Source organism: Berghia stephanieae, chromosome 1, assembly GCF_034508935.2.
Source record: "Berghia stephanieae isolate SIO BIC M18660-M18661 chromosome 1, UCSD_Bste_1.3, whole genome shotgun sequence".
Lineage (NCBI taxonomy): Eukaryota > Metazoa > Mollusca > Gastropoda > Nudibranchia > Aeolidiidae > Berghia > Berghia stephanieae.
The window spans coordinates 33,146,323-33,218,411 of NC_088360.1; the positions used below are offsets into that span (position 1 = coordinate 33,146,323).

The 72,089-nt window shown below is 36.0% G+C and overlaps 5 protein-coding genes across 5 annotated transcripts in view; 3 read left to right on the top strand and 2 right to left on the bottom strand.

Moving 5' to 3' along the window:
• The first annotated feature begins 1,235 nt into the window (after nt 1–1,235).
• LOC144972318 (growth arrest and DNA damage-inducible protein GADD45 gamma-like) lies at nt 1,236–5,888 on the top strand. Its single transcript, XM_078913414.1, has 5 exons — nt 1,236–1,420; nt 2,017–2,121; nt 3,226–3,451; nt 4,063–4,215; nt 5,441–5,888. Exons 1-4 carry the CDS (start codon nt 1,362–1,364, stop codon nt 4,165–4,167), a joined length of 495 nt encoding a protein of 164 aa, XP_078769540.1. The 5' UTR covers nt 1,236–1,361; the 3' UTR covers nt 4,168–4,215; nt 5,441–5,888.
• An 11,825-nt stretch (nt 5,889–17,713) lies between these two features.
• LOC144972329 (programmed cell death protein 2-like) lies at nt 17,714–29,132 on the bottom strand. Its single transcript, XM_078913426.1, has 4 exons — nt 28,421–29,132; nt 27,029–27,294; nt 24,954–25,067; nt 17,714–20,058 (listed from the first exon to the last, which is right to left on the bottom strand). The coding sequence occupies exons 1-4, from the start codon at nt 29,013–29,015 to the stop codon at nt 19,906–19,908; spliced, it is 1,128 nt and encodes a 375-aa protein (XP_078769552.1). The 5' UTR covers nt 29,016–29,132; the 3' UTR covers nt 17,714–19,905.
• A 7,704-nt stretch (nt 29,133–36,836) lies between these two features.
• LOC144972359 (cytochrome c oxidase assembly protein COX16 homolog, mitochondrial-like) overlaps nt 36,837–72,089 on the bottom strand; it is a 73,296-nt gene continuing 38,043 nt past the window's right edge. The window contains exons 2-6 of the mRNA XM_078913480.1: nt 44,858–45,015; nt 40,995–41,069; nt 39,401–39,475; nt 38,383–38,492; nt 36,837–37,516 (exon numbers count right to left, since the gene is read on the bottom strand). Of these exons, the coding sequence (XP_078769606.1) occupies nt 37,513–37,516; nt 38,383–38,492; nt 39,401–39,475; nt 40,995–41,069; nt 44,858–44,932 (339 nt within the window). The 5' untranslated portion in view covers nt 44,933–45,015 and the 3' untranslated portion in view covers nt 36,837–37,512. The remainder of the gene's footprint in view (nt 37,517–38,382; nt 38,493–39,400; nt 39,476–40,994; nt 41,070–44,857; nt 45,016–72,089) is intronic.
• On the top strand, nt 45,323–55,141 carry LOC144972338 (uncharacterized). Its single transcript, XM_078913436.1, has 6 exons — nt 45,323–45,412; nt 47,374–47,582; nt 48,844–48,915; nt 49,365–49,419; nt 51,253–51,289; nt 53,430–55,141. Exons 2-6 carry the CDS (start codon nt 47,394–47,396, stop codon nt 53,515–53,517), a joined length of 441 nt encoding a protein of 146 aa, XP_078769562.1. The 5' UTR covers nt 45,323–45,412; nt 47,374–47,393; the 3' UTR covers nt 53,518–55,141.
• LOC144967055 (uncharacterized) overlaps nt 65,568–72,089 on the top strand; it is a 13,197-nt gene continuing 6,675 nt past the window's right edge. The window contains exons 1-3 of the mRNA XM_078903885.1: nt 65,568–65,594; nt 66,620–66,682; nt 68,923–69,048. Coding sequence (XP_078760011.1) covers nt 65,568–65,594; nt 66,620–66,682; nt 68,923–69,048 — 216 coding nt within the window. The remainder of the gene's footprint in view (nt 65,595–66,619; nt 66,683–68,922; nt 69,049–72,089) is intronic.

Consider the following 72,089-nt stretch of genomic DNA (forward strand, 5'->3'; position numbering starts at 1 on the left):
TCTTGCTTTGTGTAAAAATAATGAGCCACAGTGGGTAAATTATTCAAAATCTAAAGCTTCAACTTTAATGAGGGGCTTACCCAGACAATCTACGCACTCTACAAGATACCAAGATACACCACTCTCAGAATCTATTTAAAAAACGTGTCTGGCCACATAGCAGTGATTGGATAAATGGACCTGTTAGCGTTCTAACAATAGGGCGGCAACAAACAATTACACTACAGTGAAAAATAATTTTTGTTTGTTTGTTTGTTGCTTTAGGTCTCTTCCAACACAATTGAGGTTATATGAGAGACCGCTGAAACAAAAAAAAAACAAGCAATCTAACAAAAAAATAGTACATACAAATGTAAATCAAAATCATAACCTAAAGATATAAGCTAAATTATAAGTAACCAAGAACAAACAGGCAGAAGATTTACAGAAAAAAAAAAATATCCCCTGTCAAAAATACAGTCACAAACCAAAGAAGCAGGATAGGCTAGTAAAGAGAAGAAGAAACGACATCACTATCGGATCGTACACCCATGCGAACATCATAGGTATATGATTCAAGGGTGATGCTCCCATCCAACCGAAAAATAATTAAAACAAAAGCCAAACAAAACAAACAAAAGCACCAAACTAAAAAAAATAAAAAATAAAAATAAAACAAAAACTTAACAGAATCAAACAGCAATACAACAACAAATAAAGAAACAAACAGAAGACAATAACAAATAATGAGACAGGATTACTATTGAGTTCTATACTGAATGTCACGTGCATAATTTTTTATCTTCACGTCGACTACATGTTATTTTTGTCATAAAAGCGCAATGATAATGATAATAATTTTTTCTTTCAAATGAGACGCGTCAGTCGGTTCAGGGGGAGATTAAGAATTCTTTGTCGCTATCTGGCTTCCACACTAACCCACTCTGATTAACAAGCGGTAAATTCAATGTCATTGACACAGTGATTACTGATGGTAGCAGATATAATATTATAACCTTTGATCTGAGAAAAACCGGTGCATGTAATTTTGCTCAGTATCATCATATTATTGTTTCGTCAAGTAGCATGGCAACGGGGAATACCCGAGAGGTCATGTGCTTCTTCTTTTGATCAGGTCAATGGGTCAATCAACAACCAATAGAATACCGAGAAGGGTTTGCCTTCGTTTTTTCAACCAATGAAATTGTAATATCTAGTAAGATGCCTAAAATAGTTATAAGGATGGTGCAATCCACATTTTGCATCATTTTATCCCTGGCATCCTTAGAGACTAGACGCACCGCAAACTGCAACGTGAAATATCATTTTAAAAAGTCTTCAACCCACTAATATCCAAAATATTTATCAGGAATAAAAAAAAGATGACTTTTGCCGACACAATGGATAAGGAAAACTCAAATGATATACAACTTAATACAAGGTAAGTAAAATGAAAGCAACTTCGTATTGTTATTTATTTGGCATGGCATATCTAATGCTTTGCAAAAACGGCAACGTCGGCAAAACGTTTCAACTGGCAGAATTAATTTGTGGACCGCTGATTGAACTATCTCCGTGTAACTAATTAAACGTTTTCCAACTGTTGAAGTCGGTATAATTTTTTTAATGGATCGGGTCTTCTGCATGCTCATTTTTTTTGAAAGATGTAAGTTGATCAGCCAGTGCTCAACTGATCTCTACTCAAAATGCTTACAGACACCCGCTCTGTGGCTGTGCAGTAGCCTGGTTATCGAACCATGAAAGTGAAAGCAAAACCCATATATCAGATTTTCTCAATAATTTGATGCAATACATACGTTGAAGTTGAATTTTTTATTTATTTGCAAATAAAATTTAACCACCGTGAAATCGCCTTTGAAACATTTAAAACCAACAAACGGAATTGGAATATCAGCAGATTGCCATGATAATCTCACAATCACAATGGTTAACTATCGTCAATATAAATTATTTTGAATAATATGAAGATTATGATGAGATTGTATCAAATTATAATTTCATCCCTTTATTCCGCAGAGAATCCCGAACATTAGGACACTTATTGATGCTATGTGTGAAACAAGCAACAAGGAGAGGTGGTCTGCATTGTGGAATGACAACATGTGCACAACTGCTGAAAACGTAAGTCTTTAGGTATTTTCCCACTTTACCTATCTATATTAGTGAAGAATGACAATAATGGATGTTGTTATCCAGTCATATTTACAAATTGATCAAATGGAGAAGTGGTCAACGTAATCGACTTTTTACAAAAAGACACAATGATTGAATGAATAACAAGAAACTGTAATGATAGCAAAGATCCAAAGAATTTAAACCTAAGCGTACAAATTTACAAATCTGGTAGCAGCATTGCGAGCTTAATTTAATATTGTTGCAATTGAGATTAACAACCAGACCATAACATGATTGTTGTTTAGGCATTGTTTCCAACTGTTATAGTATGTAATTGAAGAATAAAAACGATCCAATCTTTGTAGTTTTTGATGATCTGTGCAGTTGTAAACTTAAAAATTATCCTGAATGACTGATAGAAAGTAGGCCAAGCAGGCCGCCATAATAAGTGTTCAACTAAAAATATCAAAAACTTCATTATAGATTTTTGAATGTAATTGAACTGATCAAAATGGATGCTTGGACAAATTATAAATTATTGTAGTATCAGTTATGAACAGTTTCATGTTTTGGAACAAACTTGAGCAATAATGGTCATGGTCAGTCATAACATTGGTGATGATTATCTCAAAAACTCTAGTCTGGTCCTGTATTCTTGGATGTCACATTTTACTTTTCGTCACTATACTCAGGTATAAATAAGTATATGTCAATAGGCAGTCATTTTAGGAGTGCTGAAACAAAGGGCAATATATCTTGTTTTGGAACAAACTTAATCAATAAGGATCAAATCAGTCACAACATTGGTGATAATTATCTCTAAAACTGTAGTCTGGCTTTGTGTTCTTGGGTAAGGACACGCCTTACTTTTCTTCATAAAACTTAGAAGTACCCAGCAATTGGCAGTAATGTTAGGAGTGCTAATACAAAGGGCGATATCTGTGTGAAATAATAATTTAATTCCTTATGGAATGCCAAGGAATGTATGTGGTACATAATGAATATCATTGAGCATGGTGCTAATGAAAAGTATATATGTCCAAAGTTATTTATTTGATTTGATTTTCTACTTTCGAGGGTTACACACAATATTTTTCATTATCTCCACAGGGATCATAACTCGGTCATGTACTGTGTTTTGCCTTCTGGCTGTGAGCAACTGAGTATGCAGATTCACCATACCCTCATCAAAGCATTCTGCAATGAGAAGAATATACCAATCTTCCTGGTGAAAGACGAACAGTATCTTTCAACATTGATCCGGAAAGTATCGGCCAAAAGTAGGCGATGTAGAGTGAAAGGAAATGCAGAGGACATGAATTGTGTTCTTGTACAGGTAAGATTTTAATCTTGGAGATAATGATGAAATTATGGTATTTTGAAAGTCAAAGTAATTGGAATTGTAATAAGTATTGAAAAGCCTGGTTAAGCTTGGTTAATTAACATAAATTTGGCTTAAGACTCTCTTTATCAATATCAAAGGTATACCATAATAGATCTATAAATTATAAATCATTGACTATTGTCAATAAATATTTTTTAAAAACAACAAAAGACTAATGGAAATGTAAGTTGATTATTAACAGATCAAATCGTATAACAGATCTACTATTGTGCACTCTGAATCAATCAAAACCCAGCAGTAAAATCATTGCAAATCTTTCATACAAGCTGTGTGAAATGACATCCTAGTGTTCCTCATACCAGCATTCTTATATACCACAAAGCCTTGCTATTATTGAGATTGCTCACCTTTGCCTTCTGCTTCTTACTCGTACAATAAAAATGATACATTTCAAGAAAACAACATGATTCACTATAGCATTTTTATTTCTTCCCTCTATTTAACATATTATATTCTTTTCACTCTTTAAGCATAGGTACAGGAAATAATTTATGTGGCAAATGATTAATCACTTATAAATTTATTCTTTTCATTTATCTCAGTATCCTGGAAAAGGCATTAGCAAGTTTGACAAAGAGCTAGTGGAGCACTATAACCGATATATGAAGAATGGAATGCCAGTGCCTGCAGTAGATGTGCCAGTATGAGGCCAAGAATGGACCAAATTCATGAGAAAAAAAAGGAAAAAAAGAAAAGTGAGTTGATAATTTAAAGTTTTCAACAACTGCACAGATCATCAAAAACTGCAAAAGATTGGATCATTTTTATTCTTCAAAAACTTACACACTATAACATTTGGAAACAATGTCTTAACAATCATGGTAGGGTCTCATTGTTTATTCTCCATTACAACAATATTAAATTAAGCTCGTTGACATCATCTGGATCACCACTTACATTGAAGGTATAACCAACTCATGGCTGTACAAATAAAAGCAAAAGATCTCATCTGAAGTTCTCGACAACGGAAACAAATTGTCAAAATTCAAGAAATATTTAGTTCCTCTTTTTTGAGAGCAGTTCCATTAAGCGTTTGAAAGCAGTTTCGGAAAGGAAAATAAAATGTTCTTCCTTTCATTTGAAATACAACCTACAGATATGGATCTGCAAGAATTTAAAAAAAAATCAAACAAACTTAAAGTGAACAGATAAAATGGTCCAAGTGAATATATACAGATCTATAGATATTTTATGCATTTAATATCTTACATATTTTGCTCATTTATCGTAGAATTCTTCCATTGTTAAGAGCGAAAAATGCTTGATATAAATTTAAAGACATCATTTGTATTCAAAATAATGAGAGGAACCACTTACTGGTATCGATTCAATGCAAGTACTCCCACCTCATTGTCATACTCGCTAACCAGAAGGTTGACACACTCCCCATGTGCTATAAATGATGGCGTCTGCTTTAAGGAGATTTGACAAAAATTCAGATTTTTCGATAAAATCATCAGTGTCTAATCTCATAATACAAGCAAACCATCTTCCAATTTTAAATACCATGCAAAATTTGGTAACGATTGGTTCAGTGGTTTTGGAGTCTTAGTGTTGCTTAAAATCCTATTTACCAAATATATTAACAGATAATACCTTTTACTGACACTGAAAAAGTGTTGCAAACACCGTAAAACCCTTATTGATGATGATAATAATAATAAAAACAAACTAATTTACAATAGTTTTGGCGTCTTGCTTTCAATTAGATCTTGGATAAAGGGAAAACTGATCTACTGACCTACTGACTTTGTTGTGTCATTGTGGTCCATTGTTTAACAGTGACTATTTGATTACAAATAAGACTAAAATGAAGAGCTGTGTGTATCTCAATTCCTTCTTTCCTTTTCAAGCACCAATACAATATATTATTGGCTTGGTGATTTACAAACCTTTTCTCTTATTTTTGTGCTTCTACAGAACGTCTTCTCAAGACCATAAACAGAAAAACAAAGTTGTCCAACAACAAGAACAGCATGCCAAGGATACTTACTTAAGATGATTGCATCAACCCCATCAGCTAAATTACAGCAGTTTTGATTGTCATATTAAGATTGTGTCCTTTGCTGAAATGCACACTGATGTTGAATCACTCTACAAATCAAAGTGGAACCCACTTTTGAAAAGTGAAAATAAAATTTTCAAAGCCGATAAAATACATCAATGTATTTACCCATTAATTGTTCATAATTTCATATTTGTTAACTTTGTAAAACACTGTAACAATATTGCCAATGTGTAAAAATTGTGGAACTACTATATTGATATGTAATTATGTTATGAATTGTGAATATGTTTGCTATTGATAAGAAACAATTTTATTCAAACTTCAAGAAAATACTCTTGGGATAAATAAACTCTTTGAATTGGAAAATACATTTGTTGTCGATTTATTGGATATCATCAAGATTTGGTTTAAAAGGGATTTCATGTTCAAATGGCATTCCCCTGAGGGTTGGAGAACTCTTGCCTTCTACAATATAAATATTTTTTTGTCCTTTCCATGTAATTATGTAACTTTGTGTTTATCAATTTAGAATGAAATGATGGTGTAGTGGTGACGATGATGATAATGAGGAAGATAGTGATCTGGTGGGGGTCGTTGCAGTAGTGGTGGCAGTGAAGACGAGGTGATGGTTGTTGTAGCTATAGTGGTGGCAGTGATGATGATGTAATAACGGCAGTAGTGAAGATGATGGTAGTCATGATAAAGTGGTGGTAGTCGACGTAATAGTAGTGATGATTGTTGTATTGTTGGTAATGGTGATATTGTAGTGGATGTTGTTTATTCATGTTGTTAGTAGTGATGATGATCTTAACAAGTGTGTATGAAAGGTGCCAGACAAAGCAAGAAAGAAAAATAGGAAAAAACCATCCCAAAAAATCAGTCTACCTCGACTGGGGATTGAACCTCAGACCCGATTACTGATCAGACGTTACACCAGAGAGGCTCCCGGTAGTTGGGACAATTTTTAATACTTATATTCTTCACAAGGGTACACGTTTTACGCTGTGAACCCTTGCTTGCATTATCATTAAAACAACACATACATACATTGAACACAAGAGGCTGAGGACAAAGACATTTAAGTTGCTCCATTTAATTTTTTTGAAAATATCAAATTAAAGAAATTTTGTAGTGGTGATGATGTTTTTGTTTTGTTTTGTCTTTTTAACTCACTCAATCCTAGAGATTTTGCTGCTTTTCGAAATAGGAAAAAATATAGTAAAAATGAGCATGTGCATAGATAGTTTTATTCAACTATCATTAACATGTAAAATCTAAAAACATTAGCTTTGATAATACACCTATCATTTGTTTCAGAAAAATGTAACAAATAGGTTGGGGTAAAAGTAACCAGGGTAAACAACGGATATAGTCGGTGTTAGGGTTGAGTGAGTTAAGGATTTTATGGCACTCGCGACACATTCGGGTCATTTCAGCGCCAGTAAAAGGGAAGAAAATGGGATAGCCAAAAAATTTCAGATGTACAAGTAAAAGTAAAAGTACACGAGAAAAAGTAAGACAAAGGGGACAGATTGAAATAAGGAACAAATGTTGATTCCAAAAACAAACAAAATATGCAAGCCCGCAGTAGCTTGATGCTATTCAACTATAAACATTTTCACTTGTCTTAGGCGAGAAGGGAGTGGGTTGGTAGACTTACGTGAAATTTTAACTTCAGCTCGGTGCAGCATGTAGTCTCTGTGTGTGTGTGCTTTGAAGAGAGACATGGAATATGGAGAGAGTGTGCTCAAAATGAATGTGGTGATCTATTAGGTAAGTACAGGAATGTGAAAAATTTAACAGGCTAAAGAACTGAGTGAATACTTCACTCAGCCAACTTTACAAAGAGCTAAACGGGACACCCTAACTTGCACTACCGTCATGACCCAGAATGGCAGTATGTTTGGACTATTATATACTTAGACATAAAAGGAATCATACATGCCAGGGTCATTTCCTTACATATAAAGTCCAATATTTAAAAAAAAATTTTTCTCCATGTTGTCAAATCGATTCGCTCCCGATTTTCAGGACTTGATATGAGAGAGAGAGAGAGAGAGAGAGAGAGAGAGAGAGAGAGAGAGAGAGGTCAACGTGTTTGTGATGATCTAAGTATAGAAAGGTGAAAATGTCAAAATAATCGAGGCTTAAAAACTGAGTGTACTTAATTGATGTGTGTGTGAGTTTGTGCGAAGAGAGAGAGAGAGAGAGAGAGAGAGAGAGAGAGAGAGAGAGAGAGAGAGAGAGACGGCGTTTGCAACACTTTTTCAGTGTCAGTAAAAAGGTAGATTTTATAGAGTTATCAATTGATCAAAAGGGCCCGAAAAAAAAAATATAAAAAAGTAAGACAAAGGGTTCTGGTTCAAATAGACGTCAGACGTGGTTTCCAAGACTATTCTCTCAATGACTAAGACACACGCATTGCGCATAGGATCCCACTGATAAGAAGAGGCTACACTTAAATGCTTACATTATATTATATTCAAAACAACAAATCTGACAGTACCTACACAAAAGAAAGGAAGTTATTGCAAGGACGGTAATGAAAATGCTGTGATAGTGAGTACGATGATGATGTGGCAGTGGTTATAGTAATGGTGGTAGTGATGATGATGAATTTGTGGTGGTGGCAGTGGTTGTGATGGTGATGATGTGGTGGCAGTGGTTGTGATGGTGGTGATGTGGCAGCGGTGTTGGGGCAGGTTGTAGTAGTGGTGGTTGTGATGATGTTGATGTGGCGATGATGGTAGTGGTAGTAGTAATGATGATGGTGTAATGGTGGTAATTATGACGTGGTAGTATTCACGTTGGTAGTGGTAATGATGGGTTGTAGTGTAGTGGTGGTAGTAGTGATGATGTGGTTGTGATTGAACTTCTGGTGGTACTGATGATGTTATGGTTTTAGTGGTGGTGTTAGTGATGGCGATGTGGCGGTGGAAGTGTTGATGACGTGGTTGTGGTTGTACTAGTGGTGGTAGGGTTGATGGTTATTTTTGGTGACGGTTGTAGTGATGATGATGTATGTAGCAGTGATGGTAGCAATAATTATATGACGGGGAGCTGCAAGGTCTGGGCCGGACGTCCCGCTTGCTGAAAGGAAATTGATGTGCATTTCGAACCCAACACCTCTCATTTCCAGGTGCATTGATTGCCGCATAATCCTGTCTGACAGAGATTATTGCAATGACCTCTCATGCATTATTGTGTCCATAACAGCACCTTCTCGTGGTGTTCCCCGTTTCTACTGAGTTTGTTATGGGCGCGACCGAGTCCCCGGCGGTATAACCGGGCTAGGGAGTAGGTGGGACCCCTTCCTCTTAAGGTGCAGGAGACAGAACCCACCGATGAGTGGTCTATGCTCTGCTCCTTACCCGCCCACCTCACACTCATTCTGTAGTATGGTGTCCTCTGTATGTCCCTAGGAAGAGGAGCTACGACTAGAAAGGACAAGTCGCCGTTCGCGTGGCACATACCACACTTGCCTAGTGATTTGTTAGCGCGTCTTAGCAACACGCTCCTTGGCTGGCCGCCGGTTTCGCCTGGCTAGACTAGAGGGGGAGGGAAGGAGGGGAGGTCTAATTAAACTGGGCACGTGTGTGTGTACCCTTTGTTTAGTTATTATTTTTATTGGGCCATGTGTTGTAGACACCCATCAGTGACTCTTTGTTGAAATTTAGTCTTTTTCATTTTAGTATTGAGTGGAGATCTGTTCCCACATGTTATAGACAACCATCAGTGACACTTGAGATTTCTAGATCTATAGTAGGCTAGTACTAATAAGATCTGAGATATTTTAGAGATTGAGTTGAACATGGAAAACGCTGAGTTGTACATTTTGTTAATTTTATGTGCCCCCCCCCCCCCACCTTGTTTTTTTCTCTCTCTCTCTCTATCTATCTATCTGCCTCTATCCCTCTTCCCCCCCCTCTCTCTCTCGCTATATTATATCTACCTATCTACCTACCAATATATCTATCTATCTACTCACCCAACCCCAAAATGAATTTTAAAATCACAGATTATTATAATAATGATAGATCTTTATTGTCCATCAATATGGCAATTTGTCATTTAGTTACACTTGTTATGACGTTATATAATAACGATAACATTGAACAGATATTTCACTCACTTATTCTCTCTCTTCTCTCTCTCTCCTCTCTCTCTCTCTCTCTCTCCACACACACACACACACACACAATTGAGGAATGTGAGTACATTTAGTTAATTTTGTGTGCCCCCCCCCCCCTGTTTCTCTCTTCTCTCTCTCTCTCTCTCTCTCTCTCTCTCTCTCTCTCTCTCTCTCTCTCTCTCTCTATTTTCTATCTTAATCTATCATCTATCCTCTATCTATCTCTATCCCTCTACCCCCTCCTCTCTCTCTCCATTCTCGCCATATTCTATATATCTACCGACCTATCTGTCTATCTATCCCCGACCCACCCAACCCCAAAATAAATTTTAAAATCACAGATTATATTATATTATTATAATATAATAATAATAATAATAATAATAATAATAATAATAATAATAATAATAATAATAATAATAATAATAATAAAACAATAATAACAATAGATCTTTATTGTACATAAATATGGCAATTTGTCATTTAGTTACACTTGTTATGACGTTATATAATAACGATAACATTGAACAGATATTTCACTCCTACTTTCTCTCTCTCTCTCTCTCTCTCTCTCTCACACACACACACACACACAAATGAGGAATGTGAGTACATTTAGTTAATTTTGTGTGCCCGCCCCCCTGTTTCTCTCTCTCTCTCTCTCTCCTCTCTTCTCTCTTCTCATCTCTATCACCATCTATCCCCCCCCCTCTCACTCCCATTCTCGCTATATTATATATATCTACCTACCTATCTGTCTATCTGTCTCCCGACCCACCCAACCCCAAAATAAATTTTAAAATCACAGATTATATTATTATTTTTAAATTAATAATAATAATAATAATAATAATAATAATAATAATAATAATAATAATAATAATAATAATAATAATAATAATAATAATAATAATAGATCTTTATTGTCCATAAATATGGCAATATTTCATTTAGTTACACTTGTTATAACTATATACTTATATTATGATAACGATATCATCGAACAGATATTTCACTCCTACTTATTCTCTCTCTCTCTCACACACACACAAACACTAAATGCAAACATAGAAACATACACATAAAGATACACATCCATAAACAGAAAGGCAGGCGACAGCCGTATCTAGGGCTAACACTTAGCGAGGCACACGCACTTCGCGAGTCAGTGTGCGAGGGCTGTGACCATTGGCTCAAAGAAGGAATGTCCTTTCTAGAAGCGTTAGCTCTCCTCTTTCTAGGGTATGTCCTTACTTTTCTTAATCTACCCCTATAGCTCATACCTGTTTCCTAGTGCTGTAACTTTAACACTTCTATACTCCCTCATTGGTCGGCCTGTGGCCCATGTCTTCTGCATGACTATCTGTGATTGATTGTAATCATATATCCTTCTTAAAAAATTGAGATTTTTAGGGGAAAGGGCTGGTATCCCTTTGTTTAAGGCCCACAGAATCTCTCATCGACACAAATGACCCAGGACGTGACGATCCTCTGTTTATGAAATATGGCCCTTTAAGCAGAAAGAATAACTGAAATAGATAAATGCAAGCCAGGAAACAGTAGGTGGCGGGAATGGGCGACCGTCAATCATGAAAGAGACTGTGGGAAAGACAAAATGAAGGCTACTTGACTAAACCCTATAAAAATTAATTATATGAGGAACATGCATCTGCAGCTCAACTCCTGATGTTATGCAGCTGACAAGGAATACAGGTTAGGGTGGGAAGACAGACCAGAGACTCCCCAGCATGCCATGACAAACAAAAGGAAATCATACGAGCTCGGACGTCGCCTCGAAAAAGGTCCGCGCCAGACAGTGAGTACCCAGGCTGATCTGCGCGAAAAGTCAGCTACTGGGACAAAGAAATTCCACAAACATTCGAATATTTTACAAATTAACATTTGTGGAATCAGGAATAAAACGACAGAGCTGAAGAAATTATTAAATGAAAAGGAAGTTCACATTGCTTTACTTCAGGAAACCCTGTATAAAAATAGCGATCCATACATTGCTGGTTATACATACTATACCTGCAAATGTGACGACTGCCGTGGTGTTATTAATTATATAAGAAATGACATCACGGGAGATGTTACTTCTAAACAATCACATAACTCAACCGATGTACAGAAAGTCACCTTATGGCACCTAAATAAGAAATTTACCATTTACAACTCTCCACGGTGTACTATAAACCTAACAGATCTCAACAGTTCCCAATACAACAACACAATAATTGCTGGCGACTTCAATGGCCACTCTCCACTTTGGGGATACAAAAATTTAAACACAGGAAAAGAACTAGAAAAGCTTTGCAATACAACCAACCTCACCATTTTACAAAATGCAGACTCAGTCCCCACCCTTCTTCACAGAGCTCATATGTCCCTGAGTCATCCCGATCTAACCATCATCTCCTCTGACCTTCTGAATTCTTGTCAAATTAAAGTCCTGGATGAAATAGGCAGTGACCATAAACCAATTTTAACACAAATAACAGTTCAAACACAGAAGAAAACATTTGAGCAGAAATCCAAATGGAGTTTCAAGAAAGCAAACTGGGATGTTTTCACAGCAACATTAGATGACCAGCTTCCAAAAATTACAGATACATCAAGTGTAGATCATTTAAACGAAGCCCTCACCAAAGCCATTCTTGCAGCTGCAAAAGCAGGAATTCCAAGAGGTAGTCGACAGAATTACAAACCCTTCTGGAGCAAAGAAATTGAAAAAGCAGTAAATGCAAGAAAGGAAACAAGGAAAAACTTAGAGGAAAACAAAACCATTAAAAACAAGATTGAGTACAATAAAGCATTGGCAATTGTCAAAAGAACTATTAACAACGCTAAAAGAAAGAAATGGGCAGACACATGCGCTAATATTGACCTCAATCAAAATGGGAAAAAAGCATGGGCCTTACTTAATAATCTTAACAATGAAACCCCGAAAACCAACCCAAAGCCCATGAAAACTACAGAAGGAACAATCGTAGATGACCAAAAAAAAAAGCCATAATCTTCAACAAACATTTTGCTTCAGTAAACAAGGCATCAAAAAGAAGTGAAAAGGACAAAAAATTGATTAAAGACCTTAAACATCAAGAAAAGGCCCCAAAAGCTATCTCATATCTGTTCAAAGAGGGCTTTACCATGTCAGAACTTCACAGAGCTATGAAAAAACTCAAGTTAAGGAAATCCCCTGGACCAGATAAGATACACAATGAAATGCTCTTGCATCTTAGCGTGAGAGGTAAACAGATGCTTCTCAAACTTATAATTCTAAAATGGGAGACAGGAATAGTACCAAGGGGATGGAAAAATGCTATTATAATTCCAATCTTAAAGAAAGATAAACCACCCGACGAAACGAAAAGTTACCGACCATATCCCTCACCTCATGTGTTGGAAAGATCGCTGAGAGAATGGTAAATAACCGATTATACTGGTGGCTGGAGACATGTGGCCTACTAAATAAATATCAGGCAGGCTTTAGGATAGGCAAAGAACAGAAGATCAATTGTTTAGATTAAGTCAAAAAATAGTTGATGGCTTTCAAGATGGAAAACATACAGTCGCGGTTTTTGTTCATCTCCAACAAGCCTATGACAAAGTATGCAGGAAAGGGTTGTTATCAAAAATGATGGACTACAGAATTGATGGAAATCTCTACTTCTGGATTAAACAATTTCTCAGTAACAGAGCAATCCAAACAAAGATTAATAACGGACTGTCAAACAGAGAAGTATTAGAGGAAGGTCTCCCACAAGGATCCTGCCTCAGCTGTACTCTCTTTCTTGTTTTTATAAATGATCTACCAGAAGTATTACAGACAGAAAAGGCCCTGACGATTTAGTTATGTGGTATACTACAAAGCACCTACCAATAGCCTCCAATAGAATAAATGAAGATTTAGAAAGCTTATACACCTTCTGTGATAAATGGAAATTAAAAGTAAATTGCAATAAAACAGTCTACTCTATATTTACTAAGAGCCATCCTGTTTCCAAGAAAGAAATAACACTCTCCATCCAAGGCCATCGACTCGCGAAAGAAGAAAACCCCACATATTTGAGCATACAGTTAGACAGACAACTATCTCTGAACAAACACACTCAGAATGTAAAAATCAAAGCCACAAAGAGACTCCAGTTACTAAAACGACTAGCCAGTACTAATTGGGGAGCAGACAAGAACTCGCTTCGACAACTCTATTTAGGCTATGTGCGTTCCGTCATGGACGACAATTTAGCCCTCCAAAATGTAGGTAGTAAAAACACACACAAAACCTTGGACAGAATACAAAACCAAGCCCTTCGTTTCATCTCCGGTGCCCTGAGATCGACACCCACAGCAGCATGTGAAATACATACTAATGTGGAACCACTTGGACTTCGCAGAGAATCAGCAGTGCTTGAAATGGTTGAAAGATACAAACGAAAAGAGGAAAACCATCCAAACAGAATTCTGGCAGAGAAATGGAAACCAAGAACAAGATTAAAACAAAAATCCCTGCTACACATTGCTAACAACTTGAATGAAAGACACAGGCCCCCAGAAAACAGATAAAAATCTATTTTAATCAGTCAAAAACCTCCATACGCCGAACTAAAACTTCCAAAAATAAAGACTAACCTCGTAGAAAAAACAACAAGAAATAAAAACAAATCAGATATACAAACATTAGCAATGAAGACAATACAAGAATACCCAGACAACTGGATACATGTTTACACAAATGGATCTGCCCACAAAGGAACTAAAAATGCTGGGTATGGGTTTGTAGTAGAATACCCAGATAAAACCTGTGATAAAATCCACAATTCTTGCGGAAGCTCCTGCTCAAACTACGAGGCAGAGGCAGTTGCAATAGAAGCCTCACTGTGACACCTCTCTTCTGTTTTCCAGCTAAACCCTTCAAAACTTCAAAACACTGTCATCTTCACCGACTCCAAATCGGTTCTCCAAGCTCTCGATTTAGATAAACTCTCCTTAACGTTCAATAGTTTAAGATCTCAACTAGATGAATTCCTTACAACACACAGAGTAGACTTATCTCTCCAGTGGATACCGGGACATTCAAATATACCAGGAAATGACAATGCAGACAGACTAGCCAGACTCGGATCAACACTTTTACAACCATCATTTCCAGTATCCTTAGACACAGCAAAACAAATAAGAGAGAAGAATGGATGAACAGTTGGGCAATGAGCACCACGGGTAGATGTATGTTTTCCCATATGACCACTCCTGTAAAGACTGATTGCCTAAATAAGCTCAGAAGACACCAGCAAAGCATCATCTTTCAACTAAGAACACAACGCATACCGCTCAACAACCATTTAAGCAAAATTACAAAAGACACATCCCCTTGCTGCCCCCAATGTCAACACCCCAATGAAACAGTAACACACCACTTGCTTGAATGTCAACCTCTTGAAGACCTGAGATGCACATTCCTCCCACCAAATCCAAGCATCAGTAAAACACTTTATAGTCATCTGTAACAACTACAAAAGACATCTAACTTCTACGACATGGCACAAGACCGAAGGGCTAGAGCTCAGGTGGTCGCTGGTTCGGATAAGTAAGTAAGTGGTGGTGGATGTAGTAGTGATGGTAGCAATAATGATATGATGGTGGTTGTAGTTATGCTGAAGTCATGGTGGTCGTCGTACTAGTGGTGGTATTAATGGTGATGATGTGGCTGTAGTGGTAGTGATGATGATTTGGCAATGGTTGTAGTAGTGGCGGTAGTGATGACGATTTAGTGGTGGCAGATATGGAGGTGGTACTGATTGTGATGATGTGGTTGTAGTGGTGATGGTATTGAAGATGTGGCAGTGATGATGATTTGGTGCTGGTTGTGGGTGGAGTGATGTAATGGTGATCATAATGTACAATCGAGCCTGGTTAGATCTCATGATCTAAAATTATTACAGGCTTGCAAAATGTTATTACGAAGTGGAATCTATTTTTTAAAAACCTTGTGGGGATTGAACTGAGTTTGACCAGCATCCATTTTAAAAAGCGGCAAGCAATTGTTGTTACTGATATTGTCAATTTCACGTTGAACAAATTAGGATTTACTGATAGTACTAAAGGACTGCTTTTAGCTTTTGACGCTAATTACCTAACTGCATCGTCATGATGATGGTTTTTTTCATTTCTCACGGTTGGTAAAGGAGGCCCACTTGAAATTTGTCCGTCGCCATGTCTGCATTGGCTTGTCTTGGACAGTTTTGCCTTCAGGTGAACAGCACAGAGCAACTTTCGATAGCCATTGCATCATCTTTCATTCTTTGCCTACAGGTGAACAGCACAGAGCAACTTTCGATAGCCATTGCATCATCTTTCATTCTAGGATCAATCTTAATATGTCTAGTTTGGAACCATCTAAAAGTTCCTCCCATACAAAAGCACATTAGTCAGCACGAGTGTTGCTTTGCAGTCTAGGGACCGTTTGCATGAACGCAGACTAGAGCTTAGTCTCTGACTTTAGTCAAGGACTTGAAAAAATTGGATTTCATGTGAGCTAAGTAAGTCCTAGACTAAAATTCGGACTAAGGTTGGTAAAATTTTAGGCATTTGCTGAGGCAGGACTTCAACCTTAGTCTGAAATGTAGTTACTAGGTTACATCATAGCGTTGACAAGATAGCAGCTATTTTAAGATTGAGGGCGCTTCAATTGGGAAGGAAAATAAGTCGGTTACCAATACCAATGACAAAAAGTATCCTGTTGCTATTGACAATGGCTTAAAAAAAATATAAGATAAGTGCAGATCATCGGAAGTACATATTTTTGAGAGGAAAAACTATTTAAAAAACCCCCAAAAAACTTAATCTAATCCGCTTGCGAGTGAACGGAGACTCGAAATAGAAGGGTTTGGGTCAAAGAATAAAAAATGATAAGAAAATATAGTGGAGTCAAACGTTATTCTGCTGGCATTGTAACTGACTGAAATAATGTGATTCATCAGAATGCACTTTCTCCTTTGTTTGTTTGGTTGGTTCAATTTGTGTGAGTTTCAATAAAACTTTCATTGGTCTAAATATAAAATAGACAGTCGACCATGGACATCATTGTAGTCTATTAGACTACAGTCAATATCACATGATTTGATTCATCAAGGCAAAAGTAAGTTAAAATATGAAAAGGAATGAAATATTATCTATATAAATGTGTTGCAAATTTTCTCTTTGGAAATCTTTTGCGTTGAAAGTATGAAGGCTGGTATCTTACCTGCCACAGTGTGATACATGGATAGTGAGAAATAAACAAAGACACACACACACACAAAGGATAATTAATATTTTTTTGGCCAAATCCTTTTCCGTTACATTTAACATTAGCCTGTCTATGCCAACGTCATACAAATGGGAGTATCACCAAAACTCATCAACCTGAACACAGGTGACAAAATTGATAGTTTAGTGGCATGGGCGCTTATCACGGGAAAATGTTTGACACGGCAAAATCAGGCCGGCAATTTACTACTCCTGCTGGCAGAACTTTCAATTGGCCAGGAAGGCCAGTTCGAAATTTTTTTGATAGGCTGGCCCGCTGGCTACAACTGGCAGACTTTGATCCATGGCAATATTACAATTTTTTGCGGATAGAGACAATGCTGTTAACAGCCACATTTTCATTTTACACCCGAGTACTGTAAGAGATGTGAGTAAAGTGTCTTTTCCAAGGACTCAACTATGTGCAGAGGGATGCTGGAACCAAAAGCGAGTGTCATATCACTACACCACACAGCTGCACAATACATTACAGAGAGATGATTTATGAGTAAAAAAAAATATCATCTCCCAAAACTTTAACTATAGATTTAACTGTTTCCCTCTCAGCCAAAGACTCTGACGAAGGAAAAGACCAAATCAAGTAATCTCATTCCAAGACAATGACAAAAAGCAAGTTGGAAGAGAGATAGAGAGGTATACAAGACATGGTACGTTCATTTAATTGTAAGTAAATGGGAAGGAAAAACCCAAATGATATAGACACACAAAATGAAAAACTTTATAACCATACACTCAGACAATGACAAAGAATCCCCGCCAAATTTATTCCCAATTCAAATGGTTAAAATTCACTTACAACTTAACATTATAGGAAATCCTGGAATAGTATTAATATTCTTTTATTGCACTTAAATGCACACCAGTACAGGATGTCACAGAAATGTTTCATCCTACATATATAATATATATTTCAAGGATAAATATTTTATAAATAGCTCCTTTAGTCCAATATCACAGCTCTCTTACTTCCAGTCAAGAGGCTGTTGATATAGATCAACAGCCTCCTGACTGGAAGCAAGCAAAACAGATCAGAGATAAAGGATCAGGTTATGTCCATTTCATCAAATATAAAACTGAAAATTAAAAGATATGTTGATCTATGGATACAAAATGTGGGAAAACTAAAATAACTATCAAGTTAAAACAATGATCTTCTCAATCAATGTTCATTTTTATAGTTCCATAAAAGTTTACTTGCATAACAAGTGACTTATTTTCAAAAATACCTCTATTATGGTTATAAATATCTTAATTAAAATATAATTATGGTATTCACATTACAAACCCCTGGGTGACTAAAACAATCTTGAATACCAGAAATAAAAAAGCTAAAAACATATTATTGGGACCTCGAAATTTGGAACTTTTCCAATTGGGACAAAGACAGCTAATCTGGAAATCGCTTAAGCCTGACACTCATACTGAAGATTTTTTTGAAAAAGTCTGTAATTCTGAGAGGCTCATACAATCACAATTTGTTACAATAGATAGTATGCGCTTGGCTAAGAAGCTCACAACATTGTCATCCAGAAGTATAATGGACCAACACATAAAATAATGTGGAACAGTGAACGTTAAAAGTCCGGTTAATACAGTTTAGTGAGAATTACTCATAAACGCGGATGGCAAAAAGCAATAACAAAGAACTGAGTGACGTCAACTTCATTCTACCTATACAGATGACCAAACCAAGAAATAGTGTATGCACTCAATAAATGTGTACACAGGGTGTATCGTTACATGGTCTGTGTCAATGCTTACTAACTTGCCCTAGGTCTTTCAGGGTATGATATGTGGCTCAAGAATTTACAGTCAAATTCAAAGGGGGAGAGGGGTGGGACAGTACTTCTGAGCCAAGTCTGTACTTGCATTACAGACTGCTGACGAATCAAGTTTGACCCGAGATGTCTACCCCGATCAAGAAAAGTAAGTCTACACCATTGATGTCAAGCTGCAAATCCTCGATGATATTGAGGGATTCCCCACGAGATTTTCAAAATAGCCAAGAACTGGGACAAGATTGAGACATAAAGCCATAAACCACAAAGGAAGAACCTTAGACTTGCGACAAATCTGAATAAAAAAAATTATGTCAAAAAACAAGACTAAAGAAAGCAAATCGTGTGTTGTATTCAATAATTTAACTTACGGGATAATTTTTTTGTTGTTAGCACAACTAATGACAACTCACTAGGCACCGCACTAACCTAAACTATAAGTCCTAATGTCAGACTATGAGTGAACAGTGGTGTGGACATAGTTTAAGCAAATGGAAAATGGTGTATGAGCACTGTTTTCGGTCAAACAAATGACAATACACATCGGAGAGTGAAAGTGTAACTGGTCAACTCTTAATCAACAGAAAAAATACACATTCTAACATGATTGGGACGTGCCATAGCCTTGACATTTGTCCGTGCATCGCATCATTTTATTCACGGGTCTCACCACTAACCCATTTTCCCACCATCTTGAAACCCCTGGAATAACACCCCAGATAACAAAGTAATTTTCAACATCAGACATCCCCACCCCTTCTTTCCATCACTACGCACACCCTATTTTTTAAAAACGTTATCATTATCATGAATTGACATTGCACCCATTCATTGATGTAAAATATTGCAACGACACGTTAAAACTGGGAATTTCATTTCTTTCTCATGTTCACAAATTCTTATCCTTGAAATGGAAACTACGAACTATCATTGCACTCCATGCATTAAAAGGTTAAAGGAGTCGATTTATATATAATTTAGTTCCCTAAAACAGTCACATGACTCGCATGTGATTTTAGCTAACAAATTACAATAGTTATCATTTAGAGCACTCAACCACTGTGACACTTTAGGCATTTTACCAAATACATTAACACGTTACATTCCTTTTCATAGTTTCCAATATGGGGGAATCTTAGTATTGACAAAAGCATAATTTCTAATTTCGTTTAACATTATAAAAGTCCTGCTTCCAAAGCACCTCTTCACGATATTCATTTCCAATATCACAGCTCTCTGCACAAGTATACACACATAACGTTCCCCAGTCCAGACTTCCAGCATTCAAATGATTCAATAACTGGGGCATAACCTGGTGAAGATTAAAAAAAAAAAAATTCCGTTAAAAAAGATAGTGGAAGCTTGTGGAGCCAATAACATGGTAGTGTATATATTTCAGTTTAATCCTTGACATCTTATGATTTCATAATCCCTAGACTTCCCAACCTGAACAAATTCAAAGAAATACAATTAAAATAAAAAGTACAAGCTGAACAAACCAATCATTTTCTATGTAAAAATAAACAACAAGACCCAAAACAATCCTAATAACGACAGATAAAGATGATTTCACAACTGAACAAAAATTCTACTGTGCACTCTGGATATGTCGACGTTGCTTCAGTCGATTTTTACCCAAGTGGATTTTATTTCTTGGTCCCTCCCCCTTCTTCCCATATATCACTGGTAAAAAAAAAACCCACTCCACATAAGTCGATGTTCTTATCACTCATGACCACAATAAAATCACATACAAACAAGTATTTCCATTGGTTAAAAAATCTACCAGTAAGAATTTTCATTGGTTATGAAATCTGTGAATGTTTGGCGCTCACCAATGTGATGTCTGGCTTTGCCTGACATCCTTGCTCAATGCACATTCATCATCATCATCATTGCCTTTTTCACCCTGGGTCAGGGTATAGGCCACAGACAAACAGTTTCCATCCTTCTCTATCCTGGGCTAACTTTTTTTTTATCTCATTCCAGGTCTTACCACTTCTATGTATATCAGCTTCTTTAATTCTTCTCCATGTTCCTCATGGCCTTCCCCTTGATCTTCTGCCCTGAGGGTTCCAGTCCAATACTTTCTTTGTTATAGTTGAGTCATTCTTTCTAAGCGTGTCCAATCCACCTCCATCGTCTTCTTCCTATTTCCTCTCCCACTGGTTTCTGCTGTGTTCTTTTCCATACTTCTTCATTTTTTATTCTATCCATCCATTTTATTATGAGTAACTTACGCATGCACCTGTTTACGAAAATCTGTACCCTCCTTATACATGCCTGTGATGCGTTCCAAGTTTCACATCCATACAGTAGGACAGACTTCACGTTTGAGTTGAAAAGTCTTAGCTTTAGTCGAAGGGAGATATCTTTAGTTCTTCAAACTCTGTTCAAAGATGTGAATGCAGCCTGTGCCTTTCCTATTCGTGCTCTCACCTCTGCTTCCGTGCCTCCATCCTTGTCAATTATACTTCCGAGATAGCAGAAAGTGTCTATATCTTCGAGTTCCTGATCTTTTACTTTGATCTGCTCCCTTTGACGCGTACCTATCCTCAACACCTTTGACTTTGCAGGGTGAATTCTTAGACCAATTGATTCCGAGAGGCTGTTTATAATTGTGGTTTTTGCTTGATCTGGTCCTGGGTGTGGGACAAAAGAGCCAGATCATCTGCAAAATCCAGATCATCCAACTGTGTCCAGGGGGTCCACTATATCCCATTTCTTCTCCCTTTGGAGGTTTCCTTCATTAGCCAATCAATGGCAAGGATGAACAGGAATGGTGAGAGCAAGCATCCCTGCTTGACACCAGTCTTAATTTCAAAGCTGTCAGTAAGCTGATCTTCATGTACAACCCTGCAACTTGATCCTTCATACATTTCCTTAATGAGGTTTACTATCTTTTCAGGGAGTCCATAATGTGCCAGAATTTTCCACAATGTTGCTCTGTCAATACTGTCGAAAGCCTTCTCGTAATCCAGAAAGTTGACAATAAGAGGAGAGTTCCATTCTATAGACTGTTCCACTATGACTCGCAGAGAGGCAATCTGGTCGGTGGTTGAACGGTTTTTTCCGAAAACCTGCCTGTTCGTCCCGCAGTTTAGCATCTGTTGCATTCTTAATTCTCTCTAAAATAATACGGTTGAAAACCTTTCCTGGGATAGAAAGAAGAGTGATGCCTCGATAATTATTACAATTACTGAGGTCCCCTTTCTTTGGAAGCTTGATAAGATGTCCTTCCTTCCAATCCTTTGGGAATATCCCGTCATTCCAGATTCTCTCAAATAGTGGGTGCAGGGCCTCAGCATTTCTTTCCGCATCAATTTTTAGAGCCTCCGGTGGAATCTGGTCTGGTCCAGCAGCTTTCCCCCTTTTCATCTTGTTAATGGCACCCACAATCTCTGCTATCGATGGTGGATCACAGCTAATTGGTAGCTCATTCCTTGCAGGCAAAATTTCTGGCTGGTTGTCTGGTGGTGGTCTGTTCAGAAGGCAGTTGAAATGTTCCCTCCATCGTTCAGATTGAGCCTCTTTTCCAAAAATAGTTTTCCCATCTTTGTCTTTGACTGGTATCTCTGGTTTCCCATATTTTCCAGCAAGTGTCTTGGTAGTTTGATAAAGGATCCTCATGTGTCCTCCTGTCGCTGCTGCTTCTGCTTTCTCTGCAAGTCTGTTCATGAATGCTTCCTTGTCTTTCTTCACAGATCTTTTGACTTCCTTAGCTATGGCTCGATACTGCTCTTGTGCATCCAGTCTTGAAGCCCTTGTTCGGCTTGCATTCACTTGTTCCTTCCTTGTTCTCCTCTTTTCAATAAGGTCCAAGGTGGTTGGACTTATCCATTCTTTATGTTCCGATTTCTTTACCCCCAATACCTCGTGGCAAGTTGTTATGTAGACTTCCTTGATCTTTGCCCAATGTGACTCTACATCTATGTCCTCCTCGAGCTCAGTAAGAGGTTGGAATCTATTACTTAATTGTAGTTTGAATTCCTCATTCTTTTCCCCATCAAGTGCATTCACCTCGAATTTTCTTCTTGTATGTGATCTGGTCCCATGTTTTCTGAGTCGGAGCTTAAGCTTTGCCAATAGCAGGTGGTGGTCTGATCCAACATCTGCCCCTCTCCGTACTGTCACATCTTCCAATGAACGTCTGAATCTTCGAGAGATACAAAAATGATCAATCTGATTCTCTGTCACACCATCTGGTGAGACCCAAGTTGCTTTGTGGATCCTCTTATGGGGGAAACACTGATCCTCCAATCACCAAACTGTTGAATGCACAGAAATTTGCAAATCTCTCTCCATTATCGTTCATTTCTCCCATGCCATGACGTCCCATGATACCTTCATAACCTACGTTATCCTGTCCCACTTTTGCATTAGCATCTCCCATCAATATGTTGATGTCTTTCCTTGGCAACTTGTTAATGACTTGTTGTAGCAGACTATAAAATGTATCTTTGTCCTCATCTATTGCATCATTTGTTGGGACATAGATCTGTACAATGTTCATGCTGATCTTCTTACTCCGTGTTGTAAAGGACGCCATGATGATCCTTTCTCCGTGTTGTTCCCATCCTCTCAGTGACTTCTGGGCAAACTTGCTTAGAATTATTCCTACTCCCTGTGTCAGAATCCCGTCCCCTCTCCCTGATTATAAAATCTTCTCCCCAGACTTGAGGTGTTTCTGTCCGGATTGTATCCAGTGGGTTTCGCTTACTCCAAGTATATGCAGCCTGTATCTTCTCATTTCAGTCACAACTTGAGAGCTTTTTCCTGCTTCATACATGGTGCGAACGTTCCACAACGCAATTCGAAGCTGCTTGTTTGGCAAAGATGTCATCGGGTCAGCAGAGTCCTTTCGGCTTTGTCTGTTGTCCTTCATAAATTCTGTAATTCCAGAAACTCTTCGGTCGCCCAAGCTAAAAAAAGGATTTGGTTTGTCTGTCTGCGTTTCTGAAACGGATTGAGTTTAACGGAAAGGGGTGTTAACCCTTTGCCAACCCCACAACCTGGAGGACCAGGTGACTCAAAGATGGAGGAATCACACACCAATAGTCGCCTTTTACGACACGCTGGCTTGGCGTTGGGCTATTCTTGACCCTCTCAGTTGAGGGACCCCGGACACCACACGGGGACAATGTACATTAGCAGTATCGAATAGCTTTGATTTATCCATCTCACATTTTACATCATTGCAATTTCATGTCAAGATTATCATATTATTTTTTTCCTAATCCCAGGCCATCCTATCTAATGACCCTCTTAATTAGTATAATTTTATCAAGCATTCAATTCAAGTCTTTAACTACAATCACAAACAAAAGGTTGACAACCCTATTGCTGAAAAGAAAGATCGAGCTGATTGATGCAATTGAAAAGTCTGGCATGAGACAGAAAATCATCGCAGAGGAAATTGGCATACCAGCTAATTCAGTCTCGACAATTTACAAGAAGGTGACCACTAGAGGAACTCTACTTCTCTGGTCAATTCGATGCGACCTAACAACATCAGTGGAAAGCGCACCATGAAAAGCCATACTTATTCTAGATTGGCTTGCTTTGTTCACCCACATTGAAAAAACAAACAAAAACAAAAATTTGATCTGCAGCAAATTTGATCTAACTTCTCCTGTTATTTGACAAAAAAAAAAAAAAGAAAAAGAAAAAAAGAAGCAATAAGACAACCAAGCACATATAATTATGCATGGGTACTTTGCAAAATTGTACATCAAATAAAAAATCAGCTCTGATGAGTTGGTGTCAGTCAAAAGTGAATTATAAGCACCCTCGCTGTTTTGATTTTAAATTGATGTGAATTTACTAAAACCAGGTAGTAAATAAAATTTTGCAGCCTAAAAAAAAAATAAACAAACAAAAAAACAACAATCCCCCCCCCCCCCCCCCCCCCCCAATTTTTTAAAAAAATCCATATATATAGATCCACCACTTCTATTTACAATAAAATGAGTGGATTAAAAGGTGAAGACAACAGGATGGGCAAGGTCGTAAACTGATAAATTTAAGAGATGGGGAAAGTTAGTTTTGCCAATTAATTTGGGCAATTGAATATAAGGAAATAAGAGCACTGAAGATAAGGTAAGGCTATTGTACATGATTGTCATTAATATTAGAGCAAAAGGGAAAAATTATTTCATAATGGTACATGAAGTAAACAAAATGATGAATGATTACAACAAAACTTACTTGAAATTCAAAAATTCTTTCAGAGCCACAAGAACATTGTGGAATATCCCCTTGACCTGGTTTATGAAATGCTGACACCCAGAGAGGCTCTCCACCCCTCAAGTATCGAAGTACCTGGGAACAATGATTTAAATGCTTTGAAATAGAGATGTGTCACGGATTCTTTACTGACATATTTTTGAACAAAGATTTTGTGCGCTCCCCCCCCCCCCCCCCCCCCCCCCCATTTGGACTGAATTTTATTTTTTTTACTTCACACACTTATGACCTCCATTAAGAAAAAAGAAACAACAAAACAACAAAAACAAACCAAAACAAATCAAAGACAAATAAACAGCTCCCCCCCCCCCCAAAAGAAAGCCAAGACAATTACATGACTAAAATAAAGTCATGGTTTAACTGATACTGTACATACAACGCTTTTATAAGTTTAATTGCACTGTCACGGGCGGCGGCGACACTAAAGGGTCATTTTCTTTATTTGATGAAATATCCTAAAAAGTTACATAATTTCAAATTACTCATGAATTAATTTTTTTTTCAAAAATCCGGCTCCTACTCCTAGAGGACCTGCGTAATTGTATGACACTCATTTGTAGAAAGTTTGAAGAAGATTGGTTGAAAACTGAGGGAGGAGATAGGTTTTTAGTGACGAAAATTGCAGTTTTGAGAAAAACGCATTTAATAGTCAAAGTAAACGAGTTTAGGGAAAAACTCTCCTCTCACTCTCTGATTGGATTGGGACCACATGACATAATTAAGAACAAAGTGATTGGTTTATGAAGATGGAGGAGAGTTTTTACTTTTCATTGATGTTTTTGCCTTTACTTAGTTATAAAGACTATTTGATATTCTTTCATGAAATCAGTTCACTGAAACTAAAAATGGGCAGGATTTAAACAAATGGTCGCATGACAACATCCCACCGAAATCTAATTTTAGCAAACTGGGTCAAAATTAATCATTTCTAGTGTCGCCCCCCCCCCCTTAATTAAGCAACTCAGATATGTTGCCTAAAAACATTGTAGGAAACTTCTTTCACCTTTTATTATCATTACTATAATAACTACTACTACTACTACTACTACTACTACTATGTTTTAAAAACAAACCATTGTGGTCATTTTTCTAACTCCCAGGTAGGAATGCCCTAGCACGCAAGACCAAACATATTTTTACATCATTCATTGCGAAGAGTAAATGACCCTAAAGATCATAGTCATATGGGTGAATCACAATTAGATACCTAGCTAGCAGCTGTATCTTGCAATACAAGCTGTTGATAAAGTGTCAAAATTAGTTACCATAATTCCTTCATAAAATGGGGTATGTGTGTGTGTGTGTGTGTGTGTGAAAATCTGTTGGTGATAAAATGGTGTAAACCACTACTAGTACAAATCAATAATTCCATACCCAATAACAAATGATGTTATTCCTTGATAGAGTCCATCATCACAAAAATAATCCAATGTACACTTAAAACAACAACTAATAACATATATACACAGAAACTCAATTAACCCCACCGCACTTCACGACTCTGCTAGTTTGACCCATCGTCACCACCACCACTTAAACTAAAGAGACTACATTCCCTCTTGAACTGTCTAACCAACAATTAAATGTGCGTGTGTGTGTGTTTGGGTGTGAGGGAGGAAGAGGGACAGAAAATGTTATTTAAAAGTTTTATTTTAAATGATACAGTTAAAGATTGTCATTAAACAAGAAGCCCTGTGGTGCAGTAGACAAAGATTTCTGTTATCTAGATAAACCAAGTTTGAATCGCGGGATGGCCATTTTAAATAATTTTTCTTTTTTGAGTCATGCACTGTCCTCATCAATATCATCATTACCACAATTATTTGTATGTCATATGTTTTGAAATTTTTGTTTTATTAAATTTCATATTTTAAAAAATGTTTAAATACGATATAGCACAAACAATCCAGGGCTGAAAAAGCCGTAACAAAAATAATCATTCTTAGAACATTCTCCCTTTATATGGTATTGTAGATTTTCATATTAACTGGAAGGAATTTATCTTAAACTATTAGGTAACTTATATTATATTGTACCTGTGTCGGTTCTGGCTCAATCTTCTTTCTAAAGCGGAGAAAGTATTTATCATCATCTGTCTCCCCCGTTGCAGCTTGGTCAAGGTCTTCTTCTGCATATTGGGCACTTTCATCAACAGAACCTTTTATCTTTAATGCCTTCATCATCATCTTATACTCCTCCATTCTTTCCTTGTCAGATTTATTTTTCCTTGATGATTCTGAGTCAACTTCCTCCTCTTCCACAAGTAATTCATACTCCTTAAAAAGCAACCCATGTCCTTGATCTAAATAGCATAAGAGAAACATTTAGTTAAATTATAAACCATGGGTGAAAAGTGCAGTGAAAACCAATTATTCTAAAAAGTTTGATCGACCAGAAAAAATATGAAATGTTGCTTTTCCCCTTTGTTGGGTATTTTAAGAAACCTCCATCAATCTGAAAGTGCTAATCCTCATAAGTACAAAACAAAAAAAAAAAAAAAACAACACAAGTGCTTATAATATGGCTAACTTTATCTTGTTGAGCAGGATTTTGCATCACGTCCTTGATGTCACATACTCAGCTTAATCTAAGTCTTATTTAAAAAATGAGTAGTGTATGTGGGGCACTGTTTATTGAGTGCAAAGTGTAAGCTTTGAATGTTGTGACGTAAGAAGAGAGACATATGTATTTTTAATTCATAAGTTACAAGATCACTTGATTTTCTTATGAAGTTCTATCACTAGCAGATCTTCAAAAATGCAAGACCCATATCCCAGTCACCAGAGCTTTTGATGTTACAAAACCGCCTGCTAGATAAAAACAGAGAAAATTACAAAAGACAGCGTCTATTGTGTTGTATCAACTACTGAGCGGGTGAGAACCAAACTAACTCAACAAACCCCTGGAAGTTTTACCAGAATCGACGTTGTGGGTTCGAATCCTGGTTACGCCTCTTTTCTTTTTTTAAAAAATTCTGTCTTCATTTTACAGAACGTTGCAAGGGATAAATGTCCCATCCATCCTCCCCCAACCTCTTTTTTTTTTTTTTTGTGCGAGTCTATTCTTTTCTCCTTTTTGTTTGGCCTTTTGTTCCGTTTCTGAGCATGAATTTGAATTTCTTTTTTTAAAAATTATTGTTTGTTATTTTTCTCCTCTATCTGACCATTTGATCGCTCTCTGAATATTTCTGTTTGTTTGGTTTTTAATTATTTATTCTTTTTAGACACTTTTTGAGATCGGAGTGGGGACGAATATGACAATTTGCTATCTAGAATGTCTAGAAACTAGAAATGCCAAGAGAGAGAGAGAGAGAGAGAGAGAGAGAGAGAGAGAGAGAGAGAGAGTGAGAGAGAGTTAAAAAAAAAAGAGGTGGGGGGAGGATAATATATTAATATTATCATTTTTTAAAGTTATTTTTACCCACTCACCGTCATCCATTTTGTCGTCGGTTTGATTAGCTATTTCATCACACAATCTCTTATGCTGGTACTTCCAATCTTGAGTTTGATGATCTCTCGTACAATAGTATGTTTTCTTACACTTTGCACATTTCTTGGAGCTTTTAATACCACACACAGTACATACATTTTGAAAGCATCTCGCGTGAGGAAATGAACTGCAATCTTCGTCACTGTCGAGATCCTCATCGGGTGGATCTTGGCTGTAAAAGACATTTTTCAAAGCAAGCTGAGATCTCAAAACTTTAAAATTCTGACTCCCGTTTTCTTTGGCACATGAATCTTGAAAACATACAAATATAAAAATGGTTCGATGAAAGGTGTCATCGGTCTTCAGTGGTGCATACACTTGCATCAAGAAAACAGTAGGTCCTCCACAAATACTGCATTTTACCAATTCTGATTCCGGAACTGGATCAAGAGAAAGCCAGGCAGGTTTACCACCCACCTTACTTGGAAAGAACTTACTAGTCATAAGCCGCCAATCTATTTCGTCAACAAAGCCCAATTTAACTTTAGATTGAAGATCATTTTCACATTGGGAAGTATCAGTCGATGATGCCATTGTTTACAATTCAACATGTGGTGGATTTTAAAAATTTTCATTCACGAAAGAGTCCTAAAATGCAAAACTACAACATCATCATGTCAACGAAACAATACAAAAGCAAGGAACGAAAGGATATGAAAACGGTTTGATTAATTAAACATACATTTCTGTTACTTTATCATTTATTTACTCATCACAATAATCTGATTTTTACACCAAAATCTATTACACATCAATAGACAATGTAATTTAAGCGAAGAGAGTGTGTAATTATGAAACGACCTTCACCTTAAATTTAGGCTCCCCCTCTTTTCATTTTCAACCAATCAAATGCTTAAATGTTTATTTTTAGAATGTAAACATCCTTTCTTAAAGTTACCACATGTTCTGAGTCAATAGACACTTAGATAACCACGCCTGCCACGCCTCTAGGACAGTCGTCATAATGTAAATAATGGCAGTGATTGGTAGACATGGCGAACTCCACAGGTTTTACTATCGGTGGTATGTGTCTAAGTAAAATACCCACTGTTCTATCACTTGATCAATCAGAACAACATCTCTAAACTTAAACGTTTATAATCTGACGCGAGAAAATCTTGTGATAACTAATCACCCATTTGGTGGTATAAAAACAATAACAATGATCTGAGAAAGGTCGATATCATTCACGTTATTATTTATAAACAACCAACTATGTTTGTCCGAGCACGTGTGGAGGTGTGTCACAAATTCTATGTTTTGATTGGTCAAAAATCTATTGGTTAATTCGAAAACGATTTGGAGTGTTTGAGATAATCTTAGCAGGAATTATAACAGTGCAAAGTTTGGCCAATACTGACAGATCAAACTTGTCTCAAGCAAAGGACAACAAAGCTAATAGAGGAAGCAGTAATCGTTCGATATTCAACAAAATTCTACATTTCTCCACGGCAACTTCAACTTTATCATCCTCTCTCTGACAACGCCAGTCTCGTTAACAACAAATACAGCTTAGTTTGAATTTGTACCTATTTGTAATTGACACTCCTTATGTAATATATTTTTGTATGCTGTTCTCCAACTTACTTTGGCTCTTTTAGATTGAATAATCCATGCTGATTTCAATGTCACCAAAAATTGTCAGGGTATATGAAAATGAATGATTCTGAATACACTTCGTGCGAAATTCTAAGCAGATTGGCCGTGATTAAATAAATAATACCCTCCATGCACCATAGAAAATAGAAAATAACTCTTCCAACCCGGACCGTTTTGTAAGATACCTTGTCAAGCGCTTACGCCACTTTTATTGGATATTGCTCCATAAAAATGGTCAAGTTTTAAAACATATTTTTAAATAATAAAATGAACTCTAGGTATGGATATCACAATTTATTTCCTGTAAGTGTAAGGTCTAAAACAGATCCAAGAACCTTATACTGTAATTGCTGGTTGGACAAATACCTGGAGAGGGTAATCATTTTTTTTAATGTGTTGTTTCTTTAGTAAGTGATATTTGGTATTTCCGATATAATGTATGATAAATCGCATTTGAATAGGTAAATAAATAAAATTAGCCTGATACACTTTTTTTTTCTCGAAACAAATTAGCAGTCGAATAAGCAGCGTTTCCATTCTGAAATGTGTCTCGATAGAGACTCGCATGAGTCATAGGATATAGACCAGGTATACTCGCAGGGCTCGAACCCATGACTTTTAGATGCCCATTTACATATATGAATTTGATGAGGTAAGATGTGAAGTTCTTCAAAGCCATAAAGCCTATGATGATGGAGTTTACCTTGGTTTCATCTGTAATAAACGGAAAATTACAATTGCTTGTCACCCTTTTGATAGGGCACAAATATATCACAAAGTACTTTCCCATATATCTAATGGACAGCTACACAATCACTGCTTGGCGTCAGAACAAATCTCGACTGCACCAGGATTTATACCAGTCCCTTTGTTTATGAGGCGAGTGCTTTACCACTCAGCTGTCGCGGGACCCCAACATGTAAAGTGTTTTGGACAAAATTTGTAATCGTTGTGATCTATGTAGGGTCACTTTTCGCTTATATGTTGCTTGACTCTTTCAAATAGTCTATACGCTGTAAAAGTAGTAGTAATAGTAGTAATAGTAGTATCAGTAGTAGTAGTAGTTGTAGTAGTAGTAGTTGTAGTAGTAGTTGTAGTAGTAGTAGTAGTAGTAGTAGTTGTAGTAGTAGTAGTAGCAGCAGCAAAATTCGTTGTAACAGTAACACCTTACCCAGCGAACGCTTTTAAGCAGCACATTTCCATTAGATCCATCATGATCAGTGCGCTTCATAATACTTAATTTATTCCATGAGCATACTTTATTTATGGAAACAAATTTTCAGTCAATTTTTCAGAAGTAGCCTAAAAATCAGAAAAGTAAGTGTGTATGAACAGTGCCAGACAAAGCAAGAAAGAAAAATACAGGAATAAAACTATTCCAAATAAAATCAGGACGAGGAGGAAGACATTTGAGTTAGCCCCATTTTCATTATATAAAAAAAATATCAAATCAAATATCCTCTGTATTGTTTGTGTCGTGTGATGCAAGCGAGGGTTCACAGCGTAAAACCCGTACCCTTGTAAAGAATACAGGAATTAAAATTGTCCAAACTATCGGGAATCTCTGTGGTGCAATGGCAGCATGTCTGACCGGTAATAAGAAGGTCTGAGGTTCGATCCCCAGTCAGGGAGGACTGCTTTTTTTTTTGGGGGGGGGGGTGATGTTTTTTTCGTGTATTTTTCTTTACCGCTTTGTCTGACACCTTTCATAAAAACTTGTTCAGATCTTTATCCTACGCCGTTGCCTGCTCCCTAGTTTCTAAAAGTAGCCTAATATGCTTCATATAGGTGCCTGTCACCACTGGAAGGCAATGTTCTTTCAGAGGGGCTAATGGGCTTAAAATGCAATATATTTGACACCACGCCAGAGCCAGAGCTTTTCATATCATTGCCATGTTCAATACAACTTGTATGAAAATTCATTAAGAACCTTTGACCCTACTATAATTTAACTCTTGATATAACACCCCGCGTAAAAGATCAGAAAAGAGAGCACAATGCATTATTGCATAATGACGATCCATTGCCTTTGGCATGTTTTCAATAACAATTGGGATTATTTCTTTCCTTAATCACTTCAATTTAAATATCACCAACCCTTAAACATTTCACGTGGTTTTACCAAAAAACAAAAAACAAAAAACAAAAACAAAATCATAACAGGTAATGTTATTTTGTCTTCAGGTGACTTGAAAAAACGAAGCACCCGTCATTGGCATCGACCTCGGCACGACCCACAGACTACTTCTACTACCACTACTATGACGACTACACCGATGAGAGAGAGAGAGAGAGATAGAGAGAAAGAGAGAGAGAGAGAGAGAGAGAGAGAGAGAGAGAGAGAGAGAGAGAGAGAGAGAGAGAGAGAGAGAGAGAGAGAGAGAGAGAGAGAGAGAGAGGGGTATTCTTTTCTTGCCCTCTCACCATACATGACTTAGACTTGTCTACATTGTTAGATCAAAGGAATGGATGCCGCAATTTTGCACGTTCTTCCCATTTCACACATAGTAACATAGTATCTACTAATACTAGGTATGTGTCATCATCAGTCAGAGAGACTGATCAGCAAGTTCAAAGAGGTGAGTTTCACTCTTTGTGTCTTCTCATTCATATGTGGAATGTCGGTTGATAGTTGTGTAACATCAAATAGAAATGTTGATCGTCTCCACAGAATTCACCAAAAATCAAAGTAGGAGGAGGTTATTTTACCTCCTGTTATTACACCGATTCCAGATTGCTGGACAATACGATTTATCATTTTATCAGCTAATTGGGAGGGGCATAGAAAAAATAAATGGTCATATGTAATTGGTTGATTGAAGAGTATGTAGAGAGAGGGTATCTGTCAGGGGGGGGGTGGGGGTATTAAAATGCTGCAAAAGAAGATGGGTACAAGTCACCACGAAAGCATAATTATTTGCTCTTATATCATCAATTCCTATCGCCAGATATTTATTCACACTGACGATGGTTGGGGTTAATTTGTTCAAATGCGTTATAAAAAGACACTATCTTTGTGAGTTCTCAATCATTGTCACTCACTCTGTCGTTAACCATGCTTAATACTGCTTGAGAGAGAGAGAGAGAGAGAGAGAGAGAGAGAGAGAGAGAGAGAGAGAGAGAGAAAGAAAGGAAGAGAGAAAGAAAGAAAGACAGAGAGGGGGGAGAGAGAGAGAGAGAGAGAGAGAGAGAGAGAGAGAGAGAGAGAGAGAGAGAGAGAGAGAGAGAGAGAAGAGAAAAGAAAGAAAGAGAGAGAGAGAGAGAGAGAGAGAGAGAGAGAGAGAGAGAGAGAGAGAGAGAGAGAGAGAGAGAGAGAGAGAGATTGTGCTACTCATTGTACACAATATTTTGAATAATGACTTAACTACATGTTGGCATGGTACTGTCACTGTTTGAAATCAACGGGTCCGAAATGTTGAAAGGAATTCCCGCGTTCTCCTCACTTTTAATCCATTCCTCCTAATAACACCATTGTGTCATAAAACAGGTACGTTTGAACAAGCGAGTCCTACTCATTAATATGCGTAGAGTCGATTAATCCGGTGTAAAATCAAAGAATTGTATGAACCGCTGTCGGTCCACGGATGGTAAATTTAATTGGACACATGTCATAAATAATCGGCGTGGGAGGGGCTTAGATAGACAGATAGATAGATAGATCCAAGCAAACAAGTCCCTCTTTCTTTTATCTTTTTGTCGATGTATGTTTGATTTCTATTGCTACCATTGTTATTAATATAAACAAACATTTCTTTTTTTTTTTAAATTGAGCTTTATATAGAGCAATATCCACTAAATGTGCTCAAAGCGCTTTACATGGGGTCCCTCTGGTCAACAGCAACATTTAACTTGTAGGACATTAAAAAAAAAAAAATATATAAACACGATCAATGGAGCCAAGCCTAAAATGTACAAGTAAAAGTGTAGTTTAATATTTCTAATTTAGTTTATCATCATAAACCTGACCTTTTTTTTTCTATTTTCCGTCAACAAATCAAGGTTAATCGAGCTCAAAGTCATTATAATAGAGATTAAATCGCACAGCGTCCCTAAAAATAAAATGGCGGCGCTCGACCCCTCACTAGCCAGTTTTGATGACGTTCCCCCCCCCCCCCCCCCCAATAGTGGGCAGGTAACTCAACTTCGTCTAACGGCAACATTTTCACCGATCCAAAGTGTTGCGACTATCCGGAGTGGACTGTACTAAAATTAAAATCTATACACCTGGCTGCCAACTTTTCAAAATGCAATAAATTATGGATGTCTTGCGTCATACCAAATGCCAAAAAGGGTATGTCAAGTCAACCCAGTATTTATTTTGATTATTATTTTAAAAAATGAAAACAAAATCTTACAAAGCTTTTGCATCAAATCCCAGATATTTTCTTCTAATTGAAGACCATTTGCAAGGGTCCTGATAGCTCAGTTGGTAGAGCACTCAATTCATATGCAAAGGGACAAAAGGGATCGAGATCAAGATTTTTTCTGACTCCCCTGTCCACCCAGACGTAATTGGGTAGCTGGGTCTGTTATATCTGGCAGACAGTACTTTGCGATAGACTAGTGTCCAATCCAAAGGTAGCAAGCAATTGCTATTGTCTGTTTCACAATATAGAAACTGGGATAAACTGGCTCCATGGGTTTGAAGGACTACTTTGCTCAAAAGCCATTTGCAGTGGTTTACCCTCCCTTTAATAAGTTTGCCGTTTGAACTGTTTTTCTATGAGTGACATCCAATCCCCACGACGTGCTGTCTTTTTTGCCATTCAGCATAAGAGGAAATAACAAGCTTCAACAGGAAAGGAGAATATTTAAAAAAATAATATTTGACAGTAAAATTTGCTGGTGATTCTAATTCAAAGTAATGGCACTGATCAGCAACATCCCAATAAATGAGACTGAAATTGTCCATGAAGGACTACAATGAAAAACATTTACGTTAAAGCTCTACAAAACAGAAGTAGGATTGCAGGCTCACCTTTTGAAAATGGACTCAAGACAGCTTATTGTTTCTCTGACAGAATTATGATTCACTTATCTGTTTTGTTCTCATTTACTTTTTCCTTTGGTTACTTTTTTGCTTGTTAAACTATGTCCAAACCATTTTAAAGTGCTGTGTTTAAAACGTCACTTTCTGAGAGTCCCATATATTGCATTTCATGTGCAAGATTTCATTTAATATAATATATATTTGACTCGATCAAAAAGAAAAAGGTTGCCTTTTAGGCTGTAAAGATTTGCCCTGTTGTCTGAAACAACTAACCCAAGTATCAGAGTAAACGGTTACAATAGGTTCAAGTTCCAGTCTACAACATTCAAAAGGCACAGAGTTCCGATTCTAAATAATTTAAATCTACTACACCTTGTCACTCTAGTCATTCAGGTCTCCCAGAGCTCTTGTGTATGTGGGGTCTTCAATGTCTCACAGTATCGTTTCTATTTTGATTTGGTAACTAGCAGTTATGTTGCACCCTCTAACCATAGGGGTCCTGATATCTCAGTTGGTAGAGCACTCGTCTCACAATCAAAGGGACTGAGATCGATCCCAGGGAGAGTCGAGATTTTTTTTCTGACCACCCAGCAGTGATTGGGTAGCTGCTTCTGTTAGATATGGTGGGAAAGTACTTTGCGATAGGCTTGCATCCTATCGAAAGGGTAGCAAGCAATTGTTATTGTCTGTTTCATGCTATAGAAACCGGGATAAACTCCGGCTCCATGGACCCAATGGCTTTGAAGGACTACAACCAACACCCATAATATCAAGCTTTGAGCCTTGCTTCCAGAATCTCTTCTTTTCATTTAGCAAGTAAGTTTACTGCTCAGTTTGCAGCAATACACTGATATTGAGTGTTTGTGCATTCTTAAGGGTATTACAACGCTTGCGACACAGTTAGGTCACTTCAGCACCAGTAAAAAGGAAGAGAATGGGATAATCAACAAAGTTACAGATTTACAATTGAAAGCACATGAGAAAAAGTAAGACAAAGGGGAAGAGTTCAAACAGGGAACCGATGTAGATTCCAAGAGTACACTATCAGTGTACTTAATTTGAGATCACCTAAAAGTCTCATTCAGACTCAAACACAGGAAGCAATGATGGCCATGATGAAATAATATTATGTAAAGGTACATGAAAAAAATATGCTTAAACTGAAGTAAAGAAGTTTACAATTTTATTCCAATTTTCATCAAATGCAGATAGTATGTGGTAAAACAATTAACAGATTAAAAAAAAACTATTGAAAATTATATCGTTAAAACATTTTAGTGTACAATGCAATGACAATATTACAATAAAATCATATATAAATGGTTTGTTTGTGACAGAAAATAGGAAAAAAAAGACTTTCTCTTTGATTCCCCAAATCCGATCACGTTCACTTAAGTCCACCTGATCACAAATGGATTTGTTAAACTTGGAAGTCTTTGAATCAAACAAAAGATTGATGTCACATCTTCTCCAAATACTCATTCAAAATGAGGTACAACAAAAAACTTGACTTTCGCACAGATGTACCAAAAACAACAACAGACATAATGACAAAAAGTTTGAGCTAGCAACAAAACACCTCAATATGAGAAAGGCTTAGTGCACATATTTTTCTTGTACCAACGAAAATGGATTTTAAATTCCTTCTAATTGTCTAAAAATTGTACTTGCTCATAACAGACTGTTCGTCTTTAAAAGTTCTTAGAGCATCGTGGTACCAAGTATAAGAGTGTTATAAATGTAAACTTTTATATTATTATCATTAATTTTTAAAATGCATATCTAAATAGTACATATTTCAATAGTTTCTCCTTGCTCAGTCCACCTTAATTTCATATATTACCCCAGGAGGCAATATGAAATTAAATGTTCATTTCATACAATGCAAGTCAGACATCTGCTTGTGTAGTAGCACTCTCAACCAAAGTTGAATGGTTTAATGAATGCGATTTGCCTTAACATGGACACATTGTCAGGGTCATATTCTTGCAAATATCGTCACACACTAGTCAACAACCAGGATCAACAACACCTGACTTTGTCATAAGACGTTATACCACTAGGCTACTTATGCCATCATAATCCCATCCTTGCTTATACACAACTTATTGTGAGCATTTATCATATCAATTTTATGATAAGTATATTCATAATGTCATCAAATTTGCCATTGTTCCACAACCTGGCGAAACTATTAGAATAACTTAATAATTTTGATTTGTTTCAAATCATTCTATAAACTTCCTGTTTTAAATCACTTCTCGATATGTTATATTTGGGGCAAAATGCTCTCGTAGAAGAACTTCCATTCGTTTGAGAGCCAAATCAGGTAGATGAGCGATTAATAATTTTGTCTTTCTCTCTAAAGCAGCCTACTTCCTCTCTCTGATTGCACAGTTCACAGTTCACAGAGGCATACAAATTCTTTACAAAATGCTTGCATTAACTGTGAATTGAAGGAAATATAAAACAGAACATCATTTATTAATATATTTTAAGTTTTTATGTTCTTGTCAATATATTATGTCTTGCTTTTCATTTCGCCCAGAGGCAAATATTCTTATCTCATTAAAATCTCATTTCCTGCAAATAATAGTCTCATACATTATATATTTCATCATATAAATGCCAAATCCTCATATTCCATGAACTGATAACAAATTCAAATTTATTCCCTTCATTTTCTTAGCAGTTTTTTTTTCAAATAATCTATGAACTCTTTCACCAATTTGAAAAACTTGTTTTTAACCTCTTTCTTTTTGCGAGTGTCACAAGTTTCTAGTGAGAAAATTTTTTTAAACATACAAAACAGGAGCCTTGCCATTGCTATCAAATGAAACACATGCGATGATCTCTCTCCGCTTTCTTCATTACACTCCCGTCTCCCGTGGGATGCTAATCAAGATCAAATGATCTCCTCTCCTCCACTTAAGCCTTACTGCTGTTCTTTAGTGTCCCATGTTGAATCTCTCCACTACTAGCCATCCGCTAGCTGTGTCTTAATTACCACACATACAGAGCAGTGTGCAGGTCTGAGGCATATAGTCAACAAGTGAGATTGGGGATGAGCATCACTTATTGACTGCATGTGATACTTTGGACATCGGGCATACAGGTCCCACCGTGTAGCAATGCACATTTTTGTAAAGTATTCTTCACAGTTGGAGTTCCTTTTTCTATGACTACATTTACATATTTGTAGAATCACAGATCAAGAATTAATTGAATGAGTCATCATAACTGTCTAAAAGTTCAAAACCTTCTTTCCTTTGTTATTTTATGTTGATAATTCTTTACTTATTACTATCATACCTTTTCTTTAAATTATCTTGTCTCTGTTCATCCTGTATCATCTTTGAATCTTCCCAGGGTCTTGGGCCTCGGATATTTTGCCAGTCATCTGCTTCTTCCTTTTGGATTTCCTTCAATGGTAGTAAAAATAAATCTTATTAAATGCATGCAACAATTACTGGCTCTGACCATTACTGGCATCAATGCTTTTCTGTCATTGTAGCTTTGATGATTTATAGCTGGTCTTAGTATAAACACTGTTACTACGCATAACATCTTATGACAATGACATTTCCCTTTAACCATTTTACATTTTCCCTCTTTGGTCAAATGGAATTGAAATAACATTTAAATGATCATACTATAAAAAGACAATTCACCTGATTATGATGAGAAAATGAAAGTAACGAGCGCTTTCCATGGAATCCACTTTGTGCCACCCATAGCAGGACTAGAATATGGGACCTAAAGGTCAGAGGCCAAAAATCTTGATAATGAAATCCCTGGCTCAAAATGACTGATTTCCATATCCACAGTCAAACAAACAAAAACCCCAACAAAAACAATGCCCCGAATGAACTGGTTTGAAAACTAAGAGAATCTTATTTTATTACCGTTGCATCGTTTTAAAATATATCTACGCAAATAAAATCATTATGAAATGGCAATACTTTGTACTTCATCTGCTACTAGACAAAAAGAGTGATGTTTTCTGACATTTGCGTGACTAAGCAGCAGCAACAATGAGGTGAATGAATGCATGAAAGAGTGAGTAGTACTGTGACAATCATCACAAACCACAACATTAACATTTTGGACATGTCTTGATAAAATATATGTATTTTACAAGTTGCATGGCAGTGCCTGTAGATAGGGTCCTGTGCACACTGGTTTCAATCTTAAACAAATTAAGAAAAAATGTTAGTTTTTTATAACCACCAGTTTGTTATGGCTTGACAGGACACACATTTAACTCTTTTAATTTTCGATAAGAGTGTTTGTTATAAGTATACGTGATCTCTGCTGTACTCGTACGCACCTGCAGTATTTCTTTTTGAGCACTTTTGATGTCTTTCACTTCTATACCCAAGGCAGCTGCTTCCTCAGGTGACAGCTTTGAAGAGAAATGTAATAAAACCATTTCATATCATGAAGAATCATTGATGACTCGAAATTGAAAAACAAAATAAACCTTATAAGCACATTCCAATAAACCAAAAGCCTATCTTTATTAGAGAGAGAGAGAGAGAGAGAGAGGAGAGAGAGAGAGAGAGAGAGAGAGAGAGAGAGAGAGAGAGAGGAGAGAGAGAGAGAGAGAGAGAGAGAGAGAGAGAGGAAGAGAGAGAGAGAGAGAGAGGAGAGAGAGAGAGAGAGAGAGAGAGAGAGAGAGAGGAGAGAGAGAGAGAGAGAGAGAGAGAGAGAGAGAGAGAGAGAGAGAGAGAGAGAGAGAGAGAGAGAGAGAGAGAGAGAGAGAGAGAGAGAGAGAGAGAGAGAGAGAGAGGAGGAAGAGGGGGAGAGAAGAGAGAGAGGAGAGAGAGAGAGAGAGAGAGAGAGGAGAGAGAGAGAGAGAGAGAGAGAGAGAGAGAGAGAGAGAGAGAGAGAGAGAGAGAGAGAGAGAGAGAGAGGGAGAGAGAGAGAGAGACTTTCACAGCGTCTAAATTAGAGTAACAGTATTTAAAAGCGCATTTCACTTATAGCTTAAACTCACTAGTTTATGGGGCTACTGTTTTACAAGATTTTTTTTCTTTGTTTTACTGACCATTAAAATTTCAACTGAATGTTCAAGCAGCGTTCAATGTACATTCTCATTCTTTCCCCCTTCACACTCTCTCTATTGAATGTGAATTTTATGTCCTGAAAGTGATACACTTCTATTCACATGAACTACCTCTAATAGCCTGAACTCCCTGGTCATGGCAGCCTTTAGAACAATAAGGCCCATTGAGCCAGAGTTTATCTGTTTTGTCGCATTAAATTGACAATGGCAATTGCTTGCTACCCTCTTAATAGGTCACTGGCCTATCACAAAGTACTTTCTGTAAGATCTACTAAACTCAGCCACCTAATCACTTCTGAATGGAAAGGGGGTCAGAAAAAAATCTCGACTCTACCCAAGATCGATACTGGTCCTTTACCACTGAGCCATTGGGACCAGTGATGGTGATGGGTATACATAACTATTGGAAATGATCTTAATGACCAATTAAATTTGCTCAGATCGTTTTCATTGTACAATTCTTCCTACCGTCCCCCACCCCTTTCTTTCTCTCTCTCTCCCTCATCTTAAATTCCAAAAACTATTTCATGCCTGCATAAAAATGAGACGGAATGGATGAATGGTCTTCAAGATTACCAAGATCAGCGTTATCAATGGGTCAGCACTCTCCTTTGTAACTGAATTTAAAAACAGACAAATTGGCAGTCGAACCAATGAAAAGATGTTAAGGGGTGCCCTACAAAGGAACAAGTTGATGACTACAATCTAAGCTTACATTGTAAGTGTACTATTCGTCTCTCTATTTCTCAAAAAAAATTTGGGACCTTATGTACATGCTCTGAATGGACCAAAAAAAGTAAAATAATAAAAAAAAAAGAAAAAAAGAAAATAATTTTGAAGCAGGGGAAGTTGTTACCCGTTTTCCATTGCGGAATTCATATCTAAGTGTTGAAAACTGTTTAAGGAAAAAAGAACCTCCAACCACAAAAGCCTGAAAAAAAAGAAAAAGAAAAATAGAGTAAGATCTTAACTTGTTGACAACAGTTATCAAATTATAGGCTTATCTATTTGCCTTTTAAAAAACTAGTAAGAAGCCCGCAATTTCGCAGGGAAAGAACTATTTTCATTCGATATTGTACCCACCATCATTTAATTAGGGCAGATTGGTAAACAACGTTGTCTGTGTAACTTGGTACATCCTCTGTTGATTTTTCTGTGTGGCCCAACATTAAGTGTAAGCCACTATAGCCTCTGACCCGTGGCACAGCAACATACAGTTGTCAATGTGTGAAAACAGGTTGTGGTAAGAAAATCAACTGCTAAAATAAACCTGAAGTAGCAGACGTGAGCAGAGTTGAAAGACGATCCTGGGATCGAGAACTTACCTTACATTACAGTACTCTGGTGATCATGTTTGGTGGCGTTTTTATGCACCTCCGTTGGAGGTGTACAGAAACGCACCGTTTTTATGCACCTCCGTTGGCGGTGCTGGTTGATAATGATAAAATATTATAAAATGATAACAATCCACGTTTACATATAAATGCAAGACGATAACACATTGAATGGTACCGATGTTGTTTTAAAAAAAATATAATAATAATAATAATTAAAAAATAACAATAATAATAATAATAATAATAATAATAATAATAATAATAATAATAATAATAATAATAATAATGATAATAATAACAATAATAGATTAATTTAAGGTTTTAAATATATGTCCAGTAACTATTACAACAAAAATGATGTCTTCCTCAATAAAGTAAACTTTTTATAAAAAATGTCCAAAATGAACCCAGTACTTTCAAGTCTTGACAGCTTATCTGACAGCTTATCCACTGCGCTACGGAGCCACCTGACTGTTCATAACATTTAATAAGGTCTTTCTAAAACCTTATATTTTACCTTCAATGCAACTTCCATTTTCTGGTTTTAAATTTCGATTCTTTAGATTGTTATTATTATTTTTTAATTTATTACCAAAGAAATTAAACCTGGGTTTTATCCACCCGAAACCATCACACTGAAAGCATCATAGGGGCAATAATAATACTTGATGTCATAAATAGATGAAAACTGTTGAAAACTTAGTGTAGATCTGAATTCCGTTAAGTAATTAAGTGAATACATTATTTCGAATGCAACGATTTGCATAAAAACGCCAAACTGACAACTTTTTACAGTGTCCAGATTGGTTGTTTTTGAGAGTGTTAGTGTCGTTGGTACGTATTTTATGATATCTGTTTGACTCAACGAACTTTCAAACTGACTTTAAATTATAAAAGGAAATCAAGTTATCTGTTTATCTATCTGTAAAAATGTAAAAAATACATTTCTAATTTTCAAATCTTTCAGTATAGTTGTGCGCCGTATCATTTTTTAAATTGACTTAAATAAGCACAATGTTCACCACAAGTCTATATTTTTTAAAGAAAGGATAACAATCCCTCTGCAGTGTTTGTTGTCATGTGACCCATCTGATCTGCGCTTCTGTCGGATTTCATAGTTTCACTTTAGTTTCATAAAGCATTAGGTAGCTAAAGGAGGTAACTGATTTTCTTTTGATTTGATTGTCTTGTTCTAACTTATCGCCAAGATGACAGGAAATATTGAAGTCCTAGTTGTAGAACCACTAGGCCCTATGAGTGTTCATGGTTCGTGTGTGTTGAGATGACGATTCAGCTAAGTGAAGCCTGTGGGCTACATCACTTTGCATGACACCACAAACCCCCACATGAACCCCCCCTCCCCCCCCCCACCCAACCCCCATTCCAATCTGCTTTGCCTATCAATTAAGAAAAAAGAGAAAAGAAAAGTACCGGTAAGGTTAAATTATTGAAATTGCTCTTAAAGAGACTGAAAGTTTAAATTTTTTCCAGCATTCCAAGTTTGTAGTTTCCTAGGCATCACTTTCAAAAGAATTAAAAAAACAAATGGAATTAAAAATGGGCATACAAGATGCCTCCTTTCCAAAACTATTTTCTGTGTATTGCAGTTCATTCTATCATTAGAATAATAATGTATTATTATTATTACTATTATTCCAAGGTTCTATCAGTATTAAATGCTCTATTCTCGAACCTTTTGAAAATGGGCTGATTTAGTCGGCTCTGTCACCACAGAGGGAACCTTGGGTACGATTTTCGGCCCTGTATCACTTCTTAGGATAAATACTTTACCAACACTGGTTGAAAAAAACGCAAATTGTATTATCCCTAACACCGGTTGGGAATAGTCAAATTATACCACAGTCAAATCTGCCATAGCTACCACCTCAGTTGACACCCTTGAGTTTTTTCTCTATATTTTACCTCTATATAACGAAAACGCACCGTTTTTATGCACCTCTGTTGGCGGTGATGGTAAATTAATGAAAATGTTGCTGCATACGTCCATGAGGTTTAAATAGTTTTAGTTTTAGCTTGTAGTATAGCATGCTGCTTAGTGATAACCGATTTACGTTTATACAATGATAATAAATTAAAGAATAATAACAATAACTTAAAAAATCAAAAGTAAAAAGAAACATGGCACACAAATACTGATCTCACATAAATAAATAATTTTAGAAAATTAAAATCGAAGTTTTTTAAAAACATGATAAAAAAAATTTTCAGAAAAAAAAAAAAGAAAAGAAAAAAAATCAAACAAAAATAAAGTAAATTAAAAAAAAAAAAAAAAATGTCTACAATGGGAATCGAACCTGGTACATTCTAGGTTAGAGTCTTGACAGCTTGTCCACTGCACTACGGAGCCACCTGCCTGTTCATAAGGTCTTTCTAAAACATTATTTTACCTTCAATGCAACTTCTATTTTCTGGTTTCATATTTCGATTTTTAAAATTGTTATTATTCTAAAAAAAAATTTATTAACAAAAACATCCTACAGATGTCACAATATAACTTTCGCCATGTCCAAATACTGAACCACAATATCGCTGATGAAATTGGGTGGGTTGCGCATGCGTGACGGAGGTGTATAAAAACGATCAGTTAAGATACACCGTCAACAGAGGTGCATAAAAACACTATGATAAGTAAAATCCAATCGCAGTGAAGGAAATGACAGGGTTGTCAGTTTCGCTTAATGTTTTCAGCTTTAATTTTTATCAATTTACCTAAAATAAAGGTTGTAGAAATTGCGATTTGGATCCTATTTAATTTGTGGGTGGAAATCTTTGACATTGCACTTAATATGGTAATAATAATCACAGTAACAACAACAATAATAAACGATGGCTCTTGATAGGTTCCAATGCTTTGTATAACATGAGGCTAAGATAGTGTACATGTGCCCCCCCCCCCCCCCACGTCATTAATCCTGTATATAACAATAACAACCAACTGTCCATATATAACGACCACTTTGCCGATTGATCTTGGGTTGTCGTTATAGACAGGTTTGACTGTATCTCCAAAACAACCAACACGGGTTGAGAAAAGGCAAATTTTGCTATCCCCAACACCACACCGGTTGGAAGTGCACAGCCAACTCCCCCCCCCCCCCCCCAACTCTAATCAACATAAAGAAATGAAGATGTCGCAGTTTCTGTGATCGGAATGCTGTATTTTGGGGGTCGGGAGACCAAAATCGCGGTCTCCCTATCCAAAACAGGTCATTTTAATCAAACTATGGAGATCAAAATCGTGATCTCCATCCATGGCCATGTGTCATTGTCATAGTCAATATCAATATCAATGAACTCATAATAAATAGCAGCATAGCCTCTGCTCTACTAAAAAAAAACACAAAACAAACAGGTTCAGTACCGCAAAAGGTATAGCTCTTATAAAAAACTTGTTTTGTCCGGCCTTGCGCAAAAGTCTTTGAATACTTTCTGTCATTGTAGAGATATAGACTGCTTCTATTCTTGAAAACTTTAAGTCAATGTATCATGTCGTCGGCTCTTTCACAATGACCCAAACAACTATCGTTACGTTTGGACCGATTGGTGACCATGTCAACTTACAGCAGTTTAACAGTAATGACGTACAGAATAAGTTTCATATTCATATATTAATTTCGCGATTTATTCAATTCGGCTAAACCCGTTATCATAATTTACACAACTCAATAAGAATGGTATTGAAAATAACAATAACAATCAGAAATATTCAGATTACGGAAAATATTATTCTACCATACAGGAGGGCTACAGATTGAGACCCCCTTATACGACGAAGTAAATAATCAACGAACTTTTAAACTGCATCGCACTCCGTCCAAGCGTAGTAGCCACGGCCCGAGTCCACAGTCCACAGCGGTTTATGATTCAGTAAAAAAAGAAAAAAGAGTACGCTGCAGAGCCCAAGTCTAACATCAACGTAAGCCTTCCGTGATTATAATAGTTTTATGACCTAATCATTTTTTAAAAAGCAGTTAAGGATGAGTAGCATTTTATGCAAAGTGGAACTTCAGGGTTTAAAATTATGATAATCATGTCAATTTCAATGGGAAGTGTAGAGAGTCGTCTTTTTAAATTTTTTTTTTTTTTGCCGTTGTGGTCGTTTTTGCATTAATATGTACTTTGGTAAAAAAAAAAATCGAATTAGATTGAAATCAATCTCATTAAAAAACACGTTTGGTACTTAGTAAAAAAGTAGTCCCTGCCGAGCGGAATAATTTTACCAATGTTTTGTTAGCCAGATGTTTTATAGGCTATATTGATCAAGATAAATTTAAATGGAAGTGTCAATTGCCAAGGAGTGAGTCCTTGGAAGTTGACGGTTCATCAAATTCCAAGACAAGTTAAAATCATATTGAAACAAAAATTAGTTATTTTTAGATTCAGCGAAAAACAGAAGAACGAAGTGCAAATCCCTGCCAAGTATAAGTAATGCCTGATAGATTAAAATTAAAGATAAAAGTGGGATTTCCTTTATTTTAAAGGAAAATATAATGTACATACATCGTCATCATAAGGAACAATTCACGTAAAACATTTGTTCAAGAACGTCAGTCCGTGGTAATAGTAATAAATAGTTGAGAGAGAGAGAGAGAGAGAGAGAAGAAAATGAATAAATGAAAGAGAGATCGAGGAGAAAATGAGAGTACTAATATTAATATATTAACGTGTCACTCCATACTCCGTGGTAATTAAGAGTTGACGATTTACCAATTACCAACTGGCACGGTCCGAGGCTAAAAGAAGAAATGAGAGAGAGAAGAGAAAATGAGAGTATCAATATTATTATTAATTAACGTCACTCTGTGGAAGTTAATAGTATATAGTTGACAATTTACCAACTGGCACGGTCCATGGAGAGGAAAAGAGAAAATGGGAGAAAGAAAGAAAATGAGAGCAATATTAATATCATTAACAGTGAGAGAGAGAGAAAGGAGAAAATGACAGAGAGAGAAAGAGAAAGGAGAAAAGGACAGAGAGAGAGAGGAGAAAATGAGAGTATTAACTAATATTACTAACATCACTTCGTGACACTAACGTTACTCAGTTGCAGTTAAAAGTACACATGAGTAGTTGACGAACTGACACGAAATTGATGATTTGTCAATTGTTAAGGTCCTTGGCAATTACTGCTACCAATTTAGATAGCAGCCAATTTTTTTATATTGTCAAATAAAAATAAAAATTGTGATGAGTCTCAAAGAAAATGGTGGGATATAATATATACATTGCGACATGCACTTATTTGCAGGTCTGATATCCCAACTTGTTATGGGCTCATTGTTGTAATGAAAATACTCTCAATCTCTAATGCAATATAATAAAACAATAATAATATATCAAGCCCATAATTCCGTTCAGTTATCAGACCTGCTAATTTTTTCACGTCAGTACATTGCCATCACAATTAATAATGTTGCGATAAATTAGCACAAAGGAGTAAAGCATGGAATTTGAAATAAATTCATTATATTTTCTAATATCATATTAACTATGTCATAAGCAACTTACCCTTTATGTTGGATGATTTCCTATTTTGGAAGATATCAGAGTAGTCCACCCCCACCCCATTCCTGATTATATGTTGTTGAGAACTTAACTCAAGTGACGCTACAGCATATTCATGAAGTACACAAACAGTGGCAAGTTGCTACAGCTAATCAGTGTAACAATGGCAGCTCGCTGATCAGTATTTCAACATGTAGCACCCATCCCAGAAATATTTTTTTTTTAAGCTAAGAGCAATAATTTATGGTACAACCTATGCATTTTCTTAAAGATATTTATTGAGAGAGAGAAAACTTAATAAGAATTTATGAAACCTGTAATTTTTGCAATTTTTAAAATCCTCTGTTTTTTTTTTAATTCATGTTTTTTCAGACAATTATTGATAAAGAGATATGGAAAGATGGATGAAATATCAGATGTTTCTCTTGTTTCTGCTTTGCTTTATGATCCAAAGTATTGTTATTCTTGGACAATATAATTTTGCTGGTAACAATGAGCAGAAGTCAGAAGAGATCTCTGTTGATCCATCCAAAGTTGAATATGCAAAAGGCTCGGTCTGTGGCTATTGCACATATTGTAAAGTGAGTTCAATTTGGTTGATAAGTATTGAGTGAATGCGTTTGCTACCTGTTGTAATCCAATAGTTACAAAGGCCCACTAATGTGGGACTGCTATCTCAAATTGTAGCTTATTGTTTACCATGAGCTGTGTAATTTGAAAGTTTTATTAACTCGTGGAAATCATTAAACCCTTTGAACTATTGTTTCCAAGTGATTTGTCCTCTTTGTAGTGTTCATTTTGTTGGACACAACTAAGGGACAAAATTGGTATTAAACGCATTCTCTTAATACATTCTTAAGTATTCAACAAAATACAACTGGTATCACATTTTTTCTTTTTGTTGCTCTTTGTTTTTGTTCCATTTCGTCTATCCTCTTGGAGAGAGGGGAATACTAATTTGAAGTAATTTGGGTGCAAATGAAAGAGGAAGAAAAAGTGTATTCTAAACCCATCTTAACAAAAAAAATATACGATGCAACTGGATGCAGAAATCTGCTCCTTCCATGCATATTAGAGATTATATAATAAGCACACTGATACAGTAGGGATCTCTAGCTGAGAGGAGTCAAATGCAGTTCATTTTAAATTTTTAAAATTTATTTTGAGAGATGATATTTTAATTTTTTTTTCCCTTGTAAATCATCTCTCTGATATGCACCATTATAATTTTTAGTTTTGAATATATTGCACTTTGTAAGCATTTGAGTTTGTCATTCAAATCATGCCAGGATTTGACTTTAAGATGATGTCAAAATAGACTCATTGATTGATTACTCAGGGAATCTTATGTTCCCTATTCGAACACATCCCCCTTGTCTTACTGTTCCTTTAGTGCTGTTACCTTCGGGCCTGCAACTTTTCTTCAGTTGTCTTTCTTTTTACTGGCACTGAAAGACCTAAAAGTTTTGCAAGCATCATAAAATCTCTAAAAACAAGCAAAAACAAGATCATTTTTCCTGGACAAGGCCAGCAAATATCACTCAATTCCTCAAAATATGATCCCTTGTCATACTGAATATCACCTCTTCGAGAAAAAGAAAATTTTGAAAGAAATAAAAAATATTTAAAAGTACTTCCACCTTCTAACAAATTAAGAAAAAGTGGGAAAATTCCTTTTTTGAAAATCCATTTGGACCACTTGTTATTTAATGAAATCTGCACAAGAGTACACATTTCTGGTCTCCTGACATTTACAGTCAATAACTTTGAGGCAGCATTTTGTTGTTGTTGTCAGTCACACTTTAAAAATGATAACACGTTTTCGTTTTGTTCCTTTTTTAGTTTTGCAAACTTTGTGAAAAAGATTGTCCATGCAAGACATCACGATCAAAGCCAAACTGTAAAATGTGTAAGGTGAGTTAATTGTTATTAGTTATGATAAATCCAATTAATAGTAGGGTGACCTTATTTGAGCTACACCTAGTCTAATCAACCCCTTCAACCTAAATCAGGCCACATATAGCCTAGATAGTGTATTCAGCCCCCTTTAACCTCATTTAAGTTACATATATCTTGCACAGTGAAATCACCACATTTTGACTTTGTTATTGCTTTACCTATGTGGGGTTTTCTTTCTTTAAAAAAAAAGGAAATAAGTAGAGTATAGGAGTTTTAACAATCCTGTCATTGACCAAACATACTGTCACTAAAGTTAAACACAAGTCTTGATTATTATTAATTTGGCCATCGTTCATAACAAATAAATTACATAATACTTCTGTAACTTTTAGACGATATTATAGAGTTGGCGAAAAGCACACTGGACTAATTGTTTATATTACTCTTTCTCTTTATTTTTGCAGTATTGTAAATATTGCCATTTGTGCTCAGCAGTTTGTGACACAGTTTGCACTCCAGGTAAGTGTAAAAGCTTTGGTGGATCTTGGATTTAATTAAATGGGTCAATAGGACTTAGACATCAGTCAGCCTACAAACATCAACACAGTACTGAAACGGCGCTTCTTAAAATCTTTAATGACTTGTTATGTAATGCTGATGCTAACAATATCAATGTATTATGCCTTTTAGATCTTTTAGCTGCCTTTGACACCATTGACCATGACATTTTGTTAAGAAGACTAGAAAATACGTTCGGCATAAAAGGAATTGCCCTTAAATGGTTTACATCATATTTACAGGATCGATGGCAGACTGTTGTGGTGAATGGTGTTCAGTCAGAACAAGTTTTACTAAATTTTGGAGTGCCACAAGGCTCTGTTCTTGGCCCTGTCCTTTTTACTGTATATATGCAGCCCCTTTCTAGTGTGATATCCAGATTCAATCTTGAGTTATCATTTTTATGCAGATGATACGCAAATATATGATTCAGCACCCCTTAGTTATTTACAGTTCTTAATACAACGAATTACGAGCTGTTTTAATGAGATTAAATCTTGGATGTACCACAATAAGTTAAAATTAAATGATAGTAAAACTGAGATTTTAATGTGTGGAAGGCCGAGTATCCTTAAACAGGCAAATAAATCACCTATTACTCTCGGAAATAGCACAATAGAATTTTCAAATAAAGCAAAAAACCTTGGCGTCATCATTGATAAAGATCTTTCCATGACAAGCCACGTGAATAACACCATACAATCTATGTACATAGAAATGAAAAAAATAAGCAAAATTCGTAATTTAATACCGAAGCATATAACAGAACTTTTAATTAATTCCCTGGTTTTATCTAAATTGGACTATTGTAACTCCCTTTGGGCGAATTTAGCTAAAGACAAAATTAGCAAACTTCAGGTTGCTCAAAATAACGCAGCCAGGCTCATTGTATGCAATAACAAAAAATACCCGTCAGCAACTCTTCTTCTCCGTGAGTTACCTTGGCTTCCTGTTGAAAAAAGAGTTGCCTATAAGATTTGTACTGTTGTCTACAAATCCCTGAGCACGAACAGTCCCTCCTATATTAAAGACCTTCTAAACATATATGTCCCCAATAGAAACTTGAGGTCAAGCAATGACCAATCAATCCTTGTCAAACCTAAGCCATTGCGTAAAATAGGTGAACAGTCTTTTCAATTTTCGGCCCCCCATTTTTGGAACTCTCTCCCGTCACACGTGAGATGCTCGGATTCGTTGACAACGTTCAAATCTCGCTTAAAGTTTTATCTTTTTATGTCTTAATGTTGCAATATTATTTTCATATTTTGTTGTTGTTAAATTGAATTCGTATCACGTTTCCTTCACACTTGTCTCACTGGAATATGTTTTGTTTTATATCACTGTAAATCGCTTAGAGCCTGTGACAACGGGGTAAAGCGCTATATAAATGCCATTTATTATTATTATTATTATTGTCATTAGATATTAGGAATGGCTTTTTTATTGGCAGGGGAACCTGTCGCTCAGTTTGTTGAGAATCTGACACATACTCATTGCTCATTACGCAATACTTAATTTTTTTCCAAGCCTCTTTTTCCAAGTCTGTTAATGTGTAGCTGGGTATGGTTTAATTGGCAATAGGCTTATGTCATTTATAGAGATATTTAATCATTGAAAAGCGTGAAGAATTAAAACTCATCATCAGCTTGATCATCCATTCACAGATCTGTTGCAGATAATGGCAAACATTTTGTTTCATACTCCTCATTCTTCTATTCACATTCGGTAAATTTAATCTTTGACATATTTTTTCATGAATAATAAATTTATTTGTCTTGCTCCTAATATTTGCAGGTGGTATCTTAGACCGTGTCTCTGGAGCCATTGTGAAGTGAGTTAATGAATGATTTTATGGTTTGAATAATTTTAAATTTATTTAGAATGTTGTTAAGAATAATGACTATCACACAAAAGTTTGTTTTTTTTCAAATTTGATCAACTTTTCCTCTCTACTTGTCATTGTGATATAAGGTTTCAGGTGTAATGGATTTGTAAATAAATCAGTATTCCCTTAATTTTAAAAATATTTCTATTGATCACCCATTATTTTTGTCCCTGTGGCTGTCTTGAATCATAGTAGCCTTTGCACGTTTGCATTACTAAAATACAAATTTAGACAAATAAAGGTAAATCATTGTCATGTGATTTAACAGCGTTTGCTATTGAGCCTCCCCCCCCCCCCTCTTCCCAGAAGAAAAAAATACATTAGGCATAATTTTTTTCTGTTAATTTTCCAATTCCTTACTTAATTGGTGGAGATCTCCTTATTCCAAAATCTTTAGACTTGGATAGAAATGACAAATACATGCTCAATGCACGCAACTGAAGTTTTAAACACTATTCCCATGCTCCTCCAATTCAGCAGGTTTTTATTTTCTTATGTTAAGTAATCACAAATTCAAAAGGTTTAGCGGTCATTCTGTGATCTTCATTAACAATTTTTTTTTCTTCTTACCTTATTCTTAGCGGGGTTCCTCCTTATAGAGGTTGGATGCCATGGTCTTCCACTTTTCTCTGTCTAGCGCCATCTCTGAGCAGTCCATCATGCTCCTAGTCTTTTATTTTATGTTTCCCAACCAGCTCGTCCATTGTCTTCCTCTCCCTCTTTTCTCATTAATCTTTCCTTCCTTCAAGCATTGACTTCTGGAGACTGTTGTGGCATTGTATATGGCCATAGTACACCAACTTTCTGAGCTTTACAGTCACCGAGAGTACTTTCTTTCCTATATTTAGTTCATCCAGTACCATACTGTTTGAATTTTTCTCTTTCCATTGTCTTCATTTTAGCATTAATTTTTATTTTACAGCTATTCTTGGGCTTGTAGATTTTTGCAGGTCAAAGGAATCAAAGCAACATTTAATCTAGTGTTTATCTGTGTTATAAGACGGAAAGGCTTCAAAGAATAATGACTCTGTTTCTCCTTAAATTTTTATAAGACATTACTGTGCAATCTTGAAAGTTTAGTGAAAAAAAAAATAAAAATAAAATAAAAATTCACTGTATTCATCGCCAAGGGGAAAATTGTCTATAGGATCTATTCCAAAGGAAGACTGGAATAACCTAGGCATTAGCTAGCCATAGTACAACCCTACAAAGTGAGTTAGGGTAAGGTGATGTGCTCAAAGCCACCCAGAAGGATGGTGAGTTTATCTTGGTACCTTTTAGATCTAGAGTAAAGTATATGCTGTGCTACACTGGCCCCTAAAAGGTTTTTTGGAGTCATGTATCCAATTGACTGAAGCACAAATTTGTGTCAAAATGTAGTTTTCATCTCCAAGATAAAATAGAATATGTGGCCCATCGTTTCAAAATGGTATTATGTCCGGGTGAAGCAGATGAGTTAAAATGAATTTTAAGCCTAACTCATAACTTTTGAGTTAAAATAAACGATTTTTTGTGTGGACAATTAGGTTTCCTTTTAAATTTAAAACCTTAATTTTCCAATCATCTTGACTCCAATCTCAATTTTATTCACATTGTTCATCCAACATGCTGACATAATACAAGACAGACACAGTCTGTAACATGGGCTACCTCTATATAAAAACTTAATCTATGCCATATGAAACACACTTTGTTAAAATTTTGAACAGATTTAGGGTCCTCTTGTTGTATTATCCAAAAACAAATAATTGTTGAACTATTGTAATCACTCAATTATACATCTATCAAATGTTAGCAAATTTGATTTATCTTCACATTTCTTCTTTACCTGAGAGGGAGCCAGTAATCAAAACTATAGATATTATTTATTATGCCACCATTATTATTAGAATTACAGTAACAAGGAACGCTAGGGTTTGCACATATATTTCTCCCCCCTTTTTTAGTTCATTAATTTGTTGAGTTTTTCAATGATTTATTGGCCAAGGAATACCACGGTAAAAACTTTCCAAAGCCAACATTGCAATATTGGATTAAAATATGTTTTGATTTATTGGTCATGTATTTTTCATTTTTTATCAAACAGTTCTCTCCCATCATTTAACAAAGAAGAGGTGGATGGTGACATTGAATCAGTTCGTGAATGGATCAAAGTTAAGAGGGATGAACTGTGAATGAGAATCTATCATGACTAGGACAAATGAATTATGGATCACATAAAGAAGGAACAAAGTTGATGTCACTCATCTCTTTGTTATTGTTTTTAGCCAGCCATTTTTATGAGTATTTCCCACTAAATTCTATCAATCAGACTATAAACGTTCATGGTTACACATAGTTTTGTATGTTGGTACGTTATATCCGACTGGCGAATGTTGTGTTTTTTTGGCTAAGCAAATAGCATCAATATATAGTACCATATTGGTAATGCAGTTTATTTTCTACATTCTACATTGAGTTACAAGTTTTCAATGCTGTAATTTCACTGTAAAATGCTATAAGATCCATTAATAATTTGACCTGTATGACGACAAGTCGCCCATTACTCTGGCTTGTGCTAATGCATCTTATGTAATTTTGACTGCTTGAACCTCAAACTCGCAAATAATAATGAAAAACACATAGACTAGAGGCTTCAATCTAATTCAAAAAGACAAAAAGCATTTTGTCATTTCTTCCATCCTATTTTATCGATGATTTTTATAGTGTAGTATTACCTATAAGCTAACGAATTGTGTTGTTCTGTGACAAAGGTTCAATTTTTATTAGAAGATAAGCCAACTTACATTGAGTTAAGTGGCACTGCATTATAATTATTGGTTCTTTTCCCTCCAAATAAAACCTGTATTTAATATTCTATGCTTTTTATACTGACCAGATGTGAATATGAATCTCCTTTTGCATTTTTGAGGTCAATTGCTGTATGCGACTAATTTTTTGTGTGGAATATTTTCAGTGATGTTTGTGCTTGTGTGTGTGTGTGTGTGTGTGTGTGTGTGTGTGATGGTTTGGTAAGAGATTCACATATGCACTCACAAATCTATGTGATCTTGTGGTTATGACACACACTTTCAGATCGGTAGGTCGTGGGTTCGAGTCTTGCTCAGTGCATAGTTTAGTCCTTGAAAAAGGCTCTATACTCACATTCTCTCTCCATACTCAGGTGTAAAATGAGTGCCTGGCCCCTTGTTAATAAAGTGCTTTGAGCATGTTTAGTGGATATTGCACTATATAAAAGTTCAAGCTCAAGATTAGAGAGAGAGAGAGAGAGAGTTTTATGTATTTTTTCAGGACTTTGCTTTTTTCAAATTAAACGTATTCTAATCCGTTCTTTCATATTAAAGTGACATTCCACCAGATAAGCTTTTATAACTGGATAAATCAAGTAAATTAATGTATTGTTATACTTTTTTTAAATTGTTCTTTTAATACGTTTGTTTTGTGATGATTTCATATTTCATGCAACATCTCAGTTATATATAATTCATGAACAACTTTAGCTACAATGATAAAGAAAGAAAAATAATGTGATAAATTTTTGTTTCAAGCATTTATATTTTTTTCTCTATTTTATCTAGTTTCAATCCATGAGTATGAGTCTTAACATTCTGCATAATTTATTTTTATTATTTGGATTATTACTCTTCTACTCCTAACTTTTATTCTTCATCTTCTCCCCCTCTTCCTCCTTTTCTTCTTCTTCCCTTATTACTGCTGTTGTTGTTGTTGTTGTTCCTTCTTCTTCTTCTTCTTCTTCTTCTTCTTCTTCTTTTTCTTGGCTGTCCTCTCCTTCCTTATGCTACTGATGTTACATAGAAGGGCCTAGTTAGTAATTTAGTTTGGTGTATCTTAATCGCTTCCATTCTTGTCTGTCTATTTTATTGTTTATATATTAATTATTATTTTTCTGTGGCGCCTTTTCTGTCTAGGAGATGCTGGGAATTAGTTGTAAAATACACTTTATTTTGCTTTCTTCTTATATTATATATATATATATATATATATATATATATATATATATATATATATATATATATATATATATATATATATATATTATTATTTATTTTTTTTTATTAAAAATATTTTTTTTTTTTTTTTTTTTTTTTTAATATACATAGAATATCTGTGCTTATTAGGTTAAAATTAAGGGCGGCAACCCAATTAAAATTTGTTCATCAAAACAATTTGAGGATAAATACCAAGTAAGACATACAAGTTTTTCTTTGTATGTCTTGCATTGCATGGGATTGATCCTCAAATTGGTTTGAGGAACAAATTTTAGTTGGGTTGTCGCCCTTAATTTTAACCTAATAAGCCCAGATATTCTATCGCTCATGAAAAGAAGAGAAGATCAAAGATTTATATTGATGAGATTTTCATTTGATGTGAATATTTTAAATAGTATTTTAGACTGCATTTGTCTCACATTTTTAGAGCCATGATTACGCTCGATTATCATACTGTAAAGGTTTATAGGCATAGGCTTATCTTATATAATTCCATGAATTGTTGTTTCACTTATCTTATCAGCTTATCTTATTCTAATTTGTGGATCAAGAGCATAGACTGGGTGGGGATCCTGACCTCCCATAGCGGGCAGGGAGGTCCATACTGTGTCTTCTATTCCAACATGCTTTCTGTCTTTGTCTTGAAATGAGGTTACTTGATTTTGTCCTGGCCCTGGTTGGAGTCTTGGCTGGGAGGGAAACAGTCAAATGCATAGTTATTGTTTTGGGAGATGATATTTTTTCCTTGTAAATCATCCCTCTGTTATGTATTATTATATTTGTTATTTTTAGTGTATAATGTAAGCATTTGAGTGTATTCCTCTCTGTTGGATTTTGTGCTTGTGTCCGGATGAGACTTATAGGTGATCTCAAACTAAGTACATTATGTATTCGTATGCTCTTGGAATCTACATATGATCCCTATTTGTTCCCAGTTCCCCTTTGTCTTACCTTTTCTTGGGTGCTTTAATTGTAATTCTAGAACTTTTTACTATCCATTTTCTTCCTTTTTACTGGCGCTGATATGACCTAAATGTGTTGCAAGCGCCGTAAAACCCTTAAAAACTTAAAAACAAAAACAAGAGCATAGAATTGCATTATGCCAATTATAATATAATTATATATAATTTGACGCTGTTCAATAATATTAAAGTAACTTGATGCCAATGAAGAACGAGCCTCTGGATAATAAATGTCATGAAATGTATACATTGATTGATCACTTTTTAATTATTCTCATCTTCAAAAGGATTTGCTCCTAATAACCGTTCACTCATGATATGATATGACATGAAATGAATAAATCGATACTAAATTTACTAAATGTGTATTTCAACTTTTATCATGTATGATGATGATAATGATGGTTGACAATTGATATTTGTTGCTCGTGCTTATGGGGGGGGGGGGGGGGGGGGGGGGGGGGGTTAGGACTACTCATAAAAATTTCTGGCTAAAAACAATCTCTATTTCTACAAATACTGGGTGGGGTTCCTGACCTCCCATAGTGGGCATGGGGGTACATACTGTGTCTTCTATCCCCTTATATCTGTTTTCCAACATGCTTTCTGTCTTTGTCTTGGAATGAAATTACTTGGTTTTGTCCTGGTCCTGGCCAGATGCCCTGGCTGAGAGGGAAACAGTCGAATGTATAGTTAGTTTTGGGAGATGATATTTTTTTCATTGTAAATCATCTCTCTGTTATGCACTGTATTATGCTTTTTAAAATATTATATATGATTTGTAAAACATTAGAGTGTGTTCCTCTTAGCGGGGACCTGTGCTTGTGTCTGGATGAGACTTTTAGTGATCTCAAACTAAGTACTTTGATAGAGTGCTTTTGGAATCTACACCTGTTTCTTATTTGAACCAATTCCCCTTTGTCTTCCCTTTTCTTGGATGCTTTATTGTAATTCTAGAACTTTTTACTATCCCATTTTCTTCCTTTTTACTGGCGCTGATATGACCTTAATGTGTTGCAAGCGCCGTAAAACCCTTAAAAACAAATAAAAACAAAAAAACATATTTCTACAAATACTAGGGTAAATAAACTTGAACTCTAATTCAAATTCTTGAATGCTCGGCAAAGTAATGCTGAACTCTTATTTTCCCGAATGCTCGGTAAAATCAGGTTATGGTTATACAGACTCCAATCCAAATGGGCCTTTATGTTTTCTTTTTTGTTTCAGTTTTCATTTTAATTTCGTTTTTCGTTCTTCAATTTTCTCTTTGTTAAAAAAAATTCGTTTATTACAATCTTTGGAAAAAACAAACCCCTATAACAGTAGACGGAAAAGCAGTAGACCAAGCACATGTCCTTACGTACCTTGGCCAGTACGTCAGAGAAGATGGCAGATCTATTGCAGAGGTCAAAAGAAGGATCAGCATTGCCAAAACAAACTTTATGAAAGTTAGAAAAAACATTATTAGCATAAAAATATCAACAGAAACAAATGTGCGTATGGCTAAATGTATAATGCATGGTCCACTTTCCTGTATGAATGTGAAATATGGACAATAACAAAGGAGATTGAAAGAAAAATTGATGCGTTTTAGATGTTGTCATAGCGCAGAGGGTCTATTACGGCTATGTGGTCTAGTGGTGTGACACTCGCTTTCGGACATCAAAGTCCTGGGTTCGAGCCTCGCTCGGCGCATAGTTGGGTCCTTGGAAAAGGCTCTTTATTCAGATTCTCTCACCGTACTCAGGTGTAAAATGAGTACTGGACTGTTAACAGTGTTGTCTCTGTCCGAAAATTTGTAATATCGCTTAACAGGCGTCATGTCCCGTCCTAAATGTTTAGTGTTGCTGTTGGCCAGGGACCCCTTGTAAAACGCCTTGAGCACGTTTAGTGGATATATAAAAGCTCAATTTTAAAATTATTATTACACTTGCGGCCCTACTGTTAACAGCAATGGCCCTTATTGATAGTGCATTTGCGGCACTGATTTTTATAATCGATACTATCGATACAAATATTAAGTGAACTTTATTTAAGATTAATAAACTAACCACTGTTTTCGCTAGAAATAAGACGTGAATAAGTTGTTAGTAATTTATTTTAGGATTTTAGTTTTTAGTCTGGCAACTCCTTACTTAATTACAAATCAGTGGACAAATAGAATGTGTTTACGTTGTCATGTACAACATTGGTTTCAGCATTGGTATAAAACGCATCTCCGTGGTGAATTCAAACCATTTGTCAATTACACTACTAGAAGGATGTCTTTGAAATTTGCAGAAACAACTAAAGGTAAATCTGCCCTTGGTCTCCGTCGCGACATCCAAGAATTGGCTGTGCGTTAATAAATACGACAATCCCAAATTAACGACCCCGCAAGACTCGCATGAAGTCATAGGTACGTACATGGAATGTCTCATTTGTTTAATGTGCCAAATCTGTAAAAAATTAATTTCTCATTTGACAGTTCCAAGTCTATAACGCAGAGGGGTATTTTGTTGTAACCACATGTACAGTCAATGATTTAGATTGTAGGGCGATGTTTTGGCTATTTAAGTTCACAATATCGATTATTTTTACTAGTGTCGCAAAAGAAATAAGAAAAATTTGAACTAAAATTAGTAGTGCCGCATTTGTGACTTTTATTTTTTTGGAGTGCCACAACCTCCCAGCGCAGAATATTGAGAATTTCATGGAACAGAGAGAAATCAAACATTCTAGTTCTTATTGATGCAGGCCAAAGCTCCAGAGAATGGTTGGCTGTAGTTAAAAGGAGAAAACTGGCCTATTATGGATACATCATCCAAAAATCAGTGCTAGAGGGGAAAGTACATGACGGAAAGACACGAGGCAAACCAATGAAGTCCTGGATAGGAAATGTAGAGACAACAATTGGCAAAAAGATAGTCAACTGTTCGGTAATGGCCCTTGAGCATGATCAGATTGTTAGGGCAGGGTGCAGATCTGTATAGCATAAACTAGGCTTGTTCAACATGTGTGAAATCAAGAAAGTCACAAAGCGAGGTAGGTGCTAATCTTGTCCTCATACCTTGCATCTTAATCACACTTAACACCTTTGTAATTAAACTATAACCCCCCCCCCCCTTGTAGCGTTTTAATGAGCTGCCGAGCTTGCCTATTATTATTAAAAATTGTATGTGAGTAATACGTCACGTGTAGATCGTTTTGATGGTTTCTGTTCACCATGTATGTCAGCGTTTGTATTAAAAGAAAATTATGATATTTTTCTTTTTAGTTATTTGATTATTTTCCTTTCTTTTTAAAAAGTTTCGTCAGAAAATTGACTGGGTGGGACTCCTGACCTCCCATAGTAGGCTGGGAGGTACTTACTGTGTCTTCTATTCCCATACAGCTGGTTTCCAACGTATTTTCTGTCTTTGTCTTGATGAGATTACTTGGTTTTGTCCTGGTCCTGGCCGGATGCCCTGGCTGAGAGGGAAACAGTCAAATGTATAGATAGTTTTGGGATATTTTTTTCATTGTAAATCATCTCTCTGCTATGCATTGTATTATGTTTTCTTTATATTATATATGATTTGTTAAACATTTGAGCGTGTTCCTCTTAGTGGGGACCTGTGCTTTTGTCTGGATGAGACTTTTAGTGATCTCAAACTAAGTACTTTGATAGTGTTTCTCTTGGAATCTACACCTGTTTTTTATTTGAACCAATTCCCCTTTGTCTTATTTATTTGGTTTTTAATTGTAATTCTAGAACTTTTAACTATCCTATCCCATTTTCTTCCTTTTTACTGGCGCTGATATGACCTTAATGTGTTGCAAGTGCCGTAAAACCCTTAAAAACAAAAACAATCAAAAAATGGAGCGTGCTGATAAGCGGAGTCCTTTTCGTTGAGCTTGCTTCTGAAGGGATAAATTTATATATTCTGGTTCGTGCCCTGAGCGTGCTTATAGCCGGTTCGTGCTTGTAGCCAGGGTGCTTGTAAACAGATCACATAGTTCAGTCGTTAGAGTTTTGCCTAGCAAGCAAAAAGACGGGTAGCCACTAGCAGTGATTGGGTAATTTTATTTTATTTTTAAAAATTCTGTTGGAAATCACTCTATGATAGACTAAGGACGTAGTTAGTCATACTTGCATCTGTCCACTACAGCTATAGAAACCTTACAATTATAGTCTGATGATAAACCCGTTGGCTTATAGAGGAAGAACATGGTATGAATGTTAAAAGGCGTGCCATATGTCTTTAAACATTTTAAAGATATTGGAGATTCAAAATCATAACTAGGAAAGCGAGAAGTAGACTATCAGTTTCGCACTTGAATGGCTCAATCAACTGGGGGAAGGGACTCGTTTTACTTGATTACTTGATGAGATGATTAAATTGATGTATACCACTTTTTTTTTATCTATACTGATTTATGGAACACTTTTTTTATCTTATTAATAAGAACGCTAAGACATGAACAAAACTTTGGAATTTTGAACTATGTCATGTGACAAAATGAACCTCTTTTAATTGAATATACGATTCTTAAGTTTTTGCATTTAAGGTTGCAGGGTTGAGACAAATATAGGCTACACAGTGTTTTTAAAATATTTTTATTACAACCCGATAAAGAATTGAAATATTTAACACACAATACAACTAAGCCATTTCTTGTGTTAAATAAATTTTGTGTAAAACTGAATCAGACTCATTTTTATATTTCTTCCAATTTTTGCGTCCAAAAATCACTTGAGTCCCATTTCTCCCTTTTTACAAAGCGCGACTGTATTGTAATGTAACGGCCTATTGCAACTTCCTGAAATTTCACTACAAAATAAACACTTAAATATGGATGCAAAAACCATGCAAAAACTAGAGTTTCTATCATTTCTTGTTTTTATGCTATTTCAATTCTTTATCGGGTAGTAGTTAAAAAAAAAAAAAACACACACCACACCATAGAATTAAACGTAAATTCCTTGCACCACACACTGTGCACATCTCTGATGATGTACTTTAAACACAACAAAAGATATTCTCTCGGCGGTGCGTATGCGTAACAGAATGAATATTCACAACCTTTCATACATTTATGTATAATATGTTCTCTGTTACAGCCAATGAGATGTTACAGCTTTCGTGTCACAGGTGCAACAATATATAGAAATAGGAGCTATGCTCTCATAATATAGAGATTGCTAAAGAATCTCAATAAGGTACAGCGATATTGTGTTCTTCCGGAATACTCAGGACAGAACTGCTTAAAAAAATAAAAAAAAAAACAAAAAAATAAAAAAAAATAAAAAAAATTAAATTCGGGTTTATAAATTCTAGCATCATATACAGGGGCATAATCAATACAAACATTTATAAAAGAGTAAAACGTGGATTGTCTCTCTTACATTCCTTACGTACACTGCCTATTTATAGATCAAAGGCCCTTCCAATCGCGACGTTACTTCCCTCATAATGACGCATGGTAACTTAGTAACTGGCTCTAAACTATCGGAACAATGGCGGACGCCCTATGACATACTTCTCCGACGATCATAAAAGTGTATCCAGAGGAGACAAACATTATAAATCTGATCATGTTTTGACTTTTATACATTCTGATCACATGACATGTGAAACAGTTCTAGCCAGCATGAATCATAAAAAGTATTGATTTTCTTTGTTTAGAACCAAGCTGCTGGTTGCTGGGCGGACGTGACATCAGACTATTGAATTGAATCCTATTCCAGTTTGCCAGTTTCCGTCGTGATTTTCCTGGAAAGGAAAACACCCCCTACAGTGAAGCCTAGGTGCCCGAGGCGTTGTGGATTATTATAAAACAATCGGTTCATATAATGCTTGGTTATCAGTTTCTGTACGCATCAGTTTGTAATTTTGATTATCTTGATTGTCAACGTGGTTTAGTACAGCCACATCGACAATAATTTAGAAAAAATATGGAAGGATTTCTCCTTGAGTTTAAAGAAATGGACTCTATCGACATGCTGAAATGTGAAAATAAGGATTTAAGGGATGCTGTTGCTGATACCAGAAAAAGGATGACTGACATAGAGAGACAAAATGAAACACTCCGTGAACAAGTTGATTATTTTCAAAAGGAAAAATCGCCTTCCTGTTTGTCCTCACAATGTGAGAGTGATGCAACAGATTCTCTGACTGGAACAAAAGGTAAACCTGGAAATTGCGCGTTTGCCCTCGCCACTAAACTCCTCTAATCGTACGTAGGAGTAGGAGGTAACTTTGGTACCCCATGCTTTGCTTTTATTTTATTTTTTTTTTTCTTTAAGAAAACTTCCTCTGAAAATTTCAGTAATCCTCACAATCCTTTTACAAAGGTTTCTGCTCAATTGGCTACAAATAATTGCATAACATAGTAACCATAAGCGATTTCTCAGCATGCCACTTATTTTTTTTATTTATTTATTTTTTTTTTTACAAATAGGGGCAACTTTATGCCCTCACTTTCCAAAGAGAACCCCCCCGCCCCCCCCACCCCTCGTACGTCAGGGGTAACTTAATTATCCCATTGTGGAATCGCTATTATTGAGTACTAACTGCAATGTGAGAAGTTTGTGCGTTCCTGTTTGCTCCTATGTGAATATTAGGCTCGAAAAAAAATTATATGTACAGCATAGCATGCTTCTAGCGAATATTTTAACGAACTCGTAGTATTGACAATCATCGTTTTTCTTCTTGTTTGACTGATATAACGAACTACCGATACGTAGGTATTTTAACAATACAATTTGTTCTGCCTACACCAGCTCTTCACTATATCCATATTCTACTGAATTTATGCTATGCGTTTAGATAGAATTATCACAACATCTGTCAGCCATGTTAAAAATACCAACACACAAAACTGAGTGTAACCTTTAACGATTATAGTCTGATTTTACATAATTTACTGAGAACTTGTCATTTACAGGCTGTCTAAAAATAATAAAGAACCAAGTAAACAGTATCAGTAAACAGACAGATAAAGATAGACATCCCCCCCTCCCACCACCCAACAATGAAAACGGGTAGATTTACCTTAATTTTCAAATAAAACATCCCTATTTGTTGCCCTTGTTAGACATCGTCTCATGCAGAGTCTTAGTGTCATTTGCTTTCTTTTGTTTTCATTTTTGTTTTTCTTTTGTTTTTTGGCGAGAAAAATAATACACAAACTGATATTTGCAAAGTTTGTTTTCTCTAGATTTCTCTGACCCAAATTATCAAATGATGGAATGGAGAGGTGTGATGAATACGTGTGTAGATCATGTACAGACGTTACAATTGAACAATATGAACACTTAATCAAGGCACCCAAACTTCACTGGTTCTGTGATGACTGCGAAGGTCTTGCCTTGACTGCTGTAAAAAACGAGCAGAAATGTAAGGAAATACCAGAAGCATTCAGAAAGAATGTAATTGAAGAACTAAAATCAGAACTCATCAGCAAGGTTAACCAGATGAGCACCCAAATCAATGAGATCCAGGAGGGTGAGTTTACGCCCAAAATGATTGAAACAGTAACAAAACTTGCACAAAAAAAAAGGAAATAAGACACTAGCAGGGAATTATAGACCAGTGAGCCTCACATTGATTATCTGCAAAATACTTGAAAAAATAGTGAGAGACCTTATGATTACTCACTTAGATAACAACAACCTCTTCACTTCAAAACAATACGGATTCATGTCTGGAAGATCAACAACATTGCAACTACTACAAGTCATGGATGAATGGACTGATGCATTAGACCAAGGAGCATCTATAGACTGCATCTATATGGATTATCAAAAGGCATTTGACACTGTGCCGCACCAAAGACTAATAAGCAAGTTAATTACATATGGTGTTGGACCAGAAATGATAGAATGGATAGAGAAGTATTTGAAGGGAAGGAAACAGCAAATAACAATAAATGATGCATGCTCTGAGTGGAAAGAGGTGACCTCTGGAATCCCGCAGGGATCAGTTTTGGGTCCTCTGCTTTTCGTAATATTCATCAATGATCTACCAGATACACCAGACTCTTATGTATATATGTTTGCAGATGATACAAAGATATTCAATGTCATACAAACAGCAGATCATATGCACACATTGCAAGAGGATCTAGGCAAACTCGCATCATGGAGTAATAGGTGTTTGTTAAGATTTCACCCTGATAAGTGCAAAAATATGCACATTGGAAACCTAAATCCAGATGAAAGCTTCAGATATAATCTAATGGGAAAACTTGAGTTGGTGGATGAAGAAAAAGATATTGGAGTTATCATCGATAATGAACTAAGCTTTGAAAAGCACATCAACGAGAAAGTGAAAAAGGCAACTGCAATGTTTGCAACAATTCGCCGAATATTTCCATACCTAAAGGAAGATACTTTCATTCCACTGTACAAAGCACTAGTGCGAACACACTTGGAATATGCCAGCTCAGTCTGGGCACCATTCAAAAGTAAACACATTGAGCTCATAGAAGGCGTCCAAAGAAGAGCTACCAAGCAGCTCCCGAGTATGAAAGGGATGACATACGAAGAGAGATTAAGAAAACTGAAACTACCAACACTAAGTTATAGAAGAATAAGAGGTGACACGATTGAAGTCTACAAAATGTTAAATGGAAAATATGACCAAAAAGCTGGTAATCTACTTCAACTCTGGCCCGAGCACTCCCTGAGGACAGGAACAAGGGGCAACTCTAAGAAACTTTTCACACAAAGGGCCAGACTAGATGTGCGCAAGCATATTTTCGGTGTTAGAGTGGTTCAAGTGTGGAACAGTCTACCAGAGAAAGTTGTCATTGCTAATTCACTTAACTCATTCAAGAACAGACTGGATAGCTATTGGAAAAACCAAGAAAACTTCTATGATTACAAGGTTAGCATCACATTCTGTCTTCACGGTAATCTGCAACCGGAAGAAACAAAGATGACACTTGAGTCCAGCGAAGAGGATCATTGAGAACCTGTGCTGGAAATCATCTCTAAGTATCTCTCTAAGTATAAACCTAGGGAATCTTAGCAAACTATATAATTCTTTACAATCCAGGTTGCATTACCATGTTCATAGTGCTTTGCAATACAGTTCAGTTCACTTAAGTTGTCGATTACATCTGAATTTAGGGAAATATATATGGAGTTCAAACTTCAAGTATTTGTGTATGCAATAAATTGTCTTTTGTCAGTGAAGACAATTCATGTGGCACACTTGTGTTTTGCGGATTGTGATTATATATTGTCAAAATTTGTTCTCAGTTGATAATTCAACATGAAATAGGATGACTGTCATAGAGAGTTTATTTTGTGTATCTCAGTTTATTTTCCCTGGTCCTGGTATGGATACCCAACTAAGGGGAAAGCAGTCAAATGTTTAGGTTATTAAAATTTTTTTCTCTCTCGTAAATCATCTCTCTGTTATGTGCTATTATAGTTCTTAATTTTCATTATATCGTACTTTGGAAACAATTGAGTCTATTCCATCCTACATTGCCTGACCATTGCCTGGTGGGACTTTAACTTTAAGTAATATCAAAATTGCCACATTGGTGGAATTGTCCTGTTTCCTATTAATTGAATAAGTCTCTTTTGTCAGAATTTTACTTTTGTGCTTTTAACTTCAGATCTACATGTTTTCCTCAATCATCTTTCTTTTTACTGGCACTGAAATGACCTACAAGTTTCGCTAGTGCTGTGAAACCCCTGAAATTAAAAAGAAACCCCTAAAAAAACAAACCAAAACAAAGTTGATGGGTTAGGAAATTCCAGATAAATAGCCCAGTGTTAAAGAACGATCTTTCAGGAAAGTTGAATCCTTAGAAACAGCTTTTTACTCACAGTCTCTCATTGTATTAGGGTGTAAAATGAGTACTGGTACTTTTCGTTAATATTGCTGTCTCTGTCAAAATAAGAATGTAATATAGCCCCACAGGAGTCGTATCTCGTCTTACATGTAAAGTGTTGCTGTTGACCAGGGACTCCTTGTAATGCAATTTGAGCATGTTTATATTGTGCTGTATAAATGCTTAAAAAACAAATTTATCAAATGAAAATGAGGGGAACAGTGTCATTAGTATACTGTAGAGACATTACTTTAGTCTTGTATCATTCAAAAACAAACATTATTCGAACCGAAAATAAATGTTCTTCTTTTGTATATTTATATTTTATTCAGTGTGCAGAGGTTTTAGGAACACAGTATCCCTTCATATTCAAGCAAGAAAATTCGGGAATTTGATGAAATAGGTGATATTGCAATATATTATCTAGTTGTATTCTAAGCAATTTATCATGCTCACATATTTATCTTATCTAGTGTTTTATTGTATTTCAGATTAGACAGGTGAATCACAAGGTTAAAAAGGCTGAAACAACCGTGAAAAGTATTAAAAAAGAGGTAAAGATGGACATGCTGTAACTATTTAACCTTTAAAAAAGAAGTACACAAAATAAATATACAGACTTAAACTAATAATCATGGTCGTTGATGACTAATTCTAAATCACACAACAATTTAGCCTCTGTATTTATGTATTTAATATGGAGAGGAATTTATTGATATCCAGAATTTCTTGATCTTGGTTTAATTAGGTAGGCTAGGTCATGCAGAGTCGAATTTTGATAAAAATTCATTTTACAACGAAGTTGAATACCTATACCTCTTTAACTAATATTATTATATTAAGAAATATAATATAAATATAATATGATATACGGCAATGAATTTATATAACGCCAAGTTCGAATCAAATCGCTCACTGGTGCTTTACATCAACGTATCATAATATTATATACTACACATATATATAAAACTGACAAGTTAAAAACCATTTTTGATATGATTATAGGATTTATAATTAAATGAATACTAACTACACAGACTATGAATAATTAAATGAAAATAAATACATACTAGGAATCTAAAGCATAAGCTCTGAAAAAATGTTCAGTTTTTAACAGCTTTCCAAAAGTAAGTGGATTGTCACTAGTTTTTGTTTCAATGCTGATGGAGTTCCACAACTGGGGGCATTGTGGTCAAAGGATTTTTCATGAAAAGCTAGAGATTTTGGGGTTTCCTTTAGCAGATTTAAAGTGGTAGATCTTAAGTTTTGATTGTGTTCATAATGGTGAATAAGTTATTGAAAGTAAAGAGGAGCAGAATTGTTTAAGCAATTGAAATCGTGGGTACGTATTTTAAATTCAGTCCTAAACTTCACAAAATGGGGGGTAATATGCTTGCGATTATTATGCTCACGCTTTTTAGATAACGTTACTAATTGAGTAGCCCTGTTTTTTATTTTTTGGAGTCGATAAATGACAATATTGTCACAACCATAGAGCAAGACATTGCAATAGTTAAGGTGACTATAAATTTAGAGATAAGTTTAGTAGTATCAATATCGGGAAGCTTTCTTATAGCACCAATAGATTTAAGATAAAAATTGCAGGATCTAATTACATTAGTGAATGCAGATCCTATTCCTGTACTTTGGAGCCCCTGGCTCTAAAATATATATTTTTTTTCAATGGATCTGTTCCTTATTTGGGCAATTCCTCAAAAAAAGTATGATCTATGACTATGATACTGAAAAATTATCTGAAAAAAGTGAAAAGTTTCTGAGACACACATGCCTGACGTTTCTCATGTCCAATTCCTGCACTGTGGGGTACAAATGTACTCCATACTAAACATAAGTAAAATACAATTATTACTTTTAATTCTGCTGTGCTTGTGATTGGGAACAATAGCTATTCTGTATAGCCAATTTTGGTACTGATACAGTGTCAGATAGTGATGCTTTATGCATACAGATTAAGTTCAAATCCTAGCCATTTGGTTTATGACCCGATTTGACGGACGAAGGGTGTTTAATGTCTTTCTGGTCATCACCATCATCATCAATATCGTCACTGCTACCAGTTATATTTGACACAAAATTGATTTGGTGTCAAATAAAACTCCTAAGTTTCTCACAAGTTTATAATAAACTGTCGGAAATAGAAAGCCTTTGAAAACAAGTTAAAAGTCTCTTTCCAAGTTAAGTCCTTTGTAACCGATATCAAATAAATAAAAAAAAAATATTCAGTTTTCTAATGATATTTTTTGCCACATTTTTGGATATAGTTATTTGCTAATTGGTCTAGAAGATGAAAGAAGGCATTCATTATTTTGATGTAAAGTAATTTCTGTCTATGAAAAACTGCGATTGGGGGTAAAACGGTGATAGAATAATGGAAAATATAAAGTTAAATACCCAAGAATGTATTTGACGTGATGTGGAATGGCCAAGCTACAAGCTACATTTGTCACATTTTAAATTATTCATCTGTTAAAATTGAGCAGTCTTGCCACTTTACGAACTGAAGCGCCCTAAATTAGGTCTTGGCATTGTCAATGAATATTGGATAAATGATTTTTTTAAGTTGAAAGAGGTCTGGGAAGATGATACATGTAAATTTTTGCCCTACACGCTTCTAGTAAACAGAATGGTGAAAAAAGGTTAAAGCATCATGTGCATATCATCATATGCATATCATGCAGAAGAAATTGAGATAAAGGTAAAATATATACTCATGTTCAAAAATGAAAATAAAAATGAAATTATGAAAACCATATACATATGTTTATTTACTCAGACTTGTACAAGAATAGAAGATAACTCTACCAGGCTGCAAGAAGTCTCCTCCAGATTAAACCAGCTTCAAAAAGTTTTCAACACTGTGCATGTATCCCTGCAATCAAGAAAGGATTTACAAGAAGATGTGAGTACCAGATTGTAAATTCTCAAAGAAATATATATGCAATTCTACACATAGATTCCATATTCACCGGTGAAGTTATAGAAATTGACTCAAAGAGAGAAGTGGTTGAGCTGGTAGAGGGACCATTCTGCCTTGATATCCTTTAATTTGTTACTTAGTAGTCTTTTATATGAGTGTAACTGATAGGGTCCATAGGAAAACTAATTCTTTTTTATTTAAGTTTTCCAGCCTCAAATGTCTCAGCACTTCATGAGAGTTTTTTATTTTTCTTCCTCTGACCTTGTAGTGAAAACCACTGATCAATGTTTAGATGGTCCTGTTTTGGTTTTTCTGGCTATTCACTCACAAGTTCTGATTCAAAGATAGTTCAGTGACTTCTCTATTAGCTCACTGAAAATAACCACGATTAGATATAACCTGGGTATGAATCAAAAGTTTACTCCTCTGGCAAAATAGTCATATATGTAGTAGCAAGAGGAATTAACATAAATTGCACAAATCAGTAATGAATGTACCAAATTCGGGACAAAACATCTTCAACACCATTATTAATCGATATAGAACCATCTCGAGAGATCTATAAAAATCTCTAAATATTAAAATTGGATGAAAAATATCCCTACGACTATGTATGAAAAATATCCCTGTGGCTATGTGGTCTTGTGGTGTGACACTCGCTTTGGATCGGAAGGTCCTAGGTTGGAGCCTTGCTTTGCGCATAGTTGAGTCCTTGGAAAAGGTCTTTTACTCACATTCTCACTGTACTCAGGTGTAAAATGAGTACCAGGCCATTAACAGTGTTTTTCAGTCCAAAAAACACATAATATTGCCAAACAGGCGTCATGTCTTGTCCTACATGTTAAGTATTGCTGTTGGCCGGGACCCCTTGTAAAGCGTTTTATAAAAACTCATTTATAAGCTGTTTTATTCAAGGGAAATGGATCAAGTCCAGAGACACTGTGGATAAGAAACTCTACATCGCTGCTGGAAAAAACGCAAAAGTTGTCAATTTCAGGGCCAAAAAAAGATATTATTATGAAAAACGTCGGGTTTTCGAGACAATTCTTTGCCTTAACCAATGAATTGCTGGAACAACAGACGCAAGCAGCTCTCCCGTCGTCAATTGATCGGGCAGATCTACCAATTCGCTTTGGTCAATATTTTAAAGGAAAAACTGATACTATCAGGAAAGAACGCTCACATGAATCGATCCAAACAAAAAGATTACAATAGTGATACACGTGGTAAAGATAGTATAATACCGAGTTATAGTTGCTCACCGAACGGACACCGAACGAACGACTGAACGGACACGTGATCAGTTTTTTCTCGCGTCCTCTCGTCTAATCTCGTCACTCCGGAATAGAAAGAGGAGGCGGAGCTTATATGATATAACGCAATGAAAGTTCTGTCTGATGACGGGTGGGGAGATACACAGACTGGGGGGATATCACCTCTCCAAAACTTACCTTATGAGATCTTGAGATTCTTATCCAATCATCGATTGCTCGTTTGACAGTTCGCTTGTAAACAGTTAGGAGATCATCTCTTAATTTATGGGCAGGCGGCTTTGCGTAAAGGCGGTGAGTGTTGTATACATCAGGGAGTACCGCTGACCGATGGGTAAATAGTGGTTGTGTAACCCAAAAGCCCTGCCGTCTCGACTGCAAGGTCTTGTATGTAATAGTTGCGTCACCGTCTCAAAGCTCAGGAATTAATTAGTGAGGAGGACTCTCAGTATATATATATTTAAAAAAAAACAAAACAACGTAATTGGTGTTTTAAACGCTTTTGAATCACACGAGATACATCAGTGTGCTTGTCGCATTGAGAATTAAGAAATGAGATATAAATCAAGAAAATCGACCGGGAAATAAAGAAATTATCATTAAATTTTAAAAATTTGAGCAATATTTATTTTAAAATCAATCTACTACCAAAAAAAAAAAAGTTATTTTAAGCCTATTTTTGTGAAACAAAGATAAATGTTCTCCTTTTTGCAAGCTGATTCAAACAATGTGGTTTTCAAATTTATTGTATACGTAATCATTTGGAAGCTACAGAGAAAGGTGTTTTTGTGTAATCCATTTCACACACAAGCGCACACACACACACACACACACGCACAAACATATATACAAACAATACACACACATTACACATCCCTGGTCATCTATTGCCTTTATTATTAATGTGTATACATCCCATGCTGATTGTCACAACCCCCCACCCCCCAACCATTTCCACCATCCAAGTACCAGCGGCCTTTTCTCTTTGATTTCGTATTATGGTCTACTCGAAGCCCAACACCTCGGTCGTTTGTGGGTCAACCCCCCCCCCCCTTCTTCCCACCTTCCCCCGTAATCAATTTATTTTCTCTCCGTATCTAGGTTAGAGCGCCACATGCACAATTATATACTATTGAATGACACATGGTAAGGGGGGGGGGGGGGGGCTGAGGTAGTCTCCATTCTTTCCTTCTCCGTTTCTTGTCAGCTGAAGTCAACAGCAACCCAAGCTATCCTCTATCACGTGACCTTAGATCCGATGCTGCATACCGCTTGAGAGTCTTCACTATCCAGATCTCGTTCATGGTCACGTGAGAAGGCTAGATCCGTTCGGGTTCGGCGTTCGGCGTCTCGTTCGGCCCGGTTTCGTTAAAAGCCCAATAACTTAAATGTACTCATGTGTGTGTGATGTACAAACATATATCTTTAATCTTGACATGCAAAGCACACACACACACACACACACACAGACACACACACACACACACACACTCACATACACACACACACACACATAATTGAAAAATCTATAAATTATGATGCAACCTTTGTAGGCTTCTTTGTAACTTAAACTTACAGTTGACACTGCTTTAGCCAATCTCCAAAGGACATAAACAAAAACAGAAAACGAACCTTTTTAAAATCGAGGTAAATAACCATTAGTTCCCTTCCCCCCCCCCCCCCCCCCTTCCCATGTACACACAATCTTTTTATGTGAAAGAAAAATTTCAGAATTTGAGAAAAATTCATAGT

Coding starts and splice junctions, on each gene's coding strand:
- LOC144972318 (XM_078913414.1), top strand. CDS start 1,362: ATGACTTTTGCCGACACAATGGATAAGGAAAACTCAAATGATATACAA. Junction 2,122..3,225: donor TGTGCACAACTGCTGAAAAC/GTAAGTCTTTAG, acceptor TTATCTCCACAG/GGATCATAACTCGGTCATGT. Junction 3,452..4,062: donor TGAATTGTGTTCTTGTACAG/GTAAGATTTTAA, acceptor CATTTATCTCAG/TATCCTGGAAAAGGCATTAG.
- LOC144972329 (XM_078913426.1), bottom strand. CDS start 29,015: ATGGCATCATCGACTGATACTTCCCAATGTGAAAATGATCTTCAATCT. Junction 25,068..27,028: donor TTGAGCCAGAACCGACACAG/GTACAATATAAT, acceptor CATTGTTCCCAG/GTACTTCGATACTTGAGGGG. Junction 20,059..24,953: donor AAAGAATTTTTGAATTTCAA/GTAAGTTTTGTT, acceptor AATCTTCACCAG/GTTATGCCCCAGTTATTGAA.
- LOC144972338 (XM_078913436.1), top strand. CDS start 47,394: ATGGAAAGATGGATGAAATATCAGATGTTTCTCTTGTTTCTGCTTTGC. Junction 47,583..48,843: donor GCTATTGCACATATTGTAAA/GTGAGTTCAATT, acceptor TTCCTTTTTTAG/TTTTGCAAACTTTGTGAAAA. Junction 48,916..49,364: donor CAAACTGTAAAATGTGTAAG/GTGAGTTAATTG, acceptor TTATTTTTGCAG/TATTGTAAATATTGCCATTT.